A 72,089-nucleotide genomic window follows, 5' to 3' on the forward strand; every position below is an offset into this window, starting at 1 on the left:
TAAGAAAGTAGTCAGAGCATCCTTGTATCTTATTGATATTCAACAAAATAAGCTACATGTATGTATTTTTGGAAGTCCTATTCCATCACCAGAAAAACAAAGCAGACATTCATAGTTATGGAAAAATGGCCCTGAACATTTGCTCGAATGCCAGGTATGAACACTGATAGCTCTGTGCCCATAGCACTTTTCTGTACTTCTCTTTTATCTTCATTGATATTGGTGTTAAATGGGCGGTTTGGGGGAATCAAAACTGCAGAGCTGATTCATTACAGTGATTTCATACCTCGGGCAGCAATAACTTGAATTTAAAGGCAATCTCCCCTCCTCCAAAGAATAAAGCGTACATGAAGACAGATCAATGTCCACCTCTTCCATTTGCAATAATTCATTTAGTTACATTAATAAGAGCTATCTGTTCGATTTGTCAAATTGCATTACAGAACCTATTGAAGCTGAGGGAATTATCTTGTCTCCTACCCTAATGCCTGGCTGCCAAATCAGTGGGGTGGAGGTTAAGATCAATTTTGCCATGGCTCATTTACTTCAGCTGTGCTGTTTTATTCCATTTAGTCATAAGTAGGAGGAAGGGACACAGGCTGCAGCCAACCTGCTCTGTACTAGAATACAGCCCTTAAGAGCTGGAGGTAGAAGTAGCAGAGCCATGGATCATGAAATCTGGCCAAACAATTGCTTCTGATTTGCTGGCTAGACTTCTGTACATGAAATCAGCTCCTGAAGTTGATAGCTCACACCTCCAACATCGAATTGAAATGGTCATAAATGAAATTGGAAACGTAAGAGTGTAGGTTTAAAAAATATATAAAAACTTATTCATGTGCAGCATTGCTAGAAATCCAAGCAGGCATAAAAAAAATCAGCTGGTGCATCAGAGACAACAGCACTACTATTAGAAGTATTTTTGGTCTCTTCTTATTTTTTTCTCCTTGAAATACGTGTGTATGCAAATAATGATATTGGCATGCTCACTTGGTGTTGATTGCCCTCTCCCCTGCATTCTGTTGTTTTGTTTGTTTGTTTGAACTGATCTGACTTGTTTCTCTTCTTAGGCAGAGCCTAATTAGAAATAATATCATGCAAATGATGGCAAGATTGTGAAAAGCACAGCATGTTTTAGTTCTCTGCACATCACTTTACTGTAACTACAGAATACAGCCTAACCACCTATACAGATGTCAGCATTCCTTAGCATGAAGCTGGGAACCAGACAGAAAGGTTGTTGTCAAATATATTGCCAAATGTCCTGTGCAATCACATTTCTTTTATTCCTTCCCTTGGCATACAGGCTATGTATGACTTGGTGCTATACACTGTAGGCCCAACACCATCCCCTGTTTTCTGCAGAAGACAGTTTTCTCTTTCCCAGCTTCAGTTATTAGGAGAAAAGATTCCTTCCTCCATGTCTTAATTTAACAGTTACCCAGGTTTCCTGTACTGTCCCACACATCTCGTGGAGCATCTGACTCATAGAATGCTTGGGTTGCTGAGAAGAAATTCAAAAAGAAAAAGAGAAAAAACAGCTCATGTCATGGGGACCCTTGGAGGAAGTTCTCTTCAGGTCTTTTAAAAATGTTCAGCAGGATGCTCACAGAACAAGCCTTGAAACGCATCACATATGTGGAGATAATCTGACTTGCAAGGAGAACGAGGATACTCAGTATTTCTTAGATTAAAGCATAGAATCAGAGAATATTTTAAGCTGGAAGGAACCCACAAAGATAATTGAGTCCAACTCCTAAAACTGTAGTTGTCACAGCTTTTGGCGAGTTGCTTAACAGGGAGATGTCCCAGCATATTTCCAGCTTTATTTGTTTAAAGATTTATATTTCTTAGAAAACAATAAGAAAAATAAAATATTTCTGTCTGATATGTTTTCTTCCACAAGAAGAACCAAAATGGTAACTCTGTGTTTACAATGTGTGAGACCTGACACCAGGCTGTGGTTTAGCAGATATTGTATTTCTGTGTAGGAGTATCTAAATTTTTCAGATCAAACACTATCCACTTACACAGATCCTGCTGAAACATGCAAGGTTTCTGAAAGCCATTTTTGTGGTTAAAGACTGAACAGAACAACAATCTGTAAAACTTTCCTTGTTTGAAGAGTTTGCATGACTACAGGAATGACTAGAAAACAAAATGTCACTCTGAGTAAATATAATCTCTGTCTTGCTCAGCCTTACTTTGGTGAGTCCTACTCTGCGTGGCAGCAATCATGACATGAGATTTGTCGATGTTAAGCCTGAAGAGAAACACAGCCACGTGATTCCTCTGCCATCACACTGTCTGCCCCCAGGCAGGTATTCAGGTTTTATAAGTGATGAGCTCGTTAAGATTTCTGCTTCTTAAAAGCCCTTCAGGGAGACATTTGTCTGTTTGCCATTCTGTATTTAAAGTCTGCAACTGCAGAAATTGTTGCAATGTCCTCATTTAGCTACCAGTGTAGTATCAACAGCTTGGATTTATATACGACACACACACCATCCTATGGATGGTTAACAATGAATCAGCTTTGGCAATCAAACAGAAATAATTATGAGGAATCTTTTAAGAGCAGAAGCACTTTTGATTGCATGACGGTTTATCTGCTTTTACAATGTTACTCTTTCAGTCGTGGTTTTGTGAAGTTTGCTTGCAACCCAGAGGCATGCTGAGTCCAGTGTTTGCATGGGCAGATCATCCAAGAATAGTGGTTGTAAGGGCAGGAGACTTAGAAGAATGAGCCCATGAGAATAAAGCAAGTAACATCAGAAACCAGCAAGGAGAATGTCTGCAATAAAGTATTCAGCAAGAAATTATTTTTAGGAGAAAACTAAAATAGCTTTTGGCTGCAACAGAAGTTCTGGACACAGTTCTGCAATCACTTCAAACTAGTGTGCAGGACATGCAAATGCCAAGTGTATCTGTCTCTCTGTATTGCATTTTGATATCTAAACTGCCTGATTAGCACAGTATTCCATCCCAGATGATATTTCCAGCTGATGAATACTAATTTTTATAAGAAACATATACAGAAATCTAGACAGACAAAAATACCCACAAAAAAAACCCCAACCCTACCAAACCAAAACAAACTCCACAACCTCTTTATGCAAAGAGGATTCAATTTTCCTTTTATTATAACGTAGTATGTGTCCAGGACTTCCTATGTTGTCTGAAAACTCTTTGTAAACTGGTAAGCTGCACTGTGTACAGCATCACACTGCAGCCTTAGAACAGGACAGCTGCTTGAAGTGACTAATAAATCCAGTATTGTAGAATGCCAGAATAGGCAAATACAGGGTCCAGTGATAAAGAAGGTTGCGAGAGTTCAACTTTCTCTTGATGTGAGTAAAGAACTCAACTGGCCTTAAAATGGCCATATGTGTTGCTTGCCTTTGCTGTGTTGAAAAGACTGGCCTGTAGGAAGGAACCTCTCATGACATCCACTTATAAGGAAATGTAGCCTGCAGGAGCCTGTCAGAGAAGAAAAGAAAGGCTTGGCATGTGTACCACAAATAATAAATTTTTATTCAACATGGTGACACATATCTTGGAACTGAGGGCCCGATACAAAGCATTCTGAATATCGTGTTTTGCAGTTCTGCAGATGTGCTTCAGAGGATTTCCTTCATTCTGATTTCTAGCTACCTACTTTTTCTTCTGCCTGTGGTAAGATGACTGGAATCATTCCTTCCTATTTTGCTTAAATAATAGGTCTTTTGAAGCAAGGCTTTACTGTTCATACTGCTCTCTAATTTTCTTGACACTTCCAGAATTTTGGGTTTGGATATGTGATGTAGATCAGTGTGAGCTAAATTGCAGAGTAGGGAACATAGGAAAGACCTATAAACTGATTTACTTATTTTATATGTTGATACTTGAGCATTGTATAAGCAACTCTCAGGGTCTTCCTGATGCTTTAAATAAATCAGAGATTAAATGTTACCCTATTTTATCTAACAGTCTATTTCTAATGCCTGCAGAGACGTTGTCATAGCTTTGGATATCTTTGATTAACTAGCCTGGAAAATGAAAAAAAAAACAAACGACCAGAAGTATTAAATGATTTTTCTTTTGACAACGTAATAATAAGGATTTGAAAATATGCTTGAAGGTTTAGGTTGGGAAAAGCTCATGAGGCTGCTGCAAATATGTTTTGTTACGCCTTGACTTAGTTCTACTTTGTTACATGAATGTGATGTGAACAGATGCGTCTTGCCATCTATATAAATACTGACAATGGAGTGCTTTTAGAACACAGACCTGTAAGGGAACAGGTAAATATGATACTGGTGTCACACCAGGACTTGTGCTGAAAGTCTCCAGGCCTCTTTGTCCACTCAAGACAATGCAGCTACTGAGTAGTACCTTATCTACCTTTACTCCGTGCTTTACTCAAGCAGATATTCCAATCTTCACTAAACATAAGATGACTGAAGTGTTTTAATTTTTCTGATCTATTTCAAATACCACCGATTTGCTCAGGGTAATTTTCAAATTGTTTTGCAAAAACAAGCTTAACTTAAACCTGCCTGAAATATTAGATTCAGGCAGAGCTGGTTAATGTCAGAATGGTCAGGCAAAAGCCTGTCTAAAATTAAATCAGCATACCCCAGAACCCTTCATGAGCTGCTGGTGGCAGCAGTGTAATAATGCCAGTTCTATCAAGGCACAATAGGAGGAAAATAATACGCACCAAATTTTATTTATTTGAAGCAAGACCTTCAGCACCTGAAGTTTCTCATTTCCACTTGCACCGACCTTGCATTTGAGATTTTGAATGCAGAAAGCTCAGAATTGAAGGTGGTGATTTACACTCTACTCTCCCTCTTGATTTTACTTTGATGCCCATACAAAATGATTGACTTACAAAGTAGTTCTTCTTCAGGTGGGTCTTTAAAATGGAAGAAGAAAAAACCATGGAGGTTTTGCTCTCAGAAAAATATCTTCATATTATCCATACCATTTTGGAAGAAGATATTCCAACTATGAAACAAAATCATAGAATCATAGAGTCACACCATGTCTTGGGTTGAAAGGGACCTCAAGGATCATCAAGTTCTAACCCCTGTCACAGGCAGGGTTACCAGCTGCTAGATCAAGTACTAGATTAGATTGCCCAGGACCCCATCCAACCTATCATTAAACACTTCCAGGGATGGGGCATTCACAGCCTCTCTGGGCAAACTGTTCCAGCACCTCACCACTTTCTCAGTGAAAAACTTCCCCAGCATCTAATCTAAATCTCCCTTCCTTTAGTTTAGAACAATTCCCCCTTGTCCTATCACTATCTACCCATGTAAAAAGTTATTTTCCCTCCTGTTTATAAACTCCCTTTAAATATCGGAAAGCCACAGTGAGGTTTTCCTGTGGCCTTCTCTTTTCAATGCTGAACAAACCCAGTTCCTTCAGCCTGTCTTCACAGAGGTGCTCCAGCCCTTGGATCACTTCATGGCCCTCTCTGGATCCCCTCCAAAAGCTCCACATCTTCCCTGTGTTGGGAGTCCCAGACTTGGTCGCAGTAATTTTATGTGTATTTACCTACAGTTTACTATGAAATTCCTCATAGTTATTTTGAATATGCCTTTGGAATGTCACTTATGGATATTGATACTTAGATAATTTAAAAAATCTACAAGCATATGGGACTGAGGTATGGATTGAGAAGGCTATGAATGAAATATTTTTGTTCTGTTATTATGCCAATGTATTTCAAAGATTACACATTTCAGCTCCTTCTAAAGAGACTTCAAATGTTGTAATTGAGTTACTGCTCTGTATATGCAGTTATATGTACTTACAAGCTTATGTGTATGTATACAATTAATTAATCACTTTTTCTGCATGGCTATTAGAACTGCTTCAGTGTTTTGGTATTATGTTGCCAGTCATCTGCAAAACTCGGGCCAAGGTTTACAAAAAAAACATTAAGTTTTAGCCAGTTAGGTAGCTAATCTGGGAATCATGTGAAAAATGCTTCTGTACTTAGCTAATATTTTTTGGTAAAAATATTTGGCCCAGAGCAGAGGACAAGTGTATATGAAAGTCTTGGCTTAAAGAGCTTACAATTTAAAGCCCTTCAGAAGATTACTTACATGCATACGAAAAATCCAATTAAAATTACAGTTATGCACTGTAAAATCCAAGGAATGGATGTTTTCTAGCACAGGATTAGTATTAATATATGATACATGAAGTGTATGTTTGACAAATTGTTGAAGTGATGTTGTTAGTTGGGGATTCTTTAGTAATTGGCTTCAAAAACACGTTACACTATTTGAAAGAGAGAACAGTTCTGAATGTGCCAGCAATGGAACTCAAATAGCTATGAGATTAGGTGTACACAGTAAACCCTGAGATTTAGATAACAAAAACACAAATAAATTATAAAAGCAATAACCCAGCTCTTAAAAACAGCCTGGAGAAATGATCAACTGCAAAGTTCATTACCGGCTAATCCTACAGGATTCACATTTAATTAGAGAGAAGAACATTTCCAGCACAGACAGGTAGCACTGAATGTATGAGATTCTAAGATGTTTGTGGCTTCCCTATCATAGGCAGGAATTTTGGAAAAGGGAAGGCAGCTTACGTGAAATGAAATAGGGTGTTAAGCAAAGTATTACATCAAATTAGCAATTATTATTTTAGTGCAAATACAGTGTTTGACTGATGGGGGGGGGGGGGGGGGGGGAGTGTTTTTGTACAGCAACACGGAAGTTTTATAAATACTCTACTACAGAAAATTCTCCTACATGTCTAATTGTTAACACCACACGGTATTCACAGGGTTATATAAAAGCTGCCAAACATTATTCACAACATGTAGGAGCCAAAGAACACTTAGCATTTGAGTTACTATTTGTAATAGTGTTGCGCCAGAGAAATGTCTGACAAAGCAGAGGTCTAGGAGCAGATCTATTGTTTCCATCATTATTTATATTACGGGAGTGCACAGGCAATCCAGACAAACATAGCCCTCCGTAGGCACACTGCAGACAGATATGAAGAGATGTCTGTGAGAGGTTAAGTCTGAACAAGATGGATGAGATGAGGAAAAGAAAGGACAAAGAGAGGTATACATCCTTCCTTCTGGTCAGGCAGCAGGTGAAGAACAGGCCATTTAGTCGAGCCCATTCCCCTTGCCTTCTGCGGAGCAATTGAGGCCAGCTGTTCTAGCTGCCCAGAACTAGAACTGTGGCATCAAACACCTGCTTTTCAAAGGTGTCCATGATGAAAACAGTCAGGAAGAGAATTTTGGATAAATCTGCCAGCTTTCCAGTCCTTTGTTACTGCAGGCACTGATACTGCCTCCCTGGCCCCACTACTTCCGTTAGGTATACGAGACAGGCATTTGAGAGGCATTTAGCCTAACCTGGAATTTATTATTTTATTTCTATAAGCTATAATATAAGCTGAAGCTCAGGAGTTGCATGCCTACCTACCTTGCCCTCGTCCTACCATTTTATCTGTCATAGCTTTACACATATTCTCTTCTCTGGGTGTATGTGAATAAGTCTCCAGAAGAAGGACTATATCTCCTTTCATGTTATGTTCTTCAGCACAGTGAAGAGGAAGAATATAGACTTGGAAATAATTGTAAAAATCAACATATAAGCATAGTGAGAAGTTGTATAAACTATAGAAATGGGACTAAATGCACTTGTATAATAGTCCAATGCAAACTTTTGTTATGGTAGAACAAATCACAGAATCACACAGAATACAGAATGGCCATGGTTGGAAGGGACCTCAAGGATCATGAATCTCCAACCCCCCGCCACATGCAGGGCCACCAACCTCTCCATTTAATGCTAGACCAGGCTGCCCAGGGCCTCATTCAACCTGGCCTCAAACACCTCCAGGGACGGGGCACCCACAACCTCTCTGGGCAGCCTGTTTCAGCACCTCAGCACTCTCATAGTGGTAAATAAATATGCATGATCCAAATCCTTCAATTTTCTGTCCTTAGTACAGCTTGAGAGGACAAATCTGAGACAGAAATTGTGTGTGGACTTGAAAGAAATAACTTTCTTCCAAGGCTGTTGCAGCTCTCTCTAATGCTTCTTCTAATGTAATGCAAAGCTATGCCAGTCCTGTTACAGATCCTCAGTTCTAACCACATACATACACCTAGTGGAGCTGTATTTAGGAAATTTCTCAATGAATTTCCTAATGAAATTTCTTGATTTCTTAATGACTGTGAGTTGCAAAACTCCACTACCTACTGGAAGTTGCATCTCTACTCATACAAAATATTTACATACAGGCCACTTCTATTTACCACATAGGCGAGAAGAGTTGCAGCACAAGCACAAATGATGTATCAATTACTGTCTTCATTTGTTGGAAGCGCCTTGTTTTAGGAACCAAAGTTAGTTTGGTGTTGGTGCTTGTTTATTATTTATTATTCCCACCTGGCTCAAAGACTTTAGATACATACTGTTTAGTAAGACGCAACATATTTTTATGTGTGGAGATTGTTGTTGTTTTATAGTTTTGTTTTTTTTTTTTCTTGATATAGGCATTTGTTACCCTCTGTTCACTGCGATTAAGAACGATCCTAGCCCATGCATTTCAAATAGGCTGAAAAATCAGATGCTCTGCACTGATAACGTTTGTCACAATGGCTCACTATGTGATTAATAATAACCTATTATTAATATGACTTTTATTTCTGAATATTCAATTGCAGTTTGTATTTTTTAACTGCATACCCACTATTTGTTTTCAGGACTGCTTTGGCATACAGTGACAGCAGAGATAGGACCATTAGCCTCAATTAATAAACTGAGTAATGGAGACACTCAGCATTGCTCTGTTAATGCCATTTAGTGTCATGTTGTCAAATTCCTATTTTCTCTGCCTTTTCTGTTCATAACTGCAGACACTGTAATTGCTATGAGACTTCTGAATTTTTTTTTTTGCTCTTATTTCAAATTACGATGTTGTGAAATATGTCTGTTTACTGTTAGTTCCACCACTGAAAACCTTTTCAGGATTCCTTAGGTTGTTGTACAACAACATAAATGTAGGAGATGACACACTGAGAGGGAAATGGGTGAGAGGTACAACTTGAAATGCTTTACTAGGTTAAGTAAAAGACAATGACATAAGAAATCCCTTAGACAAAGCCCTTCTTTTAGAACATTATAGCCACAAAACTTATCTCATTTTTGTTTGTGCCTTGCCAATGACGCGTTGTGTATCTGAATAGAAACTGCTAATGAATGAAAATTAGAGTTTAAAAAAGGATTGCTAGCCATCCCAAATTTTGAGGCAAGCATTCATACAAGATGAGTTAAGTGTACATTTTAGTCAGTTCACTAGGCATAGGGCTGAACTGCTTGAGCAGCCCAGATTTTCTTAAGTTTATATGTCATATCTACTTTGAAGTAGCTTAAATAGATTTAATATTCAAGTAGCTAACATTCAGCAACCTCTGAAAAATAAGCTGTCTGAAAATGAGTTAGTAGTGAAATTCTATGAGAGGTCCTGCTCAGGAATGAAGGTTCCATCTGTGCCCTTTAAGTAGCAAACTAAGCTTCTTATGAAAATCTTACTTATTTTCATATTCAAACATTACATTATGCTGCTATAAAGACATTCCCATGGTATTATAAGCAATTTTGATAAGTGAAATGCTCGAGGGTAGTTCACCAAAAGCAGAAAGATATATTTTAGATATATGGAAAATATAAAGTTGTCTTTCAAATCCAAAATGTGGATGATTGTGCTTGCTACTCAACTTGGAGTCATTACACGGATGCCTGCTGTAGTGAGTGCATAAACAAACATCAGACAGTGTGCAAATATCCTAATTTATGTGGAACTGGGAGGAAAACCCTTGGTAGTAACCACTCCTGGATGACTAGGTCACTGAATGGATCACTGGATGACTATACTTCTAACTTCTCAGGTCTGAACATTTCCTTTTCTTCCATGATAAGTGACTCTACAAATTCTGACCCCGCATGTGCGAATGACCCTGCCCACCAGCATGTTTCTTGTGTGATGGCTACAATCCAGAGGCTCCATTGAGATGATTGAGATGATTTTTCAGACTTTTTATTGGCAGTAGTCTTGACAATGCTTGGGGTAAAATAGTGTCCCATTAGAAGCAGGATTCATATCTAATTTTTCCTGTTAGTGTGGACTAATAAGCCAGAACCTAGTGCACTGCGCAGATTGAATAATTCAATAGGCTACCTTAAAACATATGACATAGTAGCTGTCCTCTTGAGGTTTTCTGCTTGCATCTAGTTGATGAAGTTTATCACCAATCTGCAGTTACTACTCTTTAGAGGGTATAAAGCACACATTTAACAATATCCTGCAGAACAGACAATAGATATATAAGTACATCAACTCCTCAAATATTAGTTTCCTCATGGGCAGTATGTAGAAATGAAGCAGAAGAACTTATTAGTTTCTTGCTTTGCTGGAACATCATATTTTTTCCAAGTCACACAGTATAATAAAGTTTACATAGCTCTCTGGAATTCTAGCTCAGGCCAATTATTTTATTTCTGGCACTCACTTTGCCTCTCTATCATATTTCTGTCAAATCTACTCTATGTGGAAGAAGAATACAAACTGTGCAGGCTAGAAATCTTTTTTTATTGCTAACTGCTTATATGCTGAGTAATTCAGCTTGCACTTCCTGTGATGACAACAGTAACAGTAGATCAGTTCTGAGGCGAAAACATCATTGTGGGAGAAGGCAAATTAAGATACTCTGGTATCTTTCAAGGATGCTAGGATATAGGAGGAAATAAAAACCATCTTAAAATTTGTTACAATAATATCATGCAGAACTGCTCAGTACTGCATACAACTTAACCCAATACTGTTTTTTAACCCTATATATATATATATATATATATATGTAGGGTTAATATATATAATATATTAATTATATATTATATTATATATATATATATATATAATATAATTATATTATTATATATTATAGATAAGAGAGTGGTTAGGCCCTGGAACGGGCTGCCCAGGGAGGTTGTGGATGCCCCGTCCTTGGATGTGTTCAAGGCCAGGTTGGACGGGGTCCTGGGCAACCTGATCTAAATGTGTATGTTTGGTGGCCCTGCTAGGCAGGGGGGTTGGAACTACATGATCCTTGTGGTCCCTTCCAACCCGGGTGATTCTGTGATTCTGTAATATATATATACTTGCTATTTTGTGAGATGACATGATGTTATAAAGACAGCTCTCTCCCATAACTGACCATACAGCCTACTTTATGCAAGTTCACACTAAGAACACCCACTGTGGTGCTGAGTACAGACTAAATCACTATATCACTACACAATCATAATCCAGAATAGCACAAGCATCACATACAATACAGAGGGAAGACCTAGAGGCTAGTGGATAGCAGGCACCATTAATTCCTTTCACTGTGTCCATACTCCTGCCCACTCTCAGAGGAGAAGACTTTTGCAGTCATGACTCTGTAGCACTTACTGGCATAACTAACATAAAGCAGACATCTCTGTTGTCAAAATATCATCAAAGATAATCTGTGTTTTACACAACCATGCTGAAATCAAGGGATAGGAACAGAAAACCAGGTAACCAGAGCTGCCTCACAACTTGATGACAGGCCTGCAGTAATACAGCATTTCTGGGAGGATCTTTCCCTTTAAATCTTCTGAAAATTGTGTCCAACATTTTGATGGATGTGAACAGCTGAGTAACACAAAGTGCATTGCAGCACTCCACTCAGTTATTAATATACAGATAATAATTACATTCCATTAGTAAATTGGCTGGATGTATTCAAATCCAATATTTGCAATTAAATTTATTACTAGCCTGGCAAAATATGCCTTGTCCATTTCCAAATTAGTAAGTGAATTTTAGTGCTTCAGTCACAACCACAGAAAACTCTGGGATGAATTAACAAGTGGCTAAAATTGACTTGCTACTGCCATTTACACTGAAGGATAGTTACCAATATCATCAGTAATTCACACTTGAGGTTTGCTTAGACTCCAGTATGATGCATGTTAGGATCAAGAGCAACATGGGATGTAGCCGTATAACATGTACAAAACCAGACCATCGTTGCATAGGATCTGTTTTTTAGCACTACTGCTTTCAATCTGCAACATTCCAGTGGGGAGACTATTTCAGAAATGCAATCATTAGATGAGGAATTTTCTCCTAATTTCCATTCCAGGTTCATTCTTTGCTATTGTATACTCATTTGAATTAATATATTTTAATATATTTTAGCATAAATATGTCCTCTCACTGCTCTTTGTATGTAAGGATAATCTAATCACTCTCAGCTATCAGTACAAGCTTTTTCTGTCATCAAATCTTTCACAAAGTTGTATGTATGCATTAACTCAGAGCTGAAATAGCACCTCTTCTTGTCTGTACATTGATTGAAGAAGAAATCTATTATCCTTAGGGCCCAAAGTGCTTTGTTTTCTGCCATTGTAACAGCCTTTTTTTTTCCCCAGTCTCCAGCAGAGTTCAAATATTTGCATGATCACGCAGTTTGAAGTACCATTTTCATCACTAATGGTATTAAAAGGGTTTCTGTCCACATTCAAGTTGAATTCCTTGGGCCTATATAACCCAGCACATAAATTCAGCAAAAGCTCTTTAAAAATCTCTTTTCATCTTGAGAACTACTCTATCATTCTTCCCTTAGTATGTATGAGAGATCATCACATCTTGCTTCAGTCATTTTAGTTCTTCCACCTCATTACCCAGGTTTCCTGCATTAGTCCAGAAACAGTTTCATTGCTTCCTTCTGACCTCATGATATTTCCTGAATCAATTAAGTATAGCCAACGTGATCAATTCTCTCATCCATAGGCAAAACTTTCCTTTTTTTCCCTCTGCTATTACCTTGTCTATTAAGGCCTTACCCCTGACCACAGCCTCATGTACATTGTGTTTCACCTGTTATTTACTAACATCAATTTAGGAGATTGGGTAAATTTCTCCCAACCACAACAAAAACCCTTGCAATCTAGATGGATGTTTCTCATATCTATTTTTCTAATCTTGGTTGCAGAAGGTCAGTGCACTAGGCAGAAAGGTGTAGATCCTCCCCTGGGAATTATACTTTTTCTGTGAGAACTTCCTAAATTCTAAATACCCCAAAGTCCTCTTCCTGTTTCTGAGCCATCTGTTTGCTGTGATTGTATTCATGGCTTCAACCTCCTTCTCGAGGAGCAAGGAGCAATTAGTGGCCACATCTCACCAACATTCAGATATCTGTATGGTCATTTCTAGGATGTGATCCATCTCAAGCACTCGGGTGAGGTTAGTCATGTTTTGTAAGTTTCAGCTTCTCCCTCTGACAGCCAAGTAAAACCAAAAAGCTCATTTCAGGAGTGGAGAACTGCTTGGTTTCTCTCTGAGGCTATACACACACCACCAAATTGAAAGTGCTCAGGCATGCTCTTGAGCTTGCTTGGAGGCCTGAATGGGAGAATGATGCTGGTCTTGAGAAAAAAGGCAGGCTGGAGACCACCTAATGCCTGGAAACAATTCTAGGTGTTGTTTCATGTATTAACATTGCCTTCTTTAAACCTCTTTTAAGTTTATCATACACCTGGTCTAATTCTCCAGCCTTTCCAAGAGAGAAATACTGTCTCAGGTAGAAGGAATTAATGGCATTTTGATGCACCCACGTTCACGCTTTTCAAGTGAAAAACTACTCAGTATTTATGGTCTTTTCAGTTCCTTTTGTGGGTTTTAAACTACACTTGGCAACTAAATATGCTCTAAGGAGGTAGAGATCATATACTCCTTGTTTGATGTAATTGCTTGGTGTTAACTGTGGTCAGTCCTTGAGTGGCTGTGGTGAAAAGTGACTGGTTCAATATTCCTCGATAAAAAATGCTTACATTGAAGGGCTTAATTTCTTTCTCTACTTGTCTGCTTTTTCATTATTTGTTTTTATGCCCACTTTCCTTTTGTGAATTTGACAGAAATGTGGGGAATAATCTAATCTTTTTTCACAAGAAGTATACCTTTTTTTTTTTTTTCTTTTCTTTTTTCTTTTTTTCTTCTTTTGCATTTCCAATGGTTCCTAAACAGAGTCTTTTTAGCAGGTTTTTGATGTGGTTCTGGCCACAGCTGGCCTGCACATGGCATTTACCTGTTTTGTTAGGTGCTGAAGCACTAACGCTTCTGAAGAAATCATCACTGTGCCCTTACTTTAAGGTTATTCTTGCCTTTTTGACTTGGCAGAATTATGGAGTTGCTTTTACTCTGAGATACAAATGAAAGAATATCAGGGTGCTTGTCTTAAAATGTGCACTAGTTTTTTGAAGGTGCAAGTGGGGATCCAAGCCAAGACTTGCAAGGGGGACCAGAGCTCTTCATTCTCAAAGGAACCTCTGAGCTGTGTTACACTGAAAATCCCATGCTGTGCTTTGCTTCCTGAATGAGTGCCCCTGCCTCCATTGCTCATCCAGGAGTGGATAGTGTTGCCTATGTATTTTTATAATGCAGCTAGGGGATAAATACATTGTATCTTTGGCATGTGTTGTTATAGTAACATTTACAATAGATGCCCATTTGTGTCTTTGGATATTAAATTAAGCTGTTAGTAGGATAGTAGATGTTAGTAGAAAGCTAAAGAGCTTTCATTTTTGGTCAGCCAAAATTTTGATTTCTAAATAACAGCATTCGTAACAAATTCAATGCCTAGGATGACTTTATGGTCCTCTACAAAGGGCTCTTCTAATGTATGAAGAACTGCTAAGCCCTTGCTCTAGTCTACACCCACGAATAGTGAAACCCAGATGCAGTTCTAGGCACATGCATTCCTGCTCCTTTACCAGGAATTCCTGCTTCCTGTGCTCATCACCAACCCTGCAGCCCAAGCCACAGCTCCTATTCAGGATCCATCCTCCCATACTCTAGGATAATACCTGCGAGTCAAAGATCTCTCCCAAGAGGTCCTGTTGGACTCCAGCCCCATTTATGAATTTCCCCTGGGCTCCAGGCTCTCTGCTCTACTCCGTGGCTGTGAGGGTGAGGTGGAGATGACTGAAATAAGAACTCTATTTCCAACATGAGGACCAGACTTTGGGGAAGGGCTACAGGGATGCCTCCCTGCAGCGCCAATGATCCTCCACATGAAGGTCATCTCACTTCTGTCTCTGTGACACAAAACCTCATACGATGCTCAGTGATAATAAAATAAACATCTTTATTTTTAATAGATGGACAAAACAGACCCAAAACTAGACAATATTTTCCTGAATTGCATGGGCACTATTGGAGACAATACAAATGAAATTAAAACATACATATATCCATATTATGCTTTCTATCTTTTGTTAGTAGTAGTTTTAATATATCATTTCTGACACAGACAAAAATATACTTTTTTTTTTTTTTAAACAACAGCCACAAATACTGCTCTGATTAATAGCAAACTTACAATAATGTACTGTCTAATTGCACATGGTACTTGATCAAATATGCTCGAAGGGCAGAAGGAAAAATGAGTAACAGGTTTTTTTCCCCTATGATACTTATATTTGAAATACTAAATTATTGTACTATGAAAATAAAAGACTAAATCTGACTTTTACTTTATTTGATCCACTTAATGTTTACATTCAGTTCAGGTTCACAAAAGCATGTGTTATTTATAGTACATACACCATCCTATATAGACAAATATAGATGAAATTGTAATCCTTTTGATGTATCAGCTATGTATTAACTTTGATTTTATGAATATATCTCATGCAAAGGAGGTAAAAAACCCTGTTGAATAAGTGTTATTCACAAATGTTAAGAATCAGAAAGTGAAATGCACGAACATGATATAAATATTTTATTCAGAAATGATTGGCTCAGAAACAATAACCTCTGTGTTTGAAGATGAGTTCTTTGCTTCACTGACTGTAGATCCAATGTAGTGCACACTACCACTACCTACAAACTGCAAAAGTGGAGAAGGAACGTTTGATGATTCACATGAAAATAAAGCTTACTTGCAGAATCATACTGTTGGTGTTTATCTTGTGGAAACAACTTGGTTGCATTCTGTTATCTTTTTTTCTCTGCAGTTGTCAATCATACATATGGCGTTGGTTATATGATTCGCTTTGTATAAATCCAATGGCAGGGTAGTTGAACTAAGGCAAGAAAACCAGTAAATGGACACTGCATGGGGTTGTCTTAGTTTGGCTGTCAGAGTCATAAAATCCACAGCAAAGCTTACCACTGCAGCTACTGAAGCTGTTGCTGGGTTCACACAAAGAAATCCAGAGACTTTACAAGTAGAAAGCAGAGCTAATGTCACACTGTGAACAGTCTTCCATGTTTCTTCTCCCTTTTGCATGATAAAGCTTTCATAGTGTGCTACTTGAAACAGTGCAATGAACTCTACTTTTTCTCAGAGAGCAATGGAAAACTGTTGGAACAATTTTTTGCCAGAAAAAGCAGTTCCAGCAAAACAGGAAAATATTCAATAATGTGAACAGTACAAAACATTCTGATAATACTGAAAGCATCTGGGTTGAAGTCTTTGGGATAACATATTTTGATTTTTCATTTAACTTTTCTGTGAGCATTTTAAAGGCCTTTATATTTTTATGGCAATGAGGGGATACAAGGGAATCAAAATACTTTAAAAGAGCCCAGCTGAATCTTTTTGCCTACTTCCTTCTTCAGCTACTGGAAATTCTGAAATATGCAATGTAGAAATGCTGCTGGCCAATATGCAGCTTCTCATAGTGAAATTCTCTCAACTCTTAGCCAAGACACAAGTAAAAAAAATTTCAGGAAGACTTACTTGGTAGATAAAAATTTGGATCCCCTAACTTAATTTGGAACTGTAGTGTAAAGCACTGGTTCTGGAAGTGGGTAAAAAACCGTGGCTTGGTATTTTCTCATAGAAACAGATTCAGGCTAGTGGATTTGGGACAGACATCGATAATAATTCAGCAGTGGCTCCATTCTCTCCTCTCTCTCTTCCATATGATTGCTTTCCACCTCTCTTTTCAAGGAAAATGTTAAAGGAAAGATTACAGTGGGCTTGTGTCCAGTTTGTAAGGTCCTCAGCACTCTGAAGTTAGTTCATCAGCAGATTGTTCCCTCACCCCACAGAACTTTCTCTTCTTTTCTTTGCTGTGTTGACTCTTAGCAGATTTGGGGCTGATCCTGATTTTGATTCCCTCCACCCAGGGCACACTCACTGCCTGTTCATGCAGCAATACTGCAGTCCACAGTGCATATCTGGAACTCAGATGTAGTATTATTTCTAATGCAGTGTATGGAGAAAAAAAATAACATCTCTAAAATTAATTTTATCTACATATAGTATATATATATGCCATTAAAACTCCACAAAAGGAGCAAAAACATATCTAAGAATTCAACCTTGTGAAAGTTTATGTTAACACTGAATGTACACGTTGATGGCTTCTTCCTTTAGCAGCAAAACCTATTCTTACACTTCACCTCCTCCAGTATAGCTCCTCCTGCTGTAAATGTAAAAGAGCAATTTTCACCAGTGATCAGCAACAGGAGAGTATCTGGATTTCAGCTGAATGTTCTGTGACGTGTAGATATTAAAAAGAATTACTGGAGCATAACTCTTAGTAGCATAGAAATCTACCTATTAGATCTCCCTCTGTGAAAGGCACATACCAACGAAGACAGACATAATCATTTTGGCTGTGGGCAAAATGAATCCAAATTGAATGCTCTCTGCTGGCTAGGCCATAGTTACTAGAGGCTTAATCTTCCCTGCTTTGCTTCTAGCCAGCATTATCACTTATGAATGGTTTCACTCATGCCTGGATAGTGCTGGTGCCCCACAGGCACCATGCTGGCCCATGAGAGTGGCTGTCAACGAAGGAGTCCAGCACTTAGCTGAAGACACTGCTATGCATTTTGGTACACTTCTGGGTTCAACTTTCCTTTCAGATTTCCTCCAAGCTGCTGCTGCTTCTGGAGGTAAATACAGGCATGCAAAGATCTTTTCTCATGGGAAATCAAATTTTTGAGAAAATGTGATTTTCCATGGAAAATCTAGTCTTTTTTTTCAGAGTAATCTCAGTAAGTCCAAGCCAAAAGACTTTCTGTTGTCTTTGAGAATATCTTTTCTTAGTAAGTGAAATCTGGGTATTTTCCCCATCTGTTTTTTTCAAGCAGCCTTCTTGAATCTCTGATTTTTAATATTTCCTCCATTGTTATGATTGCCTGTTGTCAGACTGCTTTGCTTAGTGTTCATTTTTTGGTGATAAATCAAAATAAAGCTTCCTTCCACAACACTGCAAAGTTCTTTTTACTTTATAAAAGTTCAGTCTTTTTTTTTTTTTTTCACAAGTTGAGTTTCTCAACTCCAATTATTGCTTCAAAATTTTTATCCTCCTCCATTGGTGACAGCCACTAAACACAGGAAAGAAGAAAATCTACAGTAACATACTTTGCTTAAAGGTCATCCTACATTAGGCACACCATCACTTTAACTGCTGATTTCATTTTAACTTCTTTTAAGAGTATAAGATGTTCAGCACATCTATAAAGAATTTGTTACTATCTGCCCATTTTGCTGTTTTATGCAAATAATAACAATATACTAGATTTGTATTCTTTGAAATCCCTTATGAGGAAAAAAAATCCAGAACAAAAACCTAGGGAAGTTATCCATCCGTCTTTGTGAAGGCATTTAGTTCTTTAGAAATAAATCACTTACAGCTGTGACAATGTACTTTCACTTAATGCCAATAAAATGTTGGCTGGTAGTACTTCAGATTGACTGTATTATAATCTCTTCATATGATGTCCTACCTAAATAGCTGTTGCACTTTTCTGCTACTTTATATTAGCATTTTTAGTTGCTAACTTTATATTTTCAATCGTAAATATATATTTTTTAATTACATAGTTTATAGGTGTGGGCGAAAAGAATGGGATCTAAGTGCATCTTTTGTTAAACACTCTGTGATCTAATCCAACATGTTAGATAATAACAGGAAAGAGTTCTGCCCGTGGATGCTCCTGCTTGTAGAACCAATTAGAGATTGTGCAGTGGCATTTCATTCCTAAGTTTTGCTTTTCTTTCCATAAAATGCCTCTTACTATTCTTCATAGAATATTGTGTTTTGCATTGCTTCGTCTGTGGGCGCCACACTTTTTAATTATCTTCAGTGTTGGACAGATCTGGACTTGAATCAACATAATTAAAGGCTTCCTTGTTTGTGAAAGTTGAGCTCAAAGTTAGACTGTGTCGTGGATTCACAGGTGCGAGTTCATTTAATACAATATTGTCACTCTTCACAAGTGTTGCTTTGTCCATATGCTCTCTACTGTACCTCGCAACCACAGCATCAAGGAAATCCAGCTTTGGTGGCAAAGTCCCACTCTCAAATAAGTATTTGGCTAAGTAGGAGACTATAATGTTAGTAAAGAAGGAGGTAAGCATTGCAAGCGTTTTAAATGGGAATCGCTGGACGTAGATATTATTTTCATCAGGATAGCAACCAGGATAGTAGATCAAGGGCTGAAGATAGAGGTATGGTTCTCCTCCAGTTATTCTGAGAACAAGGCCAAATAAGTATCCTGCAATGGCACCGTAGGTGTTGGTTCCTTTAATAAACAGCACACACAAGAGCTGAGGGAATATGATGATATAAACAAGATCAGAGCTGAGGTACCACAGGCCGTACACTGATGATGCCAGCAGCGCCATTGCTGTCGCTGATGCTCCAAAGAGAAAAACAGTGATTCTCATGACCCATACGATTTCCCTGTCTGAGGCCTGCAAAAAAAAAAAGTGCAGTGTTATGGTGGTATGTGTACGCTTTCATTTATGAACACAGTCTGTATAAGTCGTGACATTGTAAAAGGGAATGATGCATGACATTCAGCAATATTCACAAGCTAATAATTCTATCTCAAGCATAGGAGAAAAAAACAAGGGCTATGGTTGAAAAAGTCATTAACCTTTGCGCACATGGAAAAATTTGATAGAGTCAGAGAAAAAGCAACAGTTGTAGAAATAACTTTTGAAAATAAAATAAATATAGATCAACCAGAAAAAACTTTCAGTGTCCAATTTTTTTTCTCCATTTCCTAAGAAAAACTATGACCACAAGCCTACTCTGCACCTTTCTTGAGTGCCACGTGATTTCCTAATAAACCAGTAAGTCAGAAAGATGTCTCAGTTCATTAAGGATTTAAGTAAAACTTATGGTTGCAACAATAATTAGGAGCTATTTAGAATAAATTGCAATGCCATGGAAACACTTGAAGTCTGCCTTTCATGATCTTTTTCAACTGTTTCACCACTCACAGCCATGAACGTTTTAAACCTTCAGTTTAGTCAATGTTAGCAAAGAAATACTGTACTTTTTCTAGTCATAGGCAGGAACATGGATTAAATGTTTCACTAAGTGAAACATAAGGCAGTCTATGCTTTACCTAGTAAAGGTCTCGCACTGACAATTTTCTCTAAAAGTAAAAATGGAAATACAATCTCACATTTTGCCGAAATGAGAGCTGGTAAATGTTCCGAGCAAACATAGAACTTGCTGATAAAATTGAAGAGTCAGCTGATGACATGACAGCAGCAGATACAGCACCGAGGCCAAAGAATGAGATGTAGACTGGGCAAAGATACTGGAGCACAATTGGTAAAATCATATCCGCTTCTTTATTAGCAATAGGGTCAGGAACACCATATTCAGTCTGGTTCCAGGCTGAAATATAGACACAAGTGTACTGTGAGTAACATTATTAGTCACTCATTAATGTCAGTAACATCAGTAGGTGATTTTAGCTTGCTTTTAGTTCTTACTGCTCTAGTCTACAATCAATAGGCAATAAATCATATTAAGCTCCCAATACTGAGTTAATTCTGCCTGTGGTGGTAGCTGGTGGATGATCTCTCTGCCCTTGTCTCAAACTATATACTTTTTTCTCTTTTATTTTCTGCTCCTGTTATTTGAAGGTCGGGAGTGACAGAGCAATGTAGTGGAGCTTAGTTATCCTTTGTTGTTGAACCACCATAATGGAGCAACCTCCCTTGGGAAAAACATACTCTAAAAGTATTTTTCAGTGCAGCCTCCTGTTGATGAAGTCATGGGTTGATCAATGATGTTACCTGTGTAATGCGAGATTTTTACACACTTATTATATTACTCATTTTTTAAATAATTCACCTGTGGATGCTCCAATTGCGCCGATGAGTACTGCAGGAATCGCCATCACAATGCAGCCAAAAGCAGCCAGAAATGACAAAACTTGAGCATATGTGGCAGAAGATGAGGAAAGAACTCGCTGGAAATATGCTTGCCATGGGATACCTCCGAATGTCTGCAAACACAATAAGCAGTGTTCCATTACTGGGAGCTGACACCAGATTTCTTTGCTATCGTCATATAGAGAACACATAGAAGCATCACTTGAATGCCACATTGCTTGCTCTTTCATTTATGGCTTATCAGTCAGATAGTAACAGCTGTAACCTCCATTCTCACAAGTAATGTTAGATCTTTGTAAGCCCACTTAAATCCCACTCTTTTAGCGAACTTACACTCTGCACAGTTAGAAACAATGCTACATAGTTTCTGTAATCCTAAAGCATTGTGAGCTCTGTAAATATTTTATAAAGCCTTACAAAAAAATTATAAAAATACTATTGACATATCTCATACTTGCAGAATTTGACCGCCAGCATCCTTTTCCCCCCAGAATTACATTAATTAGGATTGGAAAGCAAGATTTTATCTCCTTCTATGAATGTATATAACTATCTAAACAAGCAACAAGTTCTGTCTGTATTCAACATGAGAATATGAAAAATGTTCCTCTCATTATCTAAACCAATTATGATACCAATATAAGTTATGGACGAAGTACTAAAAGCTTCTTTTTTCTGCTGTTGTTTTAATTTTTTTTTTTTTTTAATGGTGGCAACCCTTCTCTTGTGTGGATGTAACAGTGAAGATGACACTTAAAATTACACCCACAAAATATAACATAAAAGACTATTATCAAAGGCTGAAAAAACATGCTAAAATCCTCTCTTCAGAGCAGGATTTGAGTAGGCTCCACTAAGTAAATAAATGCCTATGACTAAGCACTGCAGAAAGAGAACAAAGCAAACCGCTCACTAAAAGTGCACAGTCCAGTTTAACATGATAAATGAGGCAGGAGGTGTTTATTCCTAAGCATGTGTATACAGGTGTTTCATATATGCTTCATGCACACAAGGGACCAAATGAATGCTTCACAAGCAACTCAGATTTTGGCACACTATTTATGAGTGCTTCCCTGTACAGCCTTAATAACATTATTTTAACAAAGCTTTCCAAGCACGTGTAAATTTCTTGAAATGTAACGAAACAAACAGGATGAAAAGGAAACGTGTCACAATTTGGCAGCATCAGAGCTTTCCTTTGGTCATCAGCAGAAATGAAACCTTCAGCCTTATGGTACAGAATTCAGCCACGTGTGCTAGTGTCATATTTTGACTCTCTAAGAATCTCTAAGCAACCTATGCTGGATAAAATGTTGCATTTTATTATCTGTATTGTCAGAAAACTCCGAGGATTTTTGGCTGAGGTTATTTAGGAAAAAAAAATAGAGAGAAAGAAATCCCAAATTAGAATATGATAATAAAAATGTTATAAAGTTGCCCAGGGACATTGAGAATGGAAAATGTTAGCATGTGTTGCTAGACCTTCTAATGGAAAGCACTTAATAACCACCAATCCCATGTGTAATAAATGAGTGTTAAATAATGAAAACCCTCAGCTCATTCTGGCACGGATGAATTCATCCATCCATCTCTGCAAAGCTCTTTCTACATCACCTACACCTAAGGCATATTTAATCATTTGTATAATGTATTTATTGCTTTTCTTTGCCAAGAATGACATCACTTAAGTGTTAGCCACACACTTTTAATTAATTTTAGCATAAGGCAAATCTTTCAGTCTGACAATATTTAAACAGTCTTCCTGACAATGCTGATATTGACAGCTATGCTACAGTATTCTACTGGTATTTCTCTGAAATCATTCAAATGTTCAGAAATACAAGGAAAAAATGGAAGGAAAGGAAAAAGGAAAAAATGACACCCACTGACATTCACTGACACTTGCATTTACAGAGAACAAACCACGGATATGAGCAGTGATGCAGTGGGTGGTGTGTTTCAGCAGTGATGACAGTGACAGTGAGTCAGTTCCACTGGTGCAGAGTGCAGCATGCAGGCTTCTTGTTCACAGCTGGTGAAAATGCATAGCTGATGGTGGTGACTGTGTTGAAAAAGAGTGTTTTGTGGCTGAGAATTTGTTCTATCAAATAGTGTCATTGTGCTCTTTGCATCTGTTTTAGTTTCCATGGAAATAAATAGGAGGCATTACTTTCAGAGTGATCTACTTATTTAACAGGAATGAAGAAGATAGAAGTTTTCATGTTACTGGAAACTCTTAACTAGATTCTGCTCTTTCTAGCTGTTACAACAACACAGTGCTAAGGTGCTTCAGTCTTTAATATAAGCCATCACTTACCAGCAAAAGGAAATTGTCCAGCCAGGTGTAAATGTTAAGTGAGCCAATAGTTCCGAGCCAAGGTGCTTGGTGCACCTCGTGCACAGCTGTGAAACCAATGTCTGTCACTGCAGGATTGGACAATGCAAAGGGTACGCTGATCCACTGTAACCAAAGAATAATAGTTTGTTCAGGTCTAATGAAGGCATGATAAACCTATAAGTGTTGGTCTGTTTCTCTTCTTGCATGCTGCAGATCAAATGTCAAGCTGACTTGCAGAATAGCTAGAAAATATGCCAGAACACCTCCAAACTCCAGAAAGTACTGCATATTTTACCTTTTTCCTGGACAGTATGAGTGTGAGGACAAAATTTATCAGTGGAAGTCATATCATCAGCAGGAGAAGCATATTTGTACATATTCACTGTATTTTCCCTAGCTCTACACATAGTCTTTACACCCTTTCTTGGACTGCATTGCAGAGAAACGTCTACATATAAACCTGCAGCAAAAGCAACAGGATTTGTGAGTGTACAAGCACAAGGCATCAAACCTGAAAGCTTGGGAATTTCATTTGAAATCAAGAAAACGTAGAATTTATGCTTCTAATGGAAAAAGAGGGCTGTGAGGCACTGGCACAGCTGCCCAGAGAAGCTGTGGTGCTTCATCCCTGGGCAGCTGAGCTGGAGGGGGGCAGACCTGCCTACAACAGGGGGTTGGAACTCAATGATCTTTAAGTTCTCTTCCAACTTAAGCCATTCTATGATTCTGTGATTCTATGAAAACTGTATCATGGCAAGAGAGGGATGCTGCTGGAGCATCTTTCTTGCTCCAGAATACTCCAGTGTATTACAATACCCAGTGTGTTATAGCACTTTTCTACCTTGAGAATAATTTTACTCTAAGCTCTTGGCTGTTTTGATGTGAGCCAAAAAATCAATTGTGAAACAGTTTCTACCAGAGGATGGGTTTTCTTCACCAACACTCTTTTTGTGTATTTGTCATCCAGTTCATTTTTCAACTCATTAACTCCCTGTGAGGAGGACCTTGGCACTTCCTACTAAGAAGAAAACCAGGCTTAGTAATCCATGGAATAGACAACTGCAAGCACAGCACCTTGAAGCCTTTAGTGATAACCAAAATTATGCAGATTACTATAGCCCAAATGAACATGTGTAAGTGCACAGAGGTGCAAGGAGGTGAAACTTCAAATATCTTCCTCTACCTTGTTGGACAATTACTGTATCAGTTTGTGAAGAAGACATGAATTATTGCTGTTTATTGCAGCAAGTTGCTTATCAAGTTGTTTATCAAATACAGTTTCTCAGTTACATATTAAACTTTTCCAATTTAAGCACCTGGGAAGAAAATTTCCCTTCTCAATCTTTGCTTAGGCTTTTCTGCAAAATATCACCAAAATGTTTTAGCAATCTCCAAGAGATTTTGAGGGAAAGACAAACATTGCCAAAATGATAGGATACTAATACTCTTCTATTTTTTATTTTTTTTTTTAAATTCGCAGAGAAAGATGACGTGGATTTTTCATTCTTCTTTGTGAATCTCAAATCTCAAACATGTCAAAGTGATGAATTTATGAAGAGCTGTAGTTCGCACATATTCAGCTGAGATTTTTGGTAGGGAAAATTTCTGAAGGTCCATCTGCAGCCTTCAAGATACAGCCCAGGATTTAACAGGGAGTAAATTGCAAACACATTACTAACTTTTGTAATCCATTCCAGCTCCTGACAACAATATAGCTCTTTGTGATCTCAAAGACTACCACTATCTTAGTAAACAGAACTAATCAAGACATTTTCTCTGGTTCTACAGATCACTGATATTTCCATACATATAGACTTCCTTTTCCTGTCAAACAGAACAGCCTTGACCTGATCCTGGGGATTATCTGGGAGAGTACTACCTGGCATGGGCCAAAACAGTGCCAGGACTGTATCAACAATAAAATAGAACAGATTTTCTTTTGTTTTTACCTTGGCACTGTACAACTTGCTAACATGGACACAGTCTCGAATTTTCTCCTATTGTCCTCTCTGAGCTGTTAATAATTGGAGTAGGAAATTCACTGTTTTGAATGGAGCAAAAATAAAACAATGGCTTGTGGAAGTGAAACAGATTTGGGGGCCTTATGCTGTGAGTAGTTCAGGGAAGAAGAGGTATTAGAAGGATCTGGAACTCATGGGATTGGAAACCAGAAAAAAAAAAAAAAAAAAAAAAAAAAAAAAAGTACTCCTATATGACAGCAAAGATTTTAGAACGAAGAACTAGTAATACAGTTGAGATGAAGAGACAAATAGTTGGGGACAGAGTACAGAATCAGGCAAAGAATGACTGGGCAAAATAAAGTCAGAGACTGGAGCTGAGTGTTGCAACTGTGGGTAGAGGAGAAGAGGGTAGGAAGGAAACTATCTGGGATTGGAAGGAGAAAACCAGGGAAGTATGTGATTACCTAGACCGGGATAGGGTTTATGAAGACATAAGGATGAGATTGTGTCTGAAATGAAGAGCCAGCACAGGGAACAGAAGTGATTAGAACAAGTATCATGTCTCCGGTAAGGAAGAGACTTTAAGAGTAGTGGGCAGTAATACTCTATGCCAGTGGGTACACAGACTGCTCCAAAGTCTGGAGGGGAAGCTTGGACACCAAGCCTGTCACATCTGCTGTGACACTTGCTGTGAAAGTGTCCTATCTCATCTGAAATCCCTCACTTAAGCATGCCTGTTTAAGTGTTATCTGAAGCTTCTCATCACTCCTAAGGTTATGAATACAGTTCTTTCTACATGACAACGATACTGTTTATTTTAAAAGGGAAATTACGTGAAGAGACCAATCTGGATTAAAAGAACACTACTAAAACTACAGATCCAACCATTTAGAAGACCGCTATACCACTTTTGTTTGTCTTCCCCTGCCTGTTCATGGCGACTTTAATCATGGGTTCATGTTGCTATTCCCATAGAATGAGGGTCTGTAGTAGTGCATGAGTGATTTACTTTATTTGGGGAATTTCTGTAATGCACACCATCTGTGAAAACTGAATGGTTCACAAATGCTAACATGCACCTTAGGGAAGGAGACAGCATTTACCCCACTGTGCAGATGAAGAAAAGAAGTGTGAGAGAAGTTGTTCTGGAATAACTTCTCATTGGAGGTGGCCAGCTGGAACTTGTATTTGCTTTGTCAGAGTATTTAGCACAATTCCCATGAAGTCAGTTACAAATGGGAATGCTTAGCACTTCTGCAAATAAGGTTACAGGCCTCACAGTAGGACACCACAGAGTGAGGTCTCACACAAGGTTAGTTAGTAGCCATCTGTGCAAGCTCTGGCAGAAGCAATTTCCCTAGGGCTGCATGAGAACTCTGGTGAAAACAGAGAATCAATGCAGGGTCCCCAAGGTGTCATTCAGCTCCAACACCTTGAGCCACCCCTTCTATTTCAGCCTGTCTCAGATCTCTGCACACCTGTGACAATCTATTACTAGCACTGGCAAGCAAAAACAAGCAGCTTCTTTGACTGCACCCTTGTGATCTGACCCCTGCTGCACTGATGTTTTTCTGAGTACATTCAAGGAATAGCAGTAAGTAGGGGAAAGGCAACCCACTGTCATATCACTGATAACTGATGGGTGAATCATAACGCCATATTCAGACAGCACGGTCATCTTGCGAGACTCCCCAGTCTCCAAGGTTAGTGGAGGGAAATGAGAAAAAGCCCAGATGATGATTTACAGCAGAAGGTTATCTAAGCTGCATAGATGATAGCTATAGGAAGGAGAAACTGGAGAATGCTGGCTGTACAGGTCCAGTTCCAGTGTTTCTGGACTGCTTTATTGACTACTCTCTGCATCTGATGCCTCCTTCCACTGCTTTAGCTACAGCCTTATGGACAGACAGTCAATCTTCTCTAGTCCTGTTCTGAATTAGAGACATACTCAGAATGAAAAGTAAAAGGGTGCCCTATCAGACTGGTAGGAAGAAAGCCAAGAATTGTGCCTCGTGTCAGCAGTATTGCCAAAGCATGGGCTGTATACTGATGCAAATACAGACTCTTTAAAACCATTGGTCTGTAAGTGGAGATATTCCTTCACCTCACCTTGAGAGAAGCCACAATTCCAGAATTTCAGCTGAGCAATAGGTCTCTGCATTTGTTATTTGTCATAAAGCTCAAGGCAAAATTTTCAAGAAAGTGAAAAAAACCAAACTTACCAGCCCAAGGAAGATGCAGAACAACTGAACTACGTCAGTGTAGGCCACAGAATAAAGCCCACCCACAAGAGTGTACAGAGTTGCAATCAGGGCAGAAATAATGACTGAAAGATTGATATTAATGTCAATGATCACACTTATTGTGGCACCTATGGAAAAAAAAAATAACAAAACAACAACACAAAAACAACACTATGTTAGTGTATGTCACACAATGATGAGAAGGAACTGGATCCCGTTGCCCAAGTCATTAATGAAGTTGTTACACAGCTCACTATTGACCCCCAGGGTACTCTGGTGAATGACTGGCCACCAGCTGGACTCCACACTCTGGTCACAGCCCTCTGTGCTCAGCAGCTTGCTAAGTTTTCATCTTCCTCACTGCCCACTTAGTTTGTCTATGCACGTATTATGGGAGCCAGCATCAAAAGGCTTGGTTGGCCTACACATTACTTTAATTTGTGTACTTGTAGGGACAACTCTTGTTGCTCTTTATGGCCATATTCAAATCCAAGTGGACTTTGGCTGTTCAGACCACATCCTAGTATTTTCAGACAGCATCTTCATATTCCTTCCAGGTCCCTCGCTCCTTCTTCTACCTCTTGAATGCTTCCTTTTCATATATGTGTAGACAGCAGCTACTTTTTCATCCATGCAGGCCTTCTGACACTTTCTTGTTTTCATGATTGTCAGAGTGGACTGTTTTGAAGCTTAGAGGAGGTGATCCCTGAATATCAACCAGTTCTCCTGAATCTCACTGTCATCTTCCAAGGGATTCTTCCAAGCAGATCCCAGAAGAGACCAAACTCTACTCTCCTGGAATCTGGTGCTGTGGTCCTGCTTTTTGCCTTGTTCCTTTCTCTCGGGTCTCTAAACTCTATCATCTTCAGAACACTACACCCAAGGTTGCCTCTGGCTTTTACATCCCTAACTAATTAATTCTTCCGTGTTTGCAAGTATTAGGCTCAGAAGAGCAACTCTCTTCCTCATCTCCCTTAATCGGTCATGCAATAATCAGAGCACTCTAGAAACATCCCAAATTGCTTGTGTTCTGTATTGTGCCTCCAATAACTGTCAAGGTGTTTGTATACTTCCCATAGATATACTAGCTATTTCAAATGATTGTAGTATTTTAACACATTGTTTTAAAAATTCATCCCCTTCCAATTAGGCCAATTTAGATGAAATATCTTAGAATAACTTTTAGTCCTTGTGGTACAGCAGGTGGATATTCTTGAACACATGGGTGGAAAGTATCTGGCAGTAACACCCAGAATAACATGTAGAATGTAAGAGTTGCAGAGAGCTGACAGGTAGCTTTTTGTTGTACAATGAGCCCTCAAGATTCTGGTATTTCAGAATTATAGGATCAAAAATCTTGCAGAAGTTGGAAGTCCTGTCTTTCCCTTCTACAGCCCTGCCAAGCCAGGAATTATGAGAAGATCAGCAAATGAAGAATGCATCGGTGAAGATAGGTGTGCAAATCAGGGGTTGTAATACAAGTGTGTCTATTCACAGAACAGTTTAAATTATAACTCTCTGTGACCTTTATAGTCTTTAGCCATCAGTGGTTAATATGAAGCTCCAAGAAAGGCATTCACACCATTTGCTTTGAAATATCACATATTAGCTTGTCCTCAATCAAAAAGAAAGTATATTTTAAATACTTAAAGAGTTCTTCAAGCTATTCAACTCCTATCACCTCAGCGTGTAGTTTGTTCTTAGTCCTTTAAGGGTTTTGTGATGAAATTGTGGTAAACAAGCTCCCCATTGCTTTGCAGTTCATCAGAGCACAGTTGGAGAGTACCTTCAAAGTTTATTTTCTGTTTAAAATAGCTGTGCTAGAAAGCATTACCACATGCATGTGCACTATGAGTATGATTAGCTGGTAAAAGTCAACTACTGGTGCTTCAGCTCAAGGACTTTCTCAGTTCTTGAAGGGATTGCTAAATTCAAAACTGAAATATAATTAAAAACCCTGGAAACTGACTTATTTTTCAGGACTGGATGAGTAGTTGAGTGATTTTCTATTGAGTCACAGTTCCACTAATTCTCTGCATCCTTTCTTGAATCCCAAGTATTTTCTTTATTTTGTCAAGAGGAAAGCCAGTCAAATTGAATAATACTTAAATGTATTTATCTGAACCTTGTTTTACTTCTATTATTTGTGCTATGGAAAGCTGTATTTATTTAGACCCTCTTTATGTAAAGGATTATTTTGTTCAGATGCATTGGCAATGATGTTTCATATATTTCACAAAATTCTGTCTGTCCTCTGTGATCTCAGTGGTGCAGAAGAGAAGCTGGGGCAGCCGTGATGCAAAAGGGATACTTGCAATCATTCACCTCACCCTCTCTGTTAAAGTAAATTTGTTGCTCAATCTTTCCATGCTGTTTTGACAAGAAACCACTTTAAGGTACATTTTCAAAAGTAACAGTTCAAGGAAGAAGTCTGGATTTCTCTTTAAACATCTAGATATGTCTTTCCATTACCAAAATAATCAATGAGGTACCATTATTGTGTACAACTACTGTTTACCGTAGGTCTGAGCCACACTCTGGGCTGTTTGGCTAAGATAGCTAACATTTGAAGCCATTTTTTATGCATTTCTAATTTTCTTAATCCCTTACACCTATTTCAAGTTAATTTTTAAAATGATGTTTCCTTACCTAAGGCAGAGAAGATGGCAGCAGCCCAAAACATTTCTCCCATTAGAGCTGGAATAAACAGGAGTCCTCCCATCCTTTTTCCATAAAGCTGCTGAAAAGGGTCTAGCATTGTCACATAGCCTTTGGATCGCATAGGTTTTGCAAAAAACAGACCACCTACAAAGAAAAGTAGCACAAGACACCAACTGTAGTGGAGTAATGCACTGACATTAAGGGGTGAAACACTGATTGTCAAGTAAAGGTATAAAAATATCAGTATTACTGTGTTTTGTTTCTTTAAAGAAATAAGTACAAGTAAAATATTTCCTAGGATTTCTCATTTTACATCTAACCATAGATTTACATAAGCAAAATCACATTATTTATGTCTATAATATAGTAATGGAAAAAAAAATTAATTTTTTGGTTCAGTTTACTTGATTTCCACTATGATGATGTCAGAGTTTTGTCTCAGTTTAGATCAGCCTAAGGGAATGTCTTTGGTACCGAAGTCTGTTCATACATAGAGAAGAACCCAGCATGGGTACAGGTCTTATTTTTCACATAGAGCTACACCAGAAATAAAACAATCTGGGAATCTGGATCAGAAATATGGTTTCACACATGGCATAGAATGCACTCAGTAAAACTGAACCTTTCAGGACAACTCAGATTTATAATTCACGCTTAGATCAACATTACTACACTTGCAGGATAGGTCAAACGCTTTCTGGGTTCTGCAGGTGTCAGGTTCCCTGAACATCTGTCATGCGCTTATTTCTGTGCACTTTCAGGACATTTGATGTATCACAATTCTGCTCTGCCTGGCTCATGTATGTACTGAGTATGCACGTAATTGTGGAAAGTCCTCACATTCCTAACTAATTTCTAATATACAGTTGTCAAATTCTTTCTGTCTGGGGTAAAAAAAAAAAAAAAAAAAAAAAAAAAAAGGGATAAATCTCATTAAAATCAAAATAGACACTCTACGGAAATCTTTGTAGTTGACATCAGACGCCTACAGATAAGAAGACTTCTCTCACAATAACACTGCTGAAATGCAATCCATAAGCTACACTACACTAGAAAATCAGGGAGACCCTAATAAAATCAACTGTACAGTATTTGGAGATCCTTAGGTTCTTCATCATAGGGAATCTATTTGTTGTATTGCACAGAAGATTTTCCATATACCTCTGTTGTGCCTGATATTTCTTCAATTCATTAAGTTTCCTGAACAGAAAGCTCTAGCTTACCAATCACAATTTATGCCCTTTGTATTATGCTGTCTTTAGATAAGTAGTTTACATGCAGAAGGCCTCCAGAAACTTTTCCTCTATTTTTTCATTGTTCATGACTCCTATACCTATTTTATTTGTTACATCATCATTACAAAATACAACTAAAGCAGGAAAAAAATAGTCACTGGTAGCATAACCTATTATACTATTCAAACATCCATCAAAGGTAATAGGAGATATTCTAACCATTGGAACTTGAAAAATTAGAAAAAATACAGCAGATTATTGAATTAGTGGGAAGGTTAAATTAATCTTAAATCTTTCCAGCCTGAAGCAATAATATTTCTTTTGTTATTTGTTCTTGTATATATATATATATTTTTAAAGGACAAACAACACCTCCTCCCAAATCTGCATGTACATATCATGCATACAGAAATGCTTTTCTTGCTGTGTTCTGAAGAGAGATGTATGGTCACACAGCAAAAAATTTTTCTCTGCAGAGGCCGATGTTTATCAGTCCAAGGATGGAGCCTGGATTTCTTTGTAAATAGCTGGAAATGAGGGGAGTAACTAACTCAGCCTCTTGTGGGCTATTGATTTGGGACAATTCTACAACGGCTACAAACCTGGAAAATGCTTATGGCTATAATTCTAATGACCACTTAATGACACAGATCGATCATAACCATCATGACCTGATAATGACATCAACTTATCTCTAGGCAGTTCTACTATTAATGTTTTCCTTACAGGATTTGGAGCTCCTCTCAGGGATGGGATTTACTATTGGAACTAGAGCTGGCTTGCATACAACAGAGAGGAATACATACAATGTGGAACTGTTCCACCTGGGAACATAGAAGAACCAAGACAAGCCATAGTTTCTGAGGGGAAACTGAGTTATATAGGAAGAAATAGAAGGAGCAAGAAGACCTAGAAAAGCAACTAAAAGGGAAAAAAATAGCACAGACTAGCTGGGAGGACCAGGAGGAAAAGGCTCAAAATAGACTGCGAGGGTAAGTAGTATCAAAAATCTAGTAAACCAGCCATATTAATACAAGATGAAAAATACAGGATCATTTCTGGAAACATATCCTTTCTAAGCAGTTGAACCAGCACTCGTCTAAGGGCCATGATCTGTTCAAAACCTGAAAGCATGTATTTGACAGCTTTGTAGAGCATTCATCATAGCTCACAAGGCAATATTTCTGTTGAGAGCTGCTCCATGCTGAAACATGACAAGATATTTTTTATTGCTGTTATTTTGGAGAAAGGTAAGAAGGTCTGATTGAATTTTGGGAATTAGAGAACAGAACATTAATAATTACAGCACTGTCTGTATTTTACACACTGAACCTGCACATGGGAGGATTCATTATTTTCATTTTGACCATGATTTTGAGTCTCGCACTACATATAAAAAGAAATTTAGTTCAACTTTACAGCAACAAAATGGCTCTCCTCCAGACTTCATGCATGAAATTCGGAAATTAGTCTCTCAGTGGAGAGTTTCTAAAATTTAAGCAGTTCCCTAACCTGTGAGGATATCTGCTGCATTTGAAGTCCAAGATTTAGACACTATCAGAGAAGCCAGTAATATTTTGCAGATTATATAGGCTCTTAAAAACAGCAAAGCAAAACAAAACAAAAAAAAACCCTTAATATATAAAACCTAGTATATACAGTTAAAAAAAAAAAGAACAACAACACATCCAAAAATAAAAACCAACAAAAGCAACAGCTTTTCTCAGTGTCATTTCATCAAACCCACTTCATGTTATTTCAGATGATGGCCTTGACATCAGAACTCCAAAATCAGTATCACCTTCATTTCCTTGCTTACCTAAGACCAGACTAAGGGAATATCCGATAGGTGCCTGAGCCCAAGCTAGACCGTAGCCTGGGACATACACAGCTTCTGCAGTCCCGTTGATGTAACCTCCTCCAACCCATGTAGCTGAAAAAGAAGAGGTAGAAAAGCCCTTAATGCACTCAGAGAACAAAAACCTTCCACACTGAAGAGCAAAATTGCCATCACTTATAATACTGCTGTTTTTTACTATGTGTACTATACAAGTACCAGACATAGCATCCTTTTATAGAAGATAGTCCTAATCCAAAAAAATTTACAACTTAAGCATATGAAAGAGAAACCAGATGACTCTGTACAATCAGTGAATATGTGGGGCCCAAGTTCCCCTTCATACAGAGAATGAACCATAATAACTCATGAAACATGATCATTTCCTTAGTTTGTTCAAATGAAAGCAAGAGGTAAAGGAGAGGCAAGGAAGAATAACCATGTAATGATTAAGTCATCCCAGTTCAGAAAACTCAGAGCACTGAAATTATACAGTAATTTAATGCAGGCATGTCCAACCTGCAGCCTGCAGGCCACGTGCTGTCTGGTTCAACCCATACTGCAGCCAGATCCCTACAGCATCATGGTGGCAGCTCTGCCCTGCCAACTGGCCCAGCCCCATTAATAGGGAAATCACCATATAGGTATGTGATGGTGCTGCTATTTAAGTTCTAAAAACTGACTTATGTATTTTTGCACTCCCTGCAGGCATATTCTAGAAGAGGATTGTAACATTGTTAATATTTCTTATCATTTCTATATAAACCACCAGTATTTTTAATATACTGAACTCAGACCCTTAATGAATTCTCTTCCTTAAAGAAAAGTTCCTACGCTTGAGAATTTTGGACCTTGAGCATGTCTGACCAAAAATCTCAAACACAGAATATTTCTGTGATTGAATCTGTAAAAATCATTGATTATGAATTATGTAATGAAGTTTATCTCTTTGTTTGCAGATTCCATGCAAAAAAGTCTTTTATTTCCTCAGATGTATAATGAGCGAATTTTATGAACCTGAGCCTGTAGTTTGAAGAATGGCAGGCAAGTCATTATGTTTTTGCAAAGCCAATTTGATTTGCCACAAAATCTTTGCCTTCTTACACAACATGCATGGTTCAAACTTCCTGTGTAAAAACTTACAATTGTAAGAAAGTTATTTTCCTTACTCAATATTCAGACTTCTGATGTATTAGATAAACAAGTGGAGGTGGATACAACCAACGGAGATACAATTAAAATCCTAAAGAGCTTCAATGTAAATCTATCTGACTACTTTTCCACTTACATGTAATACCTCTTAACTACAACAAAATGGTATTTTTTAACCTGATGTTAAATTACACCATGGCTTTGGAATCAAAGATCTCTGGAAATTTGAGCATTGCAATTGTACCCGATTCTGGATTTTGAAGGACAGGAATGGACCATTCTGTTGTTGGAAATATCGAAATGGACTTGTACACAGGATGTGCATGCAGAGAATGTCTTCAGCAAAAGGACTGACACTATATACCCTGACTTTTCAGTACTGAGAATTTCTGTGCATTACAAAGACGAGTGATGACCATGTGAAACAACATGGAGCAGATGGGTGAACACTGATTCTGGACAGGAAGATTCAGGGATACAGAATGTATATAGAAAATCATCAGACTTTTGGAATTTTTTGCTTCTTAAGAATGTGAATGCACTGAAGCAGCTGGAAATATGATACTTTGGTTACCAGAGTCCCTGTGCACCTGGGATATGTGTTCCTTGTTGTTTCTCAAGCAGTATATACTTATGGAATGTGTCACGATCATCTGCGTACCGTAGCAAAAGTCACTGAGTAAATTTTTAGAAATATATTTGTATATGTCTGTTTCCCTGGAAAAATTAGAAGAACGAATTCTGAATGAATGACACCCACTTCCAGGTAGGAAGAATCCCATAGGCAAGGACAGATATCTAGTAGAACTCCTGTTGTGGTACAAGAAGGCTTTGGTGGCTGGCATTTATTTGCCTGACGCTGACACTGGAAGTGTCTCTGTTCTCCAAGGAGAACTTGGATGCTGTGCCTTGCTCCTTTATTTTTGTCTGGAAGTGACCAAGCAGTTTCAATCCTGTAGGATGTGGGAGGGGCCATTGCTCTCCCCTGGCCGGGGATGAGAACGATGCCCCATGGACAGATATTGGTGAATAAGCTAGAATGGAGGATTTAGCACTCTTTCATAATTTCATCATTTGTTTTCTTGATAGGGAGTTTGAAAATTAGCTGCTGATCAATTTTTGTATGTACACAACTCTTCTAGAAGATCTGCAAGGAACCCCAGAGCTTTAGAAAGGTGTTATGCAGTTTTTTGTCAGGGGGTTAAGAGTTACCCTGTCATCAGTAAATACATTTGGAAGAAAATAATGGGATACGGTAGGAAGGGATTTCATCCTTAGATATTAATTTTCTGATCCTCAGTTTTTTAAGCCACAATTTAAAGTTAGTTTAATTTTTTTTTTTTTTTGTGAAATTCTTCCCCCCCCCCCCCCCAAATCAGACAAAAGGAATATAAAATTTAATAATCTATAGAAACACTTGCAGTAATCCATTTTAATCCTCTCTTTCCCTTCCAACGGAAGGGCCCCAAAATGCTGCAAATAGAAATATCCATTTAAAGCAAATGCCCTACAAATAATCAGACAAATACTTAGGATATGGAGCATAATTTAGTTTCTAGTTCATACGAGGAACATAAAAATACATTTCAGAAATCTTTATATATTTCAATGTATATTAATAAGACAGATTTTCTGATACTTCTTTGTAAATGACCCCTTGTCTAAACACACAAATTATTGAATCAGCTCATCATGTTCTATAAAATGGAATTTCCAACCCAGGGATTACAAAAAAAAATCAGAATACTGATAATATTGGTAATACTGATAATATTTATTTTATTTTTCTGAAACAATAGAAAGCTTCATCCAAGTAAAATGAAAAATGTTGTCAATAGATTATGATATTTTTAGTTGCATTTGCAAGAATTTTGATTATGTAATTTCAAACATTTCCTTTGGGGTTCAATCTCAACCACTAAAATCAGGATAGCCTCAAGTCCATCACAGGTATCACTGCTTAAAATTGCCACCCCACAAATTAAGGAATATTTATATTTAATTCAACATTTTACATATACTCACAAAAAATTAATACATGAATTGAAGTCTTGCCTACTGCAGCACTATGTTAGGAGAACTGTTGTAATCCATTGAGAATTCAAGATTTTCACTCTTTTTTGATAATTGCAGACACATTCAACCTTCAATAGGCTTCATGTTCAGGCATTCCAATAACAAGTTACTGAAACAGTTTGCTCAGGATCACAGTACCAATCCAAATATCCATATTCATAAGGCGTACTTTAAAGCTTTGAAATACAATTCAGAAAATCAACTAAATGCTTACAAATCTTGAATCTATCCTATGAAGTCATGGTGCTTACACTTTCAACTTGATTTTAAATTTACAACCTAAGTTCTGCCATCCTCCCCACCAAGCAGCCTTAGAAAACACAGCTGTTTTTGTAGCTAATACACATGGAACACAGTAGAATTTGTCTCAAGCAAGAAAAACAGAATTGAGCCTTATCTCATAACCCAAAGTATTTCACATACATATAAATAATATCATTTCTGGGGATATTTTAAAAATCCAGCTTTGCTTAGACAACTCAAGTTGTGACATATTAAGAACATGTCTGAACAGCCATCTAGTTCTGGAGATGCTGTTGTGATGCGTGAAATCTAGCCTACGGTGAAACTATTTTGTAAAAGTTATTGTGGATTTTGATCAGCTTACACTCACATAACAATGGTTTTGTTATGTTTTCACAAAAGGCATGTGCCAATCAACTCACTTTTGTTACTGAGACAAAAACTGAATTAGTTCTTGGTTCTGCCGTATTGTGCGTGCAGCTCCTATCTCTACACGCCAGGTGCTCCCAAAGTGAAAGCGGAATTTACTTGCTGTCTCAAACTGTATCTGCTGTATTTATGAAGGCAGAGGTTAGAAAGCATGTAAACCCTGATGGTATAAAGTCTGTGAGTGTTCCATCTGAGCAAAAACTTGAAGATCAATCTGATGTTCTACCAGAGAAATGATACACTACGTCATCTTCAGAGGTGGCATGAAATGAGGTGAATGTGTGTGGGTGTGAATTCTGGCGGTTATAGAAATTGCCTGTAATACAGGGAGCCCAAATTCAAGTCTCATCTGTTCTTCACCTTTTATGAAAAGTATTACTGTAAAATGGGATTAAGGAGAAAAAATTTATGCCTCCTTCCACAGGCAAGGCAGTTCATCATAGCCACTTCTGTGGAGAATATAATTTCATCTCCTCTTTTCCAATCTAACGATTATAGCTTTGTGGCAGGCAGTATCTCCAAAAAATATTCTTGTATCAGTGCCCTTGAAAACATTTGATTTAGCAGAAAACAGACAAACTAGCTCTTGTCATGAGTAGAATCTGGTCATATCTGAAGTTTCAGTAGCTGATGAATACATGGCTACTGATGCACCATCATCTGATGTGCTCCAGTATGTTATAGCAAAGTGGTAAAAGTAGAACATACACCTGGATTCAAACTTCAATGACATTTACAAGAATCCTTTACTCATGATCTAAATATTCAACCTTTCAATGAGCAAAATGACTCTTCAGGGTGATGGAAAAAATAAACAGAAAATTCCTGGCCCAAGTTTTTATGCATCTCCTATACATTACTTCTTGAAAAACCAGACAGGAGAAAACAAAACAAAAGTCATAACTTGATGAATTCGATTTGGGAACTGAAAGCGCTTTGCCGGATTTAATTTAGAATATCAAAAAAATAATGAAGCATGCTTAAATAAAATTATATTGCTTAAATCAAAAATGGTGGGCCAATTCACTCTTCTTCCAATGTACTTTTGTTCTGATCCCCAATGTTAGCTTCAAGAGCTGAGATTTTGGACCTTGCTGCAAACCTTTTGTTTACCCATGCAACTTATCAGGTTCAACTGGCTCTGGGAGTCAAACAGCACTGCTAAGAAAATTAGTGAGCTTATTCTTCACTGAGGCTTTTCCTTCTGATACTAATTTTCACAGAAATGTATTATTTTGTCAAAATGCCACAAAAGATGTTTAAGAATTCACAAAGTTTGCAGAAATCAGTGAGCTTGAGAGTTTAGATTTATGCCAGTTTTCTTTGTGAGACTAATTCTGAACTGATGCTGCCTCGCATCTTTTTTTACATATAAATTTTGCTTTACTCAGACTTAGCAAAAACAACTCATGAATTTGGATGGCTTTAACAACAGCAACAGTTATTTTAAAATTAGTTTTCCTATTAGTCTATAAAGCTCCTATATTTCTGTTCCAAACATGCCTGATCTACAAATGAATATGAAAGCAGTGAGTAAGATATGAAACACATTCTTTCTGTACAATTTTAAAAAGTTTGTTGTTTTTATCTAGATGCTACACTTCGTTCACTAAACAACTTCAGCTTGGGGAACAAAATATAGGTATATCCTCCACTGTGCATTATTTAGTGTACAGGCTATAGTTCTCTTTCACTCTGATGGAAAACTAACAAGCTATATGCTGGTTAGGGATAAAAAAGAAGAGGAAAAAAGACCTTTTACATACCGGTCATTGTAAATCCACCAACTAGCAAGCCAATGTCTCTTCCGCCGACGATAATAGCTTCGCTGCGATCTCCATCGCTGCCGGTGTTCTTGGTTTTCCAAGCAGCCCATATCCCAACTGCCAGGATAGCCAGGTAAAACACAGCTATGGCCACCAGTCCCTCCACATGGAAAGGCATGTTGGAGTCCCGACTGGTTTTTTTGATCGTTATTTCATTAAGGCTGCTGGAGAGAATGCGATAATATGTCTGCGTTTAGCAAACCTAGCAAGACGCTTTTCAGAATCAATCTACGAAGAAAACTCAGATCGTTATTGAAAAGGCTGTTGTGGTGAATTTATTAAATGAGCATTTCAGATGTAACTGAAATTAAGCTTACGTGCCAATTGAAATGCCTGTGGAGCAACAAGCAACAACTGTAACCTGTGATTACAATGGAAAGTGAATGATGTGGCCGAAAGCTATGCAATTCTTATAAATCAGTTCCTGAATACGGAATTCTTACAGTCACGGAGTTGCCGCTGTTAGAACTCTTTAGACAAGAAATAGCTTGGTACATGGAATAGTAGAAAAGAGCTTGGCCATGTGGTCTGTTACAGAAGTCTCTATTTAGTCAGAATATAAAAACTGCACAGAAGTAACAACAACAAAAGGTATCTTTTGATGTATTGGAATGCTGCATCTTTTCCACCCTCGGCCCCCTCCTGTATTTAAAAATCTCCACTTTCTTTTTAGTGACAGGCTTAATTTCCCAGCGTTAAAAGTACCGATCAATTCAAGATCGCGCTTTCATCTGGAAAGCGCAAAAGCTGTCGGACGACAGCAAACACCAGCTCCCCGACCTACAGCTCGGAGCCCCTCCCGGGCGACCCCCCCAGTCTTCCCCGCGTTTCTCAGCTCTCACCCGCCCGCTCCGCGCTCGCCTCCCCCCAGCAGCTCCGGCAACAGCCTCCCACCGCCCCGACGGCTCCGCGGGAACCCCTCGCTCCATCCCGCGGAGCCGCCCTACCTGCCGCTCTCCGCGGAGCTCCTCGGGGCTCCGCCCGCCCCGCCCGGCCGCGCACCCTCTCCTCGCCTCCCGCTCCGCTCCCTCCCGCCGCACCGTCGGGGAGCCGAGACCGCTGCGCTGCGCCCGCCGCCCCACCTGGGATCCGGCGACCCGGCCGTCCATCCCTGGGGCGCTGTCGGGGCTGAGCCCGGGGGCCGTGCCCCCACCCGGGGTCTGCCCGCAGGGGGTGGGAGTGAAGCGCGAAGGCGGCTGTTCCCCTCTCGGTGCGCCGAGTGGTGAGGTTGTAACGGTGGGCTGGTGGATTAAAAAGAGGAAAATCCCTTTATAAAGGAGGAGGGTCGAGTGGGGTGAGAGGACCGTGTCCGTCAGAGATGGGGGGGAGGATGGGGGAAAGACGTCAGAGTGCTAGGGGACGTTGGGGGGAAGTAAGGATGACTCAAGGGAGAGTAATTGTCGTGTCATGGTAGAGAAACAGGGTTAGGAAGTAAAAGTGGGGAGAAAAAATGAAAGGGAACAAGGGGGAGAAAGGAAGGAACAGGTTCATGTGAGACCAAAGGGAGAGAGGAAGAAAAGAAAAGGAGTGCTGAAAAGAGGGATGAATGAAAGGGAGAGAGCAGAGGGAAGAAGAGGGAAGGTGTGCTCTGTGCTCTCACTGCCCCCCAGCACCCCACCTGCACCTCCCACAGGCCTGACACCAAGGCTGGGCTCTCCAGGGCTAGTCAGAACCACCTTTCCCCTTAGCTCCCTCCATGCTGTGCATCCCTCCCTGGCATGCAGCTGGGTTCCCACCCACAGTGCTGCTAAATCTTGGGGCTCTCCCTTTTTGATGTGCCGCTCATAAACTTGACCTGCAGCCCAACAGTCATACCAACCTTGCTTTAAAAGGTTTCCTGCCCTTTCCTTCCAAATGATGCTGGACAGTGGGCCCCTGAGAGCTGAGAATGGTATTGCATGTGCAAAAAGGACCCATGCACACTGTTGCCTCAGTTTTTATTGAGGGAAGGCCTTGCTGAGCTGTATCAGTCACTATTAGCCCAAAAGAGGCAGACAACATGGGTTGCAGGTTCAAATAGAATGGAAAAGTGGAAATAAAAAGCCTGTGGGAGCGTAGAGATGAGATTGGTACAAGCCAGAATCAAGCAGACAGTATAGAAGCGTCTTAGAATCAAGAGGAAAACCAGGATCGAGGAGGATATAAGGACAGAGAAGGGAGAGGTTGCAGGCCAGCAGGGCTCATCACCCAGTAAGGAAGGAAACATGGACTGTCCCAAGTCTGCTACCAGCCAGCTGCCCAGCCTGCAGAGAGCCTCTGCTGCCTACTGGCAGACTGATGAGCCCATCATGCCAAGCAGTATATCAGCCCAGACACTTAATATATACATTATGTGCAGTCAATTATTATTGCATATCTGTAAAGTGCGTAACAATACTTTCAAATATCTGGGCTTGGTTGAAGAAGCCCAAATAAAGGTGACCAGTGAATTAAAAGCTATAAAATGTACTATTTTTGTCAGCCAATCATCTTGTGGACTGTTGAGTGCTGCTACTGATGAATGTTTGCCTTGGGAGTTGGCAGTAAAAACTTTTCCCAGTAAAAAAAAACAGAGATGCACTTCATACACAAGGGAGCATCGTAGCACCTTCTCAGTAGCACTCATATCGTAATCAAACATAATACCAATGATTAGTAGAAGTCATGGACTTCGGAAACAGCACTGAATGTCCCTGTTAGAAGCAAATAAATGAATTTCAGCAAGTAAAACATGTTAGAAAATTCTTGGGTGATATAATGGATGTTGAATTAGATTTACAGAAAAAATTAATTACATGTTAGTCTGTTTTTCTCCGGCTCAGTGAAGAGGAACATGTGACAAAACAAAGTATAGAAAATTCTGATGAAAACTGCTATCCAAAAGTCTTTCTTAGCACATTGAACTAGCTAACTAGCCTGCTAACTAAATCTTAAATTGTAGCTTTAGTCTTCACTGAAGACTGTGGCAAAATTCCTGTTGTCCTTAGTGGCCCTAGTTGAACCTGTTCTAGAATGGGGAAACAATATTTTTATTCATTTTTAAAACTTGAATAATTTAAGTGAATTACATTTGAATGAAATTCATTAAAATGAATTAAAACTATTAATTTTGATTTATTTAACCTCCTGGGACAAGTTTCTTGCATATTTCATAAGAATGGTTTTCAGACTTCCACCCAGTGAAACAACTATACTGACCAAATTTTACTTTCCACCTGAATCTACTCTAACTACAAATAAGTTAAATCATACATTTTCTCTCTCATGAGATACTCATCTAAGGTATACGTTCCTTAAGCTGATATAGCTTTGGATTTTGAAGCTGCCTTTGGATGTATCTGGAAAATACCGAGGCAATCATTTTAGTGAGGTGTGACCATTATTTGGTTTAATAATTTAGTATTCCTTCCTTGCTCTTCCACTGGTACCACTTCAGGCAGTTTTGTAGTCTTTGTCTTGGGTAAAGACCTACTGGATTCCTGTGTGGATTATGCCAGTTGCACTTCATCAGCAACCTTCAAGAGGTGGCACAGAGGGAAGGTTGTAAACTCAGAGAGGAGAGGTTTAAGTTAGATGTTAGGAGGAAGTTTTTCACACAGAGGGTGTTGAAGCAGTGGAACAGGTTGCCCGAGGAGGTTGTGGATGCCCCATCCCTGGAGGCATTCAAGGCCAGGCTGGATGTGGCTCTGGGCAGCCTGGTCTGGTGGTTGGTGACCCTGCACATAGCAGGGGGTTGAAACTAGATGATCGCTGTGGTCCTTTTCAACCCAGGCCACTCTATGATTCTGTGAACCACAGCCATATGCAATGTTCATGTCCTAGGGTGTGCATAAATGTGTTCCAGTAAAATTTACAGCTTTTGTGAAAATATGTACTGTGGTGCCAATTACTTATTTCAGCTACAGAGTTATTTATTGCAGCCACACTAGACCTCACCACATTTCCAAAGAGATTTTTGTGTAGTATAATAGGGCTGAGTTTGTGTTTTACAGGAAAGAGAACCAGACAATCCATTGGCAGTTTGCCACTTTTAAGATAATTGTTCTTCGCTTGGACATTATTTTCTCCTTTTCTTTTTAAAGAACATAGCTTGAAAATGCACTTTTTATTTAAAAAATAACCTTGAAACTTAATTTTCATTAAGAAATGAAGAAGAAATAATAAATAAGAAATTTGATCCGATTTACTCACCTTGAGTCACATTCAAGTTTGTTTGTGTGTTGGATGGTGGCTTCTCATCACCGTAACCTGCCTCTGCCCAAAGGGAAAGCCCTGCCTTGAAGAGTAACAGCACTGGACTTGATAACCCTGTAGAGCAGGGCAGTCCAAGGTCCAGGACAGGATGGCAGAAGAACACATACTGCTCTTCCATTTTGGTTAAGTTAGCTGAATGAATGCTCAGCACTAAAGAGTAACCTGATAAATGGTAGTAAGTTTTTGGGCTCCCCAGTACAAAAAAGACAGGGATCTCTTGGAAAGAGTCCAGCGGAGGGCCACAAAGATGGTGAAGGGCCTGGAGCATCTCTCCTATGAGGAAAGGCTGAGTGAACTGGGTCTGTTCAGCCTTGAGAAAAGAAGACTGAGAGGGGACCTGATCCAGGTCTATAAATATCTAAGGTGTGGGGGGCAGAATGGCGAGGCTGGACTCTTCTCAGCAGTGTGTGGAGACAGGACAAGGGGAAACAGCCGGAAACTGCAGCATAGGAAGTTCTGCACAAATGTGCGCAAGAACTTCTTTACAGTGAGGTGACGGAGCACTGGAACAGGCTGCCCAGGGAGGTGGTGGAGTCTCCTTCTCTGGAGATGTTCAAGACCTGCCTGGATGCCTACCTGTGCTACCTGGTGTAGGGAACCTGCTTTGGCAGGGGGGTTGGACTCGATGATCTCTGGAGGTCCCTTCCAACCCCTACAGTTCTGTGAATTCTGTGAATTTTTTTGTGGTAAGTTTTGGAGCTTTTTTTTCCCCCAGTAAGTCCAGACTGCTGCAAGCTTCCAAGGTCTCACTCTGCACTGGGCTATCAATTCTACCTTATGTGTCTTGTGAAACATGGATAAAGGGTCAGGTTTTACTTTAAAGAAACACAGCACAAACCTGGAGCTATTCAATCTAAATGGCTTGAATGCACTTGAGATTTACTTCACTAACAGAAACTGGTCTCAAATCTCATTTGTGTGTGCATGTGTATGTGTGTGTGTGTGGCAATTTTTTATAGTAAAAAGAATGTTTATTTCAGTGACAGTCGAATTCTTTGCTTTTTTTTTTTTTTTTTTTTTTTTTTTATGAATAGTGTGTACAGAGACAGGGTACCTATCAAGGGGCAGAAAGCTAATGGTACAGATCCCTACTCAGGTTGTTTCAAAACACTGTATTTCACCTCAGATTAGATGGCTTTTGCTTTCACTTTTTAAGCCAGCTGTGTCTCATATGCTATTCTCCTTCATTTCTTTACACAGCTATTAGGGAATAATCTTAGAAAACAACAAAAGTTAGCTTTCATATACACAGTCATTTTTGAAGCAAGGATATTACAATATTTCCACAGATTTTCTGAGCCTGTGTGTACTTATTTGAACTCATTCTTACTAACAGTAAAGATTTTTTGGTTTTCAGACCTATGTGCATCACTGGGACCTAGTTTAGAGAAAGATGCATTTGATCAATACAAAACCACATGGTTAAAGCAAGGAAGGCTATTTGCCACCTTGATTCTTTTTCTTAGTGCTTCTTGCTTTCTTTCAGAGAAAGTGAGGAAGTGATTGTCCCCCTCTACTGTGCCCTCATGAGGCCCCAGGCTGGAGTACTGTGTCCCAGTGTGGGGCCCCCAACACAGAAGGGATGTGGAACATTTGGAGAGGGTCCAGGGGAAGACTTGAAGGAACTGGGCTTGTTCAGCCTTGAAAAGGGAAGGCTGAGGGGAGATCTCATTATGGCCTTCCACCTCTTAAAGGGAGTTTATAAACACGAGGAAAATCAACTTTTTACAAGGGTGGATAGTGATGCGATAAGAGCAAATGGTTTTAAAGTAAAATAGGGGAGATTTAATGAGATGCTGGGGGGAAGCATTTTACTGAGTGAGTGGTGAAGTCTTGGAACAGGTTGCCAGAGAGGCTGTGGATGCCCTGACCCTAGAGGCATTTAAGGACAGGTTGGATGGAGCCCTTGGCAGCCTGGTCCGGTAACAGATCTGGAGGTTGCTGGCCCTGCATGTGGCGGGGGTTGGAACTTGATGATCCTCGTCCCTTCCAACTGAAGCCATTCGACGATTCTGTGATTCTATGATTCTATGGTGTAAATACATGTTTTGTAAGATTGGATGACAGAGTTTAAAAGAAAAAAGAAACAAACAATGAAAGTCATCAGTTTCCTTAACACCCTCATCTCCTCAAAAAACAACTAACCAAACGAAAAACAAACAAACAAAAAAAAAAAAACTCCAATTTTTTTTATAAAAGTTTCCTGTGTGAGGAATATTTTATTACAGCATGGTGTAAACTCTAATAAAAGCTTTCCTCAGACAGATGTTAGATAAATGTTTATGGCAAAATTATTCTATAAAAGGGCCTCACAATGAGTTTGTGGTTTGGTGAATAGTATGCATCTTAGATTCCCCTGTGCAGTTTCTTTATTAACCGTGGAGTCCCCAAAGAAATCATCCATCCATTTGCTTAACAGCTCAGAAAGAACACCTGGATGAGAACTCTTTTGGAAGATATATTTGGAAGATATTAACAGTCCCTTGTTACCTTGAGGGAAGGTACAGATTCACTGGCTGTTTTGAGCTTTCAGGATTCCAGGCTGGTAGACCACTGATATGATTCTTTTGATAGTAAACTGGATAGGATTTTGAATAAATAGTTCTTTTTCCTACTGTCACAAATAGTACGTGTGACATACTATCTAATAGTGTGGCATAGTTTTTTCAGTCTATAATATACTAAAAAAAAAAAACACCAACAACTGTAAAGTTCTTAAAAAAGCAAAGTTAGGACTATGTGAAATGTTAATACAGTTCCTTTGTCTTTATAATCATATATTGCATGATCATATACTACTTTTTTCTTGAGGTGCTCGTCTTACTATTTCAGTCTATCTTCCTTATTAGTCATGCAGCCTTATGTATTACACTTCATTCAAACTTCTCAAGGAAAACAAAATTGGAGACTTTCTCCAAGTGTTTCTTCAGTGCAGAGTATCAGCACTCCACAGATTCAGGTCATTTTATATGCATAACATGCTAACAGGATGTGTGGAATTTTTATACTGCTTTCTGTATTTAAGATGTAGCTCCGGTCAATTTCTGTTTCTCCTTTACTCCACGTTTACGCAAATCACAGATGCAACTAAAACTTTTTCAGGTTTTCCTGAAATGCTGAAGAACAGAAAATCAATATTTCATCTAAGTCAGACATCCAGCATGAAAAATTTCATCAGATTCCTGGCAAAGTTTTATGCAATTGTAAGTAAGGATTTCGTTGTGAAAAAATTTAAGCAAGCTGAACTAAACTGGCTTCTTAACACCTGTTGTAATGAAGCTATCATAACAATTTTGAAATGAAGAGAAAAGATTGAAAGATAAAATAGAATGTGTTCATTTTTTTCTCACTGTTTTACCCCAGCTCTATTGCATTATTGCTGTTTACTTTAGGGTAAATAAGAATGAATCAGATCTAAGATATGCTGCCTTATGGTGAAGTTCTATACTGGAACTGTGCTGAATAGATAATTAAAGTGAAGCAAGGGAGGAAGTTGTATATTGTTATCTTTATTTAATACTAATATTTCCAGCAGTTCCCTGAAGCCAGTCACATCTAAGCTCTATTGTGGTAAGTGCTATGTAAACATATTATGATCCTGACACAGAAACTACATATTTTTCTTTGGGTTTTTATGCACTACAGATCAACACCAGTGAACTACATAAGGAGTAAAAATATATATATATCTGTAGCAAAATAAAAAATATAATAAAAATGAGTGATTCTTAATATAGGATATAGTGCAAAACAGCTATTTGGGAAGCTACTTGGAGATAGTGCTTGTCATTCTTTTTTATTTACTTTTTTGAAAAAGGTGGTGAGATGAGACCAGCAAAGGGAAACAGACAAAACAAAGATCTAGCTTTCTTTGGGGTGCCTTGAACTAAGCAAGATCATGCTGGTTGAAATGCTTATTGGATTTCGGGGAAATCTATCTCTGAGTAATAAATCTGTCTGAACAGAGACCTACCATTTATCAAGCTTACAGCAACAGGCCTTTGAACTGGTGGACAGTTGCATAGGAACACTCTCAGTTGAGCTAGAGCTTGTGTCAATTATAATTTATGACTTATAGTATGTCAGTGACTAGCCACATATCTGAGAAGGTAAGAGTTATGCTTGCCTGGGTATACCACATTAGAGATTTGTGTCCACTTGGAAAACAGAAGTCCACATATAAACCAAGGCTGAAAAAGTGCTCTTGGTAAACAGGAGGGTACAAGGGCTCTACTCCAGCAAATAGGGTCACAAAGTCCTGTGTGAACTGGTACAGAAGTGGGTCACATGTCTGCTCAGCTGCCATAGTGCAGTTTCTGAAACACATTTAAAGCTATTTGTGGCTATATTAATATTTTTGAAATAAGCTGAAGATGGCCTGTAGTCCTAAGTTTCGCTATGAATTGGAAGGCACACAAGAAAAAAGACAATTATTTCAGTTGAAAAGAGTAGCAGATGAGTGTAAGTCACATTTGGATATTGTTTAAAATCTTCTGTATTGTCCCAATACAGCAATAATGCAGAGTAATTCAGTGCCAATAATGAGGTATTTCTGTTAATGTGAATTCAGATTGTTCACTATTTACTAGCTGATTTCCTGTTGCTATCTTGGCAAGAAATGTAGGATCTGAGAAAGGTTTTCAAGAGCACTAGGACTCCAAATTTCAATTTAGGTAGCTTTGTGTGTGTGTGTGTATGTGTGTGTGTGATAGCATGGAGATTATCTTTACAAAAGCAGTTTCAGAAAATTTACAAAGATATTCTTCTATACCATCACTGAAATAAGACAACAGCTCAGCTTCGTGCTATCCCAACCTTTACACTAACTGAATTTGAGTCTTTAGGAAATCTGTGAAAATATTTGGTAAAACTTCTGAATCCTTTCATAGATCCACGTATGCCATCCTTCTATTAAGAAATCAGAAAGCCAACCAAGTTCAATGCAACAAAATATGGTAAAGTTGCTGAGCACTGAATGAAACCACACATAAATTGTATTTTGTCATCTACAATCTGAAGATATTGTCAAAATTTACTATGAATTATACAATTATTAATAGGTATGGTGCTTCTGGTTTTACTGAAGAGATATTTAGGAAAACCCTGTGATAATTTTCATTGTATAATTTTGACCAGGTGAAAACAGGCAACATCATGGCCTAAAAAGTTGAAGAAAATCCCCTTGTTATTTCACCATGGGAATTTCCTTGAAAACATCTAGTTAGAGCATTATGATCCACTACTATTCATGAGCAACATAAAATAATTTTCTCTGTGGCACTGGGTAGGCTGATATATCAAGAACTTGTGCTGCTTGGTTTCAGTTTCTCTGTGCTCATGTGTACACGTTTCAGTGAAAGAACTGATGATTTCTTCAGAGAAAAAATGAAAAATATCGACTCTGTGAGGCTTTTAGGATTGCATAAATCAAGCCTTCTTTTAACAGTGATAGCTTTTCAGTAGTATGGCTGAAATATCCACACAATATGAAGTCATTTACCCATATCTGGGCAAAAAGTAGAAAAAGTTGAAACTAGTATCAGCTGATTTCAAAGTATTGAGAGAAAAAAAACATATATCAGATTTAAATCACTTTTTAATGGAACCCTTGCCAGAACAATTTACAGATCTTCTATACAATAGTTACAGAAAATAGCTATTAAAGTCTATGCTTTCTTGGATTTTATATAAGATGTATGAAATGAAAATGAAACCAACATGTTTTGTTTCACGCCAGAAGTGAAATGCATGTTTATGGTCAGTCATTGACCTCTGTTCCTGTTCATGCTTCTAAAGCTATCAGAATAAATGAGAATTGTCTTATGCAGTGGTTTAAAAATTATTCTCTTTTGAAAGTTAGCCAGTATATCTTTAAGCATCTATACTGTTTTACTTGTTCCCTGCTCCTTTCCTTCAGGAAAATCACTTACTCACCGATATCTTAAAAAGCAAGCACAAGACAAAATATGTGAGCAAACAGGATAATCAGAATAGTAATCCTTATTGTAGAAGCCACTCATACTACCAAAAAAAGTGTAAGCTTCTCAGTGGCCAACCACCTGCATACCACTATTCAGTCATTTTCAGGATTCTGTGATCTAATTTATAAATGATCTATGAGAAATTTCTCTTTTAAATTAAATCATCTGGCTACATAAAAATGGAAAATGTATCATTTCATTATCGGTAAGCCAGAGAACTTGAAATAATATCTGCTGGTAAAATGAAAACAAATTAATATGATTCTGATTTTATTCCCTTTTAAGTCATTGCTCTCATCAGCTTCACCTGATAGGTGGCTATACAAGCACCTCAACTGCTACCAGGAATTTTTAAACAGTTTATTATTATTATTTATTATTATTTTTAAGCAGAGTTTATAATTTATATGGGAAAAGAATATCACAGTAGAATATCACATTCCTTTGTTTTCCTTCACATTCCTTGATTGTGAAGGAAATATGTTATTTAGAGTGTTTAGGAGTTTATAAAAATCATGTTTCACTATAAACTCTAGAATAATTAGATATAATGAAAGATGCTCTATATTTATTTATAACTGTGAAATTACTAAGTGTGCACATTTGATGACAAGGTTTAGAGATTCATTACTTCTGGCCTGAAATACTGTCTATTTGCAGTAGGGTAATTTTTTATGGCCACAAATTATGACACCTGAGTGATCTCAAAATTTGCAGAAGTATATTTATATATTTTTTTCATTTTTTTAATACACATTCATAACTGCTGTCTAGCGGAGTGCCATAACACTGGTCTGAAGCTGACTGTAGAATTTTTATATCTTTTAGAACAAATTGGTTGAAATTCAGAGATTTAAAAAACAAAAAACACCTTTCACTTCAAGAACAGAAAAGAACAGAACAGTTTTTTCTGGTTTGTTTATCACTTTATTGCTTGTTTCAGTCTTCACTACCTACACACAAGTATTCCTTACCATATCTATAATTAAAATATTTAAATTCAAACCAAATATTATTTCTGTATTTTGGTGTCCATTACTATTCATGAACTGGTCTCTGCTTTCAGTTGTTTGGGTTTTTGTATGGATAACTACTTGCTAATCAGGCTAATACAACAGATTTCTGTGGTTGCACTAATGTGTGGAAATAATTTAAACTGAGAATTTCAGTAACTATTTGAAATTGATAGTCAAAGTTAAAAAGTACTTTCAATTGAAAGTTCTCAACCGTAGACAAAAATGTCTTAGATTCTCTTGAGAATGCGTTATCAAAAAAGCAATTATTTTTTTTTATTTCTCTTATCTAAGTATTAGTAATTTAAATGCAGTCAGAAAGCGTTTGGCATACAAATCCATAATGATAAAAGTCTGAATGTCTCTTGTAGCTTCTATGTATCAGTAAGCATGTAATCTCAGCTCAAGGGGATTGCTCCAGTGCCTGACAGAATTATTACCATTGACATCAGTGAAATTTGGATCAGGACATAAAAAAACCAAACAAACAGGTGATTTAGCGAAAGAAAATTGAGTACTCAAATGCCATAGATTTATTACAGAAGTAGAGTATGAATGACCAGAATGATTCTACATTGTGAGATAGAAATACTTGGTAAAAGAGCATCTGATCACTGCAAGAAGACTTCAGGGTTAGAATGTCTGATATAGACCATGTGATACACTTTAGAAATAAGCAGGATAGGAACAAATATTGACCAAAATACTTTTTTGCCCACAGGTACTTCTTGGGCCCTTTGTGCTGTTTACAAGACATTCTGGGAGTCTCTGTGTGTCTTCATGTCAAAAAAAGCCCACTTCATTACCAGAATTGATGTCAGGTACTATTCTTGATATACTTAAGGAGCTTATGACCTTTTAAAACCCTTCAGACCTAGGTCAGAACAACGCAACTAAGTAACTTGCATAAACTTGCTAAACACGTCTCTAAATTTGAAAGAAGCTTAGGTTTCTTATTTAGAATATCTAATTGTTACTGAAGCACAGGTGCAATTGATGCTATCATAACTACTTTGTCAGTTTTGAATAATTCATTTTTTAATTAGAACAATCATTTATATTGCTTTATTTATGGAAAAAATAAATAAATGAGTTCACATTTGTAAAATAATTCCTAAGGTATTGGTGTTTTCACACATTTGGGAAGAAAATATAAATAGCATGAAAGATGGTTGTTTTCTATGATTTGTTTGTTATTCATTGCACTTGAAGCTAGAAAATGAGAAATTGAACTAAACTAGGTGACAATTCCTTAGATGCTGTTCACTTGGGGAATTCACTAAGAATGTGCTTTGGAACATGATTTTGGAAAGGGCTCATAAATTAGCAGAGGTGAAAAATTAGAAAATAAGAAAGGAAAAGAAGCTATGCTCCATTACCCAGTACTCCAGCAGATTTATTGGGAAGTCATGCTTTCAGCTAGTGTTTTTATAACTTAAACAAATTGCAAGTAAACATCATATTTGTATGTGACTTTTCATAAAAGCAATGTTTCAAAGTGATTCATTATTTATTACATGCTCTGTGGTATACAGGCTATTCATCCTGCAGTTCTTAGATGTAATGAGAACAAGAAAAAGACTTTGTGTGCTTTAGCAGAAGATAGAAAACCTGAAGCAGTTTTTCAGTGATATGTATAAATAAGATTTTTGCACATAAAACTCAGAAAACTTTTCTCAATAAAGGAAAGGTGCTTCTGAAATTCAGTAGGCCTTGCCACTTGTCTCCTGACTCTGACTTACTGCTTCAATATAGTGTTTTGAGTTGAAATACTGATTTTTAATGAATCTGCATAAAAGTATTAGAAATGCATTTTCAATCATGGTGTAATGTACTGATTTTGAATGGGACAGAGTTAATTTTCTTCATCAGAACTCATAATATCTTTTGGTTTTGTGCTGAAAACTGTGCTGATAACACACTGATGTTTTTGTTATTGCTGAGCAATGCTTACAGATCATCAAGGTCTTTTCTGTTTCTCACATTGCCCAATCAGAGAGCAGGCTGGGCATGCACAAAAATCTGTCAGGGGGGCAGATGACTCAAACTGATTGTCTTAGTTTCAGCTGGAAAGGAATTGTTTTCTTCAGAGTGTTTGGTGCAATGCTATGTATTGGTTCTAAGAGAAAAACAGTGTTGATAACACGCTGACATTTATAGTTGCCTCCTAAGCAGTACTGTACAGAGCCATGGCTGTTTCAGTTTCTCCAGAAAAGGCTGGGTGGAAACAACTGATTTAAACTGGCCAAAGGGATATTCCATATCATATAACATCATGCAGAAGGAGTTATGAAGGGGGTGGGAGTGCATCTCGTTCTCTTCTGCTGCTCAGGAGCTAGCTGGGCAGCAGTCGGGAGTTGGTGAGCAATTCCTTGTGCATCACTTATTGTATACATATACATATACATATACATATACATATACATATACATATACATACACACACATATATCTATCTTAATTGTTATCTATTTTAGTAAATAATTTCATCATAACACAAATTGTACTTTGCTTATTTTGATTCTCTCCTCCATCCCAGTGGGAAGGGGAGAAACGAGTGAATGAATGTGTCGTGCTGAGCCAACTGCTGGATAAAACCATAATACTGATTAAAGGAATACACTATACCATACAACCTCATGCTCAACAATAAAACTGGGAGAATGGAAGTTGGAGAAGGACATGATGACTGAGGAGAGGTGGACATCTGGAATTATGGTGTTTGCCTATTACGTATGATGAAGCTCTGCTTTCCTGGAAATGGCTAAACACAAACCTGTTGATCAGATACTGAATGAATTCTTTATTTCGCTTGTGTGCACAGCTTTTGCTTTACCTATTGAACTATACTATCCCAAAGAACAATTTTTTTTTTTCTTCACATTTCTCTTTCTGATTCTTTTCACTATGTCACTAAGGAGTGAGCTAATGGCTATGTGGAGCTTACCTGCCTGCTGAGTTAAATCACAACAAATCATCAAAAATATTAGTTTATGGAAGAAAACTGAGAGGCATATATTCATGGAATTTTTGGTTTTGTTAACTTTTTTTTTTTTTTTTTAATTTGTAGACGAGTTTTTCTGCGAGTGTTGTGATTCCAAGACATAAAAAAATGGCAGAAGGTTGTGCAGTAATGTTTAGAATACTATATTCATGATTAAGCATTATGTTAATTATTGTCGTATTTATTAATTTAATACTCCACAATTTCACTGAATTTCGAAAAAGAAAGGAAAAGAAAAGAAAAAGAAAACGAGAAACCTATTATTTTTGCCTTGTCATGGCTCTCTGAGTCAGTTTACAGAAGCAGGCTTCTGAAGCGATCAGCACCATGGACAGAAACAGAACCACCTTGCGCTCAGTTGCCATGTGAGAAATCTGCATGGGCATGTTGGAATTCCTCCCCAGGGGCTGATTACCGAGACAAATCGTAGCCTGCAGCATCACTGGGATCATATACCAGCTTCAGTCATCCACATATATATATATATCTGTGCTATAAGAACAGATTAAGAAAAAGCAATTGTTGCAATAGCCACATTGTGGTTCTCTTCTACAATGCTTCAGGGGAGATTCTTTGTGACAATCTTTAATTTATGTCTAGACAACATTTCATTCTTGAATCTTCATTGTGTACTGAGTGGCCATTTTCTCCTTTTTTTTTCCCCCTCCAATTTTGTTAATCACTTTTTCTTCTTAGTTTTCTCAGCAGATTAGCAGACCACAGAAATGCCATTATTTTATGTGACAAGGCCTGCAACACTAGAAGTTAATTTGATGAAGCAAAATGGTATTATATTGCCCTATACTGCATTATGTAGCTGCAAGATATATTCTTAAAGAAAAGTTAGTTGTTAATTTACAGGTTTCTTAAATATTAGCCAAGCACAATATATTGTCCAGTCATCATTTACAATTTATTGCCCTACATAATTTGAAGAATGATCTATCGCTACTCAGGGAACTGAATACTTGCTATCATTTAAATTCATGAAACTCATGTCTTACAATTGTTGAACTCTGAGTATGCAAGCTGTCTGAGGGCAGGGCAGGTGCATAGGTGCACGATGGGGCACAGCAAAAGAAGCAAACCCTCCCTACTCAGGCTCTTGGTTTGTTCCCATTTGCTATCTGTCTGGACAAACAGCAGGAATAGTACGCCTGGATAGCTGATGTGAGTGATATGACAATCCCTTACCCATTCTCCTGGACAGCAGGAGAGCTAATCAACAACTTCTTGCCCTGGAAGCCCAAACTGTGTGTCTCCTTAGCAAAAATGTGATTTGGATTACAATCCAACACAGATCTAGCAACAGAGTTCAAGAGGACCCTCAATGTGGTCTATTTCATGTAATATTTCTTACGGAGGAGTAAGATGACAATATTGTTGTAAATAATATGTGTGTATATATATATATATATATATACATATTTTCATGTATATATGTATATATAAGGCCAAAGAAGTGGGAATTTAATGAATTTCTTGCTTCTTGTAATTTTCAGTGCATTTTAATTGTAACTACGTTAAAAATATAGGTGCATTTCCTGCAAGAGAAATACAGTATCAATATTTTCAAATTGAAACAAAATTGCAGTAATGACTTACTGATGTATGACCCTATAGGAACAATTAAATGCATGTAATCATGAAAACTGAGCATGTAATCATTGAAAGACTGAGCAAAACCACTGGCAGCAAAGAAATTATTTCCTGCAGATCTGACGTTGACTTTTGACCTTTCTGTTCCTCTTCCCTATGTTTCCCCTTTTTCATCTGTCTTAAAAGAGCTACATGGAAAATGCAACTCACTGTTAAATGAGCTGAGAAAACAGGAAGAAAAGTGAAAAGGGCAAGGTAATTTCACATGTATAAATGAGCAGAGAGAAAGACAATAACAAAACAATCGATTGAGCAAACAGAAGCTGTGACAGTAACTCAAGTTGTAATGTTTACATCATTCTCAAAATCTGAGATGCAAACAATTTTGTAGGGAAGATATTAATAAAAAATTAGCTCAAATAAATTTACTTATAGAAGGACATCTATCTGGGCCTATAAACCACTGAAATGATAAACAAAATCAAAAATCCTTTTCCACAACGCACAGTTTGTAAATCATAGCAGAGTCCTGTTTTCCCACTCAGTTACAGTTTTAGGATAGCTCTTTCACTGTTTCCAATTTCCATGCTTCCATGGTGTTTGTGGCACTTCGTTGATGCACACTACTTGAACTCAGGAGACCATTTTAATACAAATTAAAGATCCACTGAAGCGGGAAAATATTATACTTAACACAGAGTGTCGAATCACAGGAAAAACTATGACCTTCCATTCCATGTTCCATGTTTCATTTTACTTAGATCTCCTCTGAAAAATGTTTAGGCAATATTTTCTAAAGATCTGAAAATGATTTGATAATCTTTCCATGAAATCTATTACAAGGCTTTTTTGTGCTGTTACAAGTTTTTCTCTAATGTCTAAATGTGATTTTTTTAAAAATTATTTGAAGACATTACTGTCCACCAGTCAAAAGGAAATTCTTCCTTTCCAAGGTAAATTTTTTTGTACTGTAAAGTACATATTGATTTTCGTTTATGTTTGTTTTCTTCAGAAGTTTCCTTACATGACCTTCGGTGATGTTTTACTTTTCCCTATCTGGTGGGTTGATAACTTCCTCAAAATGTTGTGTCCAGAGCAGTGTCATACCACAGTAGGGTTTCTACCAGAGATTAGTACATCAGGTAGATTACTTCACTATTTCAAAGGCTGTAATCTCATTTTAGTATTTGCCAGAATGGGACTTGTCTATTTGAAGCTGTATCAGGTGCTTATATACCTTGCAGCTGTTTTATTATTTTAGTTCTTTTGCATTTTTATTCTTTCTTTTTACATTTATACTTCTTTTTTTTCAGACAGCTAAAAATTAAAAAAATCTGTCATAATGTTCATCATTTTTGTTATTTTTTTCAGTGTACCTTAGAATTGGTCAAGGTAGCCCAAAGAGAGTTAATCATAAGAACACTCCCTTCAAATGTAATAAATGTTAAGCCTTTTGTACTTATTTTTTTCTTAACAGCCATAAAATACTGTATTTGTATAAGTATTTGCTGTACTTTCTACTAAATGCTTGAGAATTATGTTCATTAGTAGCACATATATGCATTTCAAAGAAAGCTACTTATTTATGTTTAGTAGATAGATGTTGTTGTTCTAGATACACTTTATAAACCTCAAAAATAATACAGATCTCAAAAGAAGTGAAGTAGGAGTTACCTCATTTCAGCAGAAAAAAAAAATCAGAACAAGAGGATTTTTTTGACTGAGAGCAAGAGCAGTGGAGTTGTGAGACATGGGAGAAGTGTTCTACATGTTGATAATTCACGTGACAAAATACACAGAAGGTAGCTGACAAAGATATGCTTGCTAAACATGAACAGTAAAAGTGTATTAATAGTAGCAATTGCCAACTATATTCAAAACAGTTCTTTATTATGCAGTATTAGAAACATTTTTTAGTCGAACAGACTAACAGTGATTGTGGCACTAAGTCTCATGTTACAAAAGGCCACAGAAAATGGATGTTATAATTGTTTGATCATGTAGAAACATAAATCTGGCCCATTTTGAAAACAGACTGCATTTCCTCTAAAATGATTAAGAAGTACTTGACGATTCTCAAAATCTTTGCGATACCTTATTCTTCAGAATGAAATACGCTTTCTTCATTACAGTTAGACTGAGAATCAATAGAAACATGCATTAAGTTATATATGCAAGAATTGATTGTTGCAATCAGTTTAATTCCAGTTTAAGAAAGGATTATAAGGAAATGCATTTTACAACAAATGGTTTTATTTCCTGGCATCAATCAACACTTCTCAGTGAACAAGTTGTACAAATGGAAATGGCCTTACGGACATTTAAGGAAGATGTTCTTATGAACTTTGAATGAAATATAGGTAATTGTAGAATCACAGAATATCTTGAGTTGGATATCTTTGCAGCCCTCCTTTGGACACCTCAGTAGTTAAATGCCCTTTTTGTACTGAGATACCCCAAAGTGCACACAGTACTCAACGTGAAGCCACACAGCACAGAGCAGAGCAGGGCAGCCCCTCCCCTCATTCGGTGGCTGCGCTGGGCCTGATGCACCCCAGGGTACAGCTGGCCAACCTGGCTGCCTGAGCACACTGTTGGCTCACATTCAACTTGCTTTTGACCAAGATCCCGAATCTGTTTCCACAGGGCCTCTCACCAGTGTCTTATCCACTCATCTGTACTTACATCTACAGCTGTCCAACCACAGGTGCAGAATGCAGCACTTTCTCTTGTTAAACTTCACACAGTTGGTGATTCCTCAGCCCTCTAATTTGTCTAGATCACTTGGCAAGGTCTCTCCACACTAGATGGAGTCACATCTCTTCCTAATTTAGTATCGTCAGCAAACTTACCCAAAACACCTTCTAGTCCTATATCCAAGTCATTTATGAAAACATTAAAGAGCAGGTAAGTTTTCATCAGTCACCTAGTTCTAGAGTTTCAGTGCTGTTTAATACATGACTCAACTTCCATCCCATAAAGGGAGCTTATATTCAGACACATGCAACATACCTACTTACATTTTATAACATTATTTGTTTTCCATTTCTGTGATGAACCTACCAGTTAATATTACCCATTGCCGCTGGGTAATGCCATATTTAGTAAGGAGTTAAAGAACAATATTGCAATGTAGATTTTAGACTAGCTGTGACAAAAAAGAACTGCAGATCAATTTGAAAGCCTATTTTATTTTTTTTTTAAATCACCTTTGATTCTTCAGCTTTTTTAAAGGCATTTTATTCAGGAAACCTGAAAACGCTCCCGTTAGCAACATGTTCAGCCAAGAGAATCTGTGAAAATATATTTGTTGCATTAAAAAAACAGATAAATATTCCCACATTTGCTTCGTAGGCGATAGCACAGAACAGCTGTACTGCAAAACCTCATGCTTTGCAGAATGCAGTCCATCAGCAGAGACGTGTTTTGGTTCATCTGAAAGAGAGAACTATAAATCACCGGCTGGTAATGGGCACTGTCTGGGAAAGCTCTGCTCAGCAACAGAAAGATGGAGGTGCAGAGGAGTGCTCAGTGGGAGAACAGCTCCCTGTGTGCTTGTCACTCTTTGCCTGTGCCCCGTTCAGCCCCTATTTTATCTTCCTGCCGAGTCAGAGAAGATTCTCCCCTAAACTATGAATCCCACAGTGAAGCTTCCACCTCTCCAAGCAGAGACGTCTTCAGCTCACTTCACTTGCCTTTGCCCCTGAAGAGAAGTGCCATCCATCTCTTTCCTACCTTCCACTTCCATAAGCAAGCTGGAGTGACTTTAATTACTGATACCATACTAAACAGCTGCCCACCTGCTAATAGGTGTGTTTTCTTCACCCCTTAAATCCTCCCTGCTTTCCACTTGGGCACATGCAACAGTCAGCATAAGTGGGAATGAGTTCTTAAGTGTCATAAGAGGGTTTTCTAATGGAGGTCCAGACCTTGGAGGCAGTGAGTAGAGTTTGATGCTGGATCTGGCTGTATATCTGCTTTATATTTTAGGGAGGTGCTAAAATAGTGTGATTAGCTCCCAGCAGGGTAAATGGAGGTGCTTTCCAGAGTTCCACTAGGATAATTCAGCTTCTTCATCAATTCCCCATGCTTCTGGAAAATTAAGTTTCTTTGTAGCTACATGATCATTTCTTCAGCTCGTTAGATAGGCAAAGGTATTTAGAAACCATTTATTTCTTCCTTTACTTTCCTTTTGTCTTCCTCTCACTTTCAGATTTCTCTCTTATTATTTTTTTTTTCAAGTATGAATCCTGTCTATCTAATCAGTCAATGCCATGCCATCTGGTTTTGCTAAATATTTCTCTAGCTGATGTTTCTTACAAAATGTGGATTATAAACAAATAAACATATTTGGTCTCTTTTGTCTTATGCTCAAGATAGAGAACCCAAGACTGGTCCACAAATACTGATGTTACAATATATCACCATAAAATCTCTGAGGTAATTCCATTTGATTTGCTTCCAATATTGGCAGATATTGGCAGATAAGCCCCACATAGTGCAGCAATAAGGTACTAGAGGCACTGGAATCAAGCAGTGGAGATGCTATCAGAGAGCCTTTCATTCTGCTGCCTTGCGTTTTTGAATCCCAACAGGTTTTTTTATATACTATGTTGTTGGGAAGTGATGTTGCAGCCTGATGTTTGCAGAGGTCAGATGTGCATTTGTGGTGTTGATCCTGTGGCCAAGGCAGGTTTGTTACTGAGGAACACATCACTGTATAGTGCCATATCTCAGACTCATTCACGAGTAGAAAAAGAAAGGTACACTAGAATGGTAGAGTGACTCCAAACCTTTTGTGTGAGAACAGGCACTTGAGACTAGTAAAGATTACAGCTGAGCAGGCAGTATCTGTGGGAGCATGAAAAGCTTAGTTAAAGCAGCTTCTGCAGTTTGGGGAAGGGAATCTACTCCATGTGTCATGCAGCAATAACCTCCGAGAGAGCCCTGGGGAGAGAAAGCATTCCTCTCCTCAGCATTTGATGGAAACAGAGAGGCCTTCCCGTGAATGAGGGCAAGGGGTCACTAGATGGAAGTCCACGCTTTAATTCTCTTGCCAGAAATCACAAGATAACCTGATATAACTTCTATTCATTGGTTCACTCAAAGGAGAGCAGAGAGAGAAGGGATATTGTTTGCAATCCCACTAAATATTGTTATTTAGAAGATGTGCTGAGAGAAATAGATTCTGTTGTTCAGGTTTTTAAGCTCTTTATTCTCTCTGTTACTGGGATAACAAGATCATACAGACGTGCTTTTATATCTTTCCAATGGGGTGATCAGGATTGTGGTATATAAAGATTGTGCAGATTCTCCTATAGGCAGTTCTTCTTGCTTTTATTATGGCCATTTTTAAATGGAAATAATACAACAAATTTTTGGCTGCTTTATGAAAATATGAAATTTAGAACATGGTTAATAATGAACAGTGCATACAGCACGTAATTAGTGAATAGAAATTAGTCCAGACCTGATTACAACTATCCTTTTATTTATCTGTGGATAGAGATGTGCCCTTGACTAAACAAAAACATCAGAAGTTACTACCAGTCTTGTGACTTTAAAAGGATACCCCATAAATTCATTAGTATAAACCTTTTATTTCACCAATATTCTTCACTTGGCAATTGACATTGCAGTAGCATCACTGTAAAGGGACAAAATTGCACACATCTGGAACTTTACAATCCAGGGAGTTTGTCCTCTCCCCACATACAACTGGCGTAGGCATGGGATGCAATGAATGCTACAAAAACATATGCTTTCTCCAATGAATGCTTCTTTTTAGGACACAGAGTGCAATCTCTCTTGTACTGGCCCCCTCAATATAAGAAAGACTTGAATGCACTGCCAAGATCTTAAACACAGGATGTCTGAGATGATGCAGGGACTTAGAGCACCTCTGCTATGAGGAGGGTCTGGGAGCTAGGACTACAAATACCTGAGGGAAAGATGCAAAGAGGACACAGCTTTTCGGTGGTGCCTAGTGCCAGGACAAGGGACCATGGGTGCATATTGGAACACAGGAGGCAAAGAAAGCAGACCAGTTTCCAAGGTCCCATCAGCAGCCATCAGTACTGTTAATGTTTCTGCAGTCATTACAGCAGTGTCCGGACGTCTTGCTTGCTGTGCACAAGTGCTGAAAATGAAATCTCTAGCTTTATGTGTTGCTAACCTGGCTTTTCACTATTTCCTTTAATAACAAGTTTGCATCTCACCAAATATGCAAATGGAAAGGCAAAAGGGAAAGAACCACAATTATTTACTTTGTGCCCTGTCTCTAATCCTAATGGCAGCAAACAGACATTTACAACAAAATAAGACAGAGCAAGATAATTGAGGAAAATTATTAGCTTCCAATTCACAATTCAAGCCTAACATCAGGAGAAGTTATTAATATATTGCAAACACTGATTGCCTATTATGAGTGAGATGGTGCGCTCACCGTAGAATTTCAATGACCTGGGAAGAAAACTGCACCCACAGCCTGCTACTGAAGATGAGCACTTTTTTCCAGTTGTGCTTAGACACTGATACATCCTAATCATCAAGGATTTTGTATGCATCTCAGGAGGTCTTTACAGGCATGGATACCTCATTCAGGATGGTGAGGATTAACTGTTAGCTGCTTTGCTCGCTGCTGTTGCTTCCTGACATATCTTGCCTTCCCAGTAAACCTGAGGTAGTTTTATCTCCCTTTCTCTAAGGGATAAGTAACCTTTCAGCTATTCTGTGGTAAACACAAGCAGTTACCGCAGTGAAGCTGACATGTAACAAATCAATATCTTCGTCTGTACAGCGCTATCTTACTCTTGTGCATGAAACCAAAATGATATCTGCCGTCTGTCATGCCTAGCTCTTCCTTTCCCTTGCAAGTGACTTCAATTTCAGGAGAGACACTGTTATTTGAGGGTTGTATTCACAGGATGTATCTAGCTTTCCTGATATGATCTCTGCTCTTTGTTTACATAGTGTATCTCCCTGTGGAGCTGAAAGGATTCATACCTTGGTACAGAAGAGAAGGGAAGAACCAGACTTATTGCGGCAGAGCCATGGAAGGTACCATACTGATGTTGCTACATGTGAGGCTTACTGTGTGACTAAATACAGATGCTGCCAGTTAAAGACCTTTTACAAATTCAGAACTCACAGAAATACCAAAAGATAAAATAGATGGAGGGTCAGAGCTGGCTGTGCCGACAAACAAGTGGAGGTCAAGCCAACAGGAAACCTGATGTCATGCTCAGAGACCTGTGATCATTTGTAACAGAGGCTAGGGAGTTTTTGACCTGCTGGAGAGGAGATCTGTGAATAACAATAGGTTGGCTGTGAGCCAGCAGTGAGCCCTGGTGTCCAAGAAGACCATCCTAGTGTGCACTAAAAGGACTGTGGCCAGAAGGTTGAGGGAGGGGGTCTTCCCCTTCTACTGCATCCTGGCGAGGCCACATTTAGAACACTGTGTACAGTTCTGGGCTCCCTATTTAAGTGAAGACAGAGGAGTCCAGCAGAGGGCCACAATGATGATTCAGGGCTGGAGCATCTTTACCAGGAAAGGCTGACTAACCTGGGTCTGTTCTGCCTGGAGAAAAAACACTGAGGGGGGATGTGATTAATGTTTATAAATATCTCAAGGGAGGAGGGAGGCAAACGGATGAGGCCAGGCTCTTCTCAGTGGTGTGCGTAGCAATGGCCTAAAACTTGAATATAGGAAGTTCCATACAAACATGCAGAAGAACTTGTTTACAATGAGGGTGACAGAGCACTGGAACAGATTGCCCAGTGAGGCTGTGGAGTCTCCTTCTGTGGAGATATTCAAGATCTGTCTGGATGCCTGCTTGTGTGACCTGCTGTAGGAAACCTGCTTTAGCAGGACGGTTGGACTCGATGAACTCTTGAAGTCTCTTCCAACCCCTGCAATTCTGTGATTTTCTAGTTCCTTGTAATTTAATAATTCTAGATAATTATTGAAATAACATTTGTGTATCATGAATATACACTTTTTTCACCAAATATACATCATACTTCACTAAGTATATAAATGTGAACGTATTTTTTCACGTCTTTCACAAAAACTATCTTTACACTTGAGTAATATTATTCTTAAGACAATGCTTGGGCACATCACAGGAACTGAGCTCCAGTCTTTAGTAGTCATAGAAGATCATAGATGGGAAGGGAAATATTTTACCTATAAATACCTCCTAACCAAATGATAAAGACCTAGTCCTATTATTTCAGTTTTGGGGAAAAAAAATTGGGAAACATAAAAAGAAAAAACATCAGATCAGTACAGAATTAGTTGTGCTGCCTTTTCTTTTATGAAAAAATATTTTTTATGGAAAAATATAATACTTTTAAAGCAAGACATAACAGCCCACTATATAAAAATATAACATAGTTTATAAAATACAAAGTAAAAAAACCCCAACACATTAAACTAAATGTGTGGTGAGAAAATGAAGACTCTGATATAAGGCTGCATAAACTACTTGCATATGATATGCCTTATGTGTACCTGTTTAACTTCAGCAGCTGAACTTCAATATCTAAAAATAAAATGCTCATTCATGAAGAATAATGAATAACACAACAAAAATTCCAAAAGGGCCTGAAACTTATGTCTCTCATTCTCTACATCATCTGTTCTTTTGAGGCAACCCAGGGAGTGACAGGTCTGTCTGAGAAAAGAAAGGAGAATAACTAAAAGAGGAATAGGACTGTTTAACCCTTGGCAGTGAAAGAGCTTCCCAGAAAGGGGACTGGAGTTGTCTGAAAGTATAAGTACTCCTGGGGAAGCACTGATGTTGAGTTAGAAACATGAAACTAATCCATCTGGAGAAAAATTATGATACACATGTATGCAACTGTGATAATACTCAAATTAGTTGCCTAGAGTTGTTTGGCTAGATGTTCCCTGAATCACTGCAGATATTAGGTATCTAAACAAGAATGACAGAAAGGAGCCTCAGCCCTGGCTGTGATCGTCATCTAATTTTTGCAGAGTAAGAGATCCTGTGTTTATGGATGGGGCATTGGTGTTAGGTGGGATCCATGTGCCCAAAGATCTCCATCCCAGATACTGTGTACTGTTGGAAAAGATGGTGCTGGAAACAGCTTTGGAGATCTCCAACAGCTGGAGCTGAGCACCCTGCTCTGGCTGATCTTGCTGGAGCTGGGGTTGGGGCTGAGGGACCCAGAGCACCTTGCCAGCCTCAGCCATTCCATGATTGTGTGATCCTGTGAGAGGCATGTAGCTAAGATGGAAAAAAAAGAAGAAGGTGGCTTGAATCACAGAATCACAGAATGGCCCGGATTGGAAGAGACCTTAAGGATCATCAGGCTCCAACTCCCTCACCACAGGCAGGGCCACCAAACCCCCCATTTAATGCTAGACCAGGCTGCCCAAGGTTCCATCCAATCTGGCCTTGAACCCTCAAGGGATGGGGCATCTGCAACCTCTCTGGGCAGCCTGTTCTAGCACCTCACCACTCTCATAGTAAAGAACTTACCCCTGAATCTCTTCTGAAAATAACATACAGCTTCATAAGTTACCTACTTACCTGTAGACAGGAGGGAAAACAAGCACACATTTGTCCAAAGAGCTTAAAATCTTGTTCTGTTTTTATGGCTTTACAGAACTTCATTTGCTGTCAGGCACTGGCTCTCTGCTGCTGTCAAGCCAATCTGCCGCAGAAAAAGAAGTAGCAGGGTTCCACCTACCGGACAAACAGTTAAACCTGAAATAGGGATGAAAGTTTCCGTCCGCAATTCTGTGTTTTTCCCTGTGTGAGGCAGAGGGAGACCAGAGACAGAGGTCTGGCTTCCCATCCCCAACAGCAGTCAGATCTGTGTGCAGTGAGGATTGGATTATTCTTGCAATGATTTTCTCTTGAGGTTAGTAGATTGGAATCAGAGTTTTCTAGATTTCTAACTAGAGAACTGAAAGCAATCAGTTCAATTCTGTGCACTTGTTTAAAGAACACTGCCCTGCCAATTCCACTTCTGTCTGCTAAAATCAGTAATACAGCTCCTAAGGAGCCTTCTCTCTTGTGCTTAAAGGTGCTGAGAACTGCAGGGCACAAAGTGCATCACCAAATAGAAGGGTGTTTTTTGTTGTTGTTGTTTTTCTTGTTTGTTTGTTTGTTTGTTTTGTTTTGTTTTTTCCCATGTGAGTCAGAGTCAACCCAAAGCTCCCAAATGCAAAAAAGAGGCACTGCTTATTATTTATTACAGAAAACAGAGATTTGCTTTCAGAAGCTGAAACTTTGAACTCTGATAAAAAATTACTGCTTTTTGTTGTCCTTTCAAATGTTGTCCAAAATATCACTGCAACTGGTTGAACTTCTTGCAAATCCCACCTGATATCAAATGTGACCTTGCCTGTTGACACAGATAGGAAAACCAAGGAGCATCTTTTTGCCTCTTCGTGATTTTTTCTCTGATTCTGTTGTTTGCTCTTCGACATCCTGGGGCAGGAATTGCTCCTACACTGAAGGTCTGAGCTTCTCCAAGCCCTTCTACAGCACTGGCAATACCATTGGCAGGAACTGGTCACCATGCAGGGATTCTTCTGAAAGAAATAATGCATGTGTATATATAATATACGCAGATCACTTGGAAAATAATGCCTTATATTTATTTGGAAATTACAACAGATATAAAAAACACAATAACATTATTTGATAGAGAAAATTCTCAGCTACAAAACACTATTTTTCAACATAGTCACCATCTCTAGCCAATTCTCATGGACATGGTGATCAATATGTTCTTCATTTCATGGTGTGATAGCTGTGCATGAACGTCTGGAATGTGGCCTGTCTTTCACATTACTGTCACCACTGCTGAAACACACCACCCACCGCCTCCCTGTGCTCACACTCACTGTTTGATCTCCATAAGCATTCAGCAAATATTGACGAATGTCAATGGGTGCCATTTTTTCTGCATGGAGGAATTCAGTTACACACCTTTGCTTCATCTGCACTTCCATGTTAGACACCATTGTGTCAGAGTGCCCCTCTGCTGCTATATGTCACACGGCAACAACATGTAACAGAATATTGGGTGGGAAGGTTCAACCTCTATTGTCATCCCACCAACATCCACCTCTGATATTGTGGGCTAACAGAATAAAATAGGAGGCATTACTTTCAGAGCAGCCATTGTTTGTATGTGAGTATAGGTACATAGTATGTACACATACTACATATAGCATATAATACTTCAGTTAGTAATATTATTTACACTGATTTTTCACCCAGTTTCTTTTTTCAGACTCTTTTTGAATATTGACTTGAACACAGAGTGGAAGACATTGAAAAGTGGTGTACAGACTTCTAGAAACTGATTGATCTGCTTTTTTCCTCTAATATGTCCATTCTTACAGTACATCTTGCGTTGATGCACACCCCTAACACCAATTAGAGTTTCTGCCAAACCTCATGCATGTCAGGAATATGTGGAACAGTTTAAAAAAAAAAAAAAAGAAGAAAGAATTAAAAGATTACCAATGATAGTGAATGGTAACAATTTTGTAACACAGGAACAGCACCAGAAGAGAAAAATTAAAAATAAAAAAAAAATCCAAACCCAAAAAAACAACAAACCAGAAAAAAAAAAACGACCAGCAATCTGTGGAATGCAAATTTGCGTAAGTCAGATATGCCTGTAGTTGGAGTATGTAAGCAGAACATAGTTCTGTGGCAGGACTGATTAGAAGCACCACTTGTCCCCAGAAGAGCCAGCTTGCACATTTTAAAACCAATCTGTATAGGAATAAAAGTACAATTGAAAAGGCTCATCAAATCTCCAGGCTTAAATGGATTTGTGTTACAGGTTAACCACGATGTAAAGGTAGCATTAGACCTCCCTCATCGCTCTCGTGGGACTCCCTTTCTCACCTGCCATATATCAATCCCACGCTTGAAAAGGGAGAGAGATGCCACCTTCTGGAGCTGGATAAGTGTTCCTTCTCGATTTTAGATTTATTATCTCAATGAAACACTGCGCTTCTGCGGGATGTAAAGATAAAACCAAACCTCCTCTGCTCAGAACTGCCAGGATGTGACTGATGAGCACGCAGCTTAGAACAAACAACCAGCAATTTGGTGTGTAAGTGAAAGACCAGTCCAAAAGGCAGATTTGGAGCTGCAGATTTGGGAAGGCATATTACTCACCCAATGTGAAATACTGTTTTTGACATGCTGTAGCACCAGAAGATCGTGACAGCAGGATGTAAATAACTGCACTGTCTGCTGGTCTCTGTGCTGCTACTTTCTACAACATAAAATTAATTGAGATGCAGTGAACAGAGGGACCCAAATCCAAACATCCTCCAGGAACTCTTCAGAGTGGAAGAACCACATCTCGTTTCCCAGTCAGATTGAAGACAGGACTGACAACAGCTGCCTTGGCGCTATCACCAGAATTTATTAATTCATCCATCTTTCTTAAGTTTTGTTAGAACAGCTAACCGCTGAATGATTTTTCTTTTTTAAAAGAATTTAGAGCCTTGCAGTTGCCAGGCAGAGCTCTGTCATTTGCGTGCCTGCGAGCAGAACGAGTTTGGGAAGAGCAGCAGCTGCAAGGTTTTGCGCGCTGCAGAGTTCCTCTAGAAGAGAATCACAGAATATCCAGAGCTCGGAAAGACCTTCAGTGGCCACCGGCTCCAACCCCTGGCTCCGCACAGGACCACCTCAAAACCAAACCCAGTGTGTGAGAGCGGTGTCCAAACGCTCCTTGAACTCCTGCAGCTCGGGGGCATTGCCCGCTGTTGGGCAGCCCGCTCCCGCGAGGGGGCGCCGGAGCGCTGCCTCGGGACGCCCGCCTGGCGAACAGGACGCGACCTACGGTATACGGATCCGTTTAGTAGGCCGGCAGCGTGCCAGGTCGTGGGATAATTTCTCCCTTATTCCTACTAGGGAATGGATGACTGGGCGTTTGTACGGCGTTTGTGAAAGGAGGAAGTTTCTCTTAAGGGCCAGGCAGGGAGCTGGCATCTGCAGTTTGCGTTCCCTTGTGTTGTTTTGCCAATGACACCGCCCCACCACCCTGTATAAGGGCGAAAGGCAATCTGCGAATAGTAGAAGTGCCCCCTTAAATAATAAATAAATAAACCAAGAACAACAGGTTAAGCTGTCAGCACAAACCCTGCTTGTTCTAGTCATGGGGAAACAGTCGCCTTGTGGCTGCCCTGCCCTAAGAAGTCCAAGTATAGAAGAAGGGTGGATTTATGGTGAGGGTCCCAGTTTCTGAATAATACCTCTGTTCAGGGAGTGGAAGAGTGGAGGAGTCAAGCACTTGTGGCTGAGATGAATGGTGGTGCAGTCACCATCCCTGGAGGTGTTCCAGAACTGTGTGGATGTGGCACTGAGGGATGTGGTCAGTGGGCATGGTGGGGATGGGCTAGTAGTTGGACTAGGTGATCTGAGAGTTCTTTTCCAACCTTTATGATTCTATGATAGGGAAAATGAGATGAGGGCAGCACCCTATGGGGAGTGCTGTGCTCTCCTTGGGACATGTAGTGCAGATGGAACCATGGCTCTGGGATGTGTGGAAAGAGGTCAGGTGAGTGAGCAGTGAGGAAGGGGGGAGGAGGATGTAGGGGGTACACTGTGCTCTTTGAAGAAGGGGAAAATGAGGCAATATAGAACTGAACTAGAGGGGGAAGGTGCAATCAAGTGTGTCATTGCAACTAGGAGCGGTGAGAAATTTCTTCATCTTTTTTTTTTCTTTCTTTCTTTTTTTTTTTTTCAAATTACAGAACAATCAGTATTTCATTTCATTTCAAACTGGAAAGCCGTTCCTCAGTCATTAAAAATGTATGTTCCATAAAATATGGATCAGCAGCAGGCCCCTCTGGTGAACAGTAAGCTACAGTCCTCCCAATTTGAACTAAATCATTTGTGTTGGTTTTACGATCTGGAATGCAAAGTCATGTGTTCTTGTACTTCTTTCCAAAGATTTTGAGCAATTTTATTATAATACTTGCAGCTTTTTAATGTCTGAACAAAGTAATTCATTCAGGGGTTATGAGGGGAAAAGAGGAAAGGAGACCAGGAAAGTGCTGCTTGTAATGGAAAATAATAATAAAAAAGCCATAAAACACTCTTGTGTAGAGAGAGGGGGAGAAGGAAACAGGATTTAGTAATGGAACCTCAAAGTATAATCTCTTCAAATTTTAAGTCCTTTGTACTGAATCATTTGAGTCGAATCTGAACCTACAGCTGTAATTATAGGTCAGGTCTGAGACATGAAGGGCCTTGTTGCCTTGTACAGATACAGAGAACTTTGCCTAAGGATCCACATTTCAAACACAATCTCAGTTCAGCACAGGCTTGTATTGAAACTCAACTGACCTTACATGACATACGTCATTAGTTATAGCCATGAAAGAACGTCAGAAGAACAAGGAGAAACAGTGTCTTCTGTCACTGTTCAGCAGAATCAAGCCCCATCCTGACCTGATCTGAGATTTGAATTCAAAACATTTATCCTTTAGAATCAAAAGTAGAGGGGCTCTTGGGCTGTCCTGCATTGAAAACAGCTATAATTTCTGAGCCTTAATTCAGAACCAGGATACAAAATACGTGCATTCTGATTTTCTTTCAAAGCATGTGAAGTCTCCATTTATTCATTGCTGGGGAAAGAAATCTCACTTTTACTCCTTACCTAAAACATGTTGTTTTTCTTTCATTTTTTGTGAAGAAAAAAAAAAAAAGTGATTGAAAAGAACTCCCTTCTTTTCTGATAAATGAAGGCATAAGCTTGAAATCCATCCATGAAGATTAAGGGCACTGACTTCTCTGTGGAGTCACACCAAATTGAATGTTATTTATAATTTATAGGAATGCTGATTAGGAGGAGACTCCTGCAATATATAAGCTTTCATCCATTAAGAGGAGACTCCTGCAATATAAGGACTTTCATCCATTAATTTCATGAATATAATTATTCCCTAAATCTTATGCATCGTTCTTTCCACATTGGATGAGCACTCTGCACAGAGTTTTCAGAGTATTACCACTAAACCTCCTTAAAATTCCCTCAACTTATTTTATTTGAGATGCAGTGATGTGCCTGGGTACTGCATTACTATTGGGGTTCTTACAACAGCCTGAAGCTAGACCAGGAGAGTTCAGATTAGATATTAGGAAAAATTTCTTCCCACATAAAGCAGCAAGGGCTGCACAGGAAGGTGCAGGAGTCACTGTCCCTGGAGGTGTTCAAGAACTGTTTGGATGCAGCACTGAGGGACGTGGGCAGTGGGCATGGTGGGGATGGACTGGTGATTGTACTTGGTGATCTTAGAGGTTTTTTCCAACCTTAGTGATTCCTATGATTCTATGATCCACAAATTCTGTATACAACACATTATAAAGAACTACTCACAAACCTGACATAGGTGAATTTACTCTTAAGGCCTGAACTGTCTTATGCTGATCACCCTTTCTCTACCTGTAAATTGATTAAATGTCTTTGATGTTCAGGGGTGGTCATTGGTGCCTGATGAGGCTGCCACTGAGCTCAGAGTGGCTGTTCCTATTGATCTCAGGGAGGGATATTTCTGCTCTTTGCAGCAGATACTGAGGTTCTTTGTGAAGGAGCAATGACGTCAGGTGCAGGCCCAGAGCTCTTCCACCACCTTGGCTGGACTTTGATTGATTTATTTTTTCTATCTCAACACAGGGATGTGATACCTCCTGATGAGACAAATTCTCAGCTGGTGGAAGTGTAACTGTTGTTTCTGTTAAGGAATGTGTCTCAAAAAATCAAGGCCAAGAGCTGCCCATTTGAGTAAGCAAAGTGCAACTCAAAACTCTTGGCAGATCTTTGAAGATATTAAGGATAGCAAACCATCTAGTAGATTAATCCACTTGAATGCCACAGATATCCAAGCACAAACCTGCATCATAATTTCATTATAAGTCCAATAATTGTGCTCTACAACACACAGCTATAACTTTTAATATTTAAGCCACTGATTCTGTGATCATTAGAGCATCATAGACGTAATACGCTTAGCATAAACCAATTTTTGTAAACAATCTGCTTGCAATAGGCAAAGCTGTTAGTCCCTGAACAAGAATAATTACGGCTTCAACTTTGCCCCATTCACAGGAATCTGTGAGTTCTCTCTTCAGAATAATACCTTTTACAGGGTATGCCTAATTTTCACTGCTACAAACTTCTGTTGCTGTCTCTTTGAAATGTCTCTCATTTACACATTTAATCTTCTTTTCAAGGGTTTAACACTTGGCTGTATACATTCACAGCTGTGACAAATTTAACCTCTAAGTCTTAGAGGGTTTTTTTTTTTTCACTGGTATTTTGCAGAAATCTATACGGTTGTCCTTAACTTGAAGGAGTACAGAAGCAGCAGCTTATGAAATCCAGATATTTCTCTGCGTTTCTGCAGCCCACAACAGACGCCTAGGTGATTACTGTTGGGATCTTTTCCAAGTGAAGGCACGGACAGAAATTTCAGCGGTAGTGTTTTCAAGCTCCCTGCCAGTCCACTGAAATTTGCTGGAGCTGAGGTTTTTGGGTACTTCTGACAGTGGGAAGAGGATTTGGAGAATACAGAGTCACATAATGGTTTGAATTGGAAGGGAACTCACAGCCCACCCAGCCCCAACCTTTGCCATGGGCAGGGTTGTCCCCCACCAGTTCAGGCTGCTCAGCCTAGCCTTGAGCACCTCCAGGAATGGGGCACCACAGCTTCTCTGGACAGCTGTGCCAGCGCCTCACCACCTTTTCAGTGAGAACTGCCTCGTAGCATGTAACCTAAATCTCCTCTCTTTTAGTTTAAAGCCATTTTTCCTTGTCGTACTACAATCAGACCACGTAAAAAGTCGGTCTCCCTACTGTTTATAAGCTTCCTTTAAGTACTGCAAGGCCACAGTGAGGTCTCTCCGGAGCCTTCTCTTCTACAGGCTAAACAATTCCAGCTCCCTCAACCTTTCTTCACGGGAGGGATACTCCAGCCCTCTGATTTGCCTCCTTTCCTACTTTTCCTGTGTCAGCAGCATGC

General features: G+C 38.7%; 1 protein-coding gene across 1 annotated transcript; it reads right to left on the minus strand.

Annotated features, from left to right (window-relative positions):
* Window positions 1-19,156: 19,156 nt before the first annotated feature.
* Window positions 19,157-39,342, minus strand: SLC5A7 (solute carrier family 5 member 7; the record flags this gene model as incomplete). The annotated part of the gene is made up of 8 exons (XM_079549853.1): window positions 19,157-19,780; window positions 20,503-20,720; window positions 21,183-21,336; window positions 23,541-23,684; window positions 27,745-27,893; window positions 30,415-30,570; window positions 33,481-33,594; window positions 39,165-39,342. 8 exons carry the CDS (start codon window positions 39,340-39,342, stop codon window positions 19,157-19,159), a joined length of 1,737 nt encoding a protein of 578 aa, XP_079405979.1.
* Window positions 39,343-72,089: the final 32,747 nt, after the last annotated feature.

This window comes from Tetrao urogallus (genome assembly GCF_951394365.1).
Source record: "Tetrao urogallus genome assembly, chromosome: 1".
Lineage (NCBI taxonomy): Eukaryota > Metazoa > Chordata > Aves > Galliformes > Phasianidae > Tetrao > Tetrao urogallus.